Source organism: Haliotis asinina, unplaced genomic scaffold, assembly GCF_037392515.1.
Source record: "Haliotis asinina isolate JCU_RB_2024 unplaced genomic scaffold, JCU_Hal_asi_v2 scaffold_20, whole genome shotgun sequence".
NCBI classification, from domain to species: domain Eukaryota; kingdom Metazoa; phylum Mollusca; class Gastropoda; order Lepetellida; family Haliotidae; genus Haliotis; species Haliotis asinina.
Window position 1 is genome coordinate 902,903 of NW_027133892.1, and position 72,089 is coordinate 974,991.

The 72,089-nt window shown below is 40.5% G+C and overlaps 1 long non-coding RNA gene across 1 annotated transcript; it reads left to right on the plus strand.

Annotated features, from left to right (window-relative positions):
* Positions 1-3,012: 3,012 nt before the first annotated feature.
* Positions 3,013-31,376, plus strand: LOC137269957 (uncharacterized). The gene is made up of 3 exons (XR_010955080.1): positions 3,013-3,061; positions 18,251-18,305; positions 31,353-31,376. It is a non-coding gene; the product is annotated as an uncharacterized lncRNA (long non-coding RNA).
* The last annotated feature ends 40,713 nt before the right edge of the window (positions 31,377-72,089 follow it).

Consider the following 72,089-nt stretch of genomic DNA (forward strand, 5'->3'; position numbering starts at 1 on the left):
ATATGATTTTGTCAAATAAACCATCTGACGATGTATTAAGATTAAACGTTTTGAAGTTAGGGAACTTACAGGTTAGTTCCAGTGGCAGATGATCAGATTCTAACTGATCACATATATTCAGCTCCCTGATATACTGAAAGAAGTCGGAGGAAGAGATGAAATAGTCGTTACCAGTATCACCTTGTTGACCCCTGAAGGTAAATTCATCTTGCTCGTCTCCGACCACTGCAATTAATGATAGATAGCTGAAATGCATAAGAAAGGTCTATCAAGTTTTGTCTGAACTTATTGATGACAGTATCATGCGACTTTCGATTATTTACTGCGATATCCTTATCATCATCTTCAAAAACATCAATGTTGATATGTCCCCAGCTAACATCACATTACTGGGCCTGTGCTGGCATCGCTCTGGCCGGTACCGTTGGTACTTGCACAACGTAGGCCAGTATAGAGCCAGTATTGGACCAGTGCTTGTTTTCCTTTAGTGGCCCCTAACAGCCAAAACTGTACCGTTCCACATATGGATGGCTACCGTAAACACAATACCACAATGCTGTACTGGCCCAGTACTGGCCCAGTTGTGGGAGATTATCTCAGGACCGCGTTGTCTACTGTAGAGAGGTGGCCAAAAGGTAGAGGTTGACACTTGGCATATTTCTGAGTGTAAACTGATGTGATTTGACTCTAAATAGTAACAATCTTTGTTTTGAATCACTTGTAGAGACTACTTTTGCTACTCATGTTACGTGTTGAGCTAAGTTTTGAATCATAAAATGCAGTATAAATTTTGCTGAGACAAGGGCATTTTGAAAATTTTAAACATTTGGCCATTCATCATATATGCCATGTTTTTAGATCACGCAGAACCAGTTTGCATATCTAATTCAAAAACATAAGTTAAATTCAGGAGGAACTAAACATGTGGATAAATCTGTGTTTTGTTTTGTTTTTCTCCTTCAGATTATTTTTAGTTGGTATCAGTTTTTTTTAAACTGTAGAAACGGTATCAAACGTATAACTGGGCCAGTGTCAGTCAAACTGTAAAGGGTCAATCAGGCAACCGTTACGGATGCATACTGGTCAGAGTTCTCTGCCTGTACTGGTCCAGTTTAACGCCAGTGTGCAAAATAGTACAGGCCCAGTTCCGGAATGCCTTAAAAGGGTCTGATGCTCTGACTTCACTGGGCGAGTACTGGCTCAGTTACATGATGGGTCTATCTATTACTTGATGGTCTATCATCACTGACAAAACCTTTGGGTTATTACTCTCACCTTTCGAACGTTCATGTCACCACACAACAATGTATGCGAATCACGTAATTGTGCCACATTAGACAATAAAAAGTTGTCAACATGAGCAAGGTTACTGATTATGATAAGACAAGCCCGCTAGTGGGTGTGTATGTACATAATAAATTAATATTTCTATCATTTACGAATATATCCTTTGTGAAGTTAAGACACAAAAAGTTATCAATGTCTGTTTTTATCAACTTAAAAGCTCTACTCAGTGATAGACACATACACAGATGCCAACAGAAAGTCTTCCATACTCTGTATGGCTGTAAAATATATCGTAGTTAGCTAACCAACCTACATCAGAAATATTATCAACAAATATTTCTACCAGACATATAATTTGAAAATCAAGTAAATAACTGATAAGAAGTCAGGGTCATGGATTATGTTTCAAACAGAGGAAGTTAAATGTTACATCACAACTCTCACTGAAAGGCTGATCGTAGTGGATGTAGCTGCCCTCACTACCAGTGTCAAGGCTACAAGTTACATGTGAAACAAAGTCCAGGCCTTGGCTAACATCCTATAGAAATGGAGATGAGGGTTCAGTGTCGGTATGAGAAAATCTTAAGGATACACATTCCACTTTCTCATTTAGGGCATCAATGTCATTGTACATAACATCATGGTTCTGTTTTACCTGGTTAATGTCTGACTTGATCTCACTAACCCTTTTATCCAGATCAGTACATTTCAAGTTGATTCCTATAACTTAGATTTCAAGTCAGATAGTCCTGATTTAACGTTACGTAGTTTGCTCATTAAAGTATCTCTTAACTCTTCCAGTGTAACGGGCCTGGGTTAGATTCAACGTTGTTTGAACACATCATTAGCTGTGATATCACCCATGGGTAGAGCCTGTGAAGGTTGCGGGGTAGAATCACTCACTCCCCATGGGTAGAGCTTGGCAAGGCTGGTGTGCATGTGGGGCATGCGGAGATGTCATAGATCAAACTGGGTCACATTCAAAACTTGTGATGTCACACACTACACAAAAGAATGTTGTTTCTTTTGGCAAAAATGCATTAACATTTAAATTTCCACACCAGTTTATAACACGGAAAGATGGTGACAAATGGATCCCCTGCAGTAAGAGGCAGATAAATAGTCTAAATGCAACATCAGAGACGGCCACGTATTTCGAGTACTCACTGAAGTGTGACTAGTCAATTATACTCGTCGGATGGGTATAAGATCCAGTTCTGACTCTGTACACCTTGATTGCAATCATATTCTCGGGTAGAATGTATGATCATACACTAACTGACACACTACACCAGGGAGGTGTATGTAAAGGTTTGGTATACCACTCAAGCCACCAAGGGCACATGATACAGTCTTCATTAACACACCATAGACATACCATTCAGCTGCCAAATGTAGTTGATCAGTTTCCTTTGTTCTGGTGTATTATGCAACAGGGGATTTATTTGTATGTGTATCTGAACAGTAGACAAGGGGGAGGTAATTTAGAACATTTAATGGAAGAGTATGCTCCCTTTTGTCTGTTACAGCATTGTGAATTGTTTGTGCCCAGCTGAATACAAGATCAGGGAACCTGACTGACAGCATATATCATCATTGCAGGGAAACCATTATTTTAAAGAAGATACATAAAATATTTTCAGTAATAATTAAATAGTTCATTGTAATGAATATGTTTGTATGATTATGAATATGTTTGTTGAAGCCAAGTCTTCCAAGATGCCATATGGTGCAGAGATCTCAGTGTGACTCAGATCAGTGACGGTTTTTCTTTGTAAGTACTTCAAAGGAGTTTTGGTAAGATGTTCTTTTGCACAGGAATTTGCGTGATCTGTCTGTGAGGACAATGACCAGACACAGGTTGGGTGTTTCAGTGGTTGTCCATCTGTGTTCTAACTGACAGGATCGGGTGGTCAGGCTCACTGGATGCCACATGTCATCAGTTCCCAATTGCGCAGATTGATGCTCGTGCTGTTGATCACTGGGTTGACTGGTCTAGACTGAATTATTTACAGACTGTTTCCATATAGCTGGAATATTGTTGAATGTGGCATAAAGCTCAACTCACTCACTCACTGAGGATGTCACAGACACGAGAGGTTTTATCGTAGGGAAATAATTGTACTGACAGCCAGTAAGGTAAAGATGTTGTTTGAGATCTGTAGTGCCATGGTTTGAAACCAAATTTTGTGACAGAGCTAAGAGAGTCTTACATGTACATTCTGACATTAATATTCTTGCAGCCCTTTTGTCAATGTGGCTGACCACAAACACCAGCTGACCAAACAGAATTGTCCTGGATGAATTTCTGCGTTCCAGTTTCAGGGTGTAAGTCAATAAGAAAGGTTAAATGTTTTGATTCCAATCCTCTGACTCAAATACTGCAGGAACAAATCTGAAGTCTCACTGTCACTTCCTTAACGTCAAGCACTTCTGTCTATATTAGTTATGTTAGTTGATACACTTGTTGGCATGACTACTTGCGTACCCTTGTGTAGCCTCCCATTTTTATGGGCTCCAGTCATTCATCAATAGTATTGTTGATCTTGCTCAGTTTGGAACACAGGGTTAGGGTAGCATGCTATGGGTGGGATACCCCTTTAAAGGTGTAAGGGTTAGGGTAGCATGCTATGGGTGGAACACCCCTTTAAAGGTGTAAGGATCAGGGTAGTATGCTATGGGTGGGATACCCCTTTCAGGTGTTAGGGTAGCATGCTTTGGGTGGGATACCCCTTTAAGAGTGTCAGGGTTAGGGTAGTATGCTATGGGTGGAACACCCCTTTAAAGGTGTAAGGGTTAGTGTAGCATGCTTTTAGTGGAACACCCCTTTAAACATCTGGGGGTTAGTGTGGCATGCTATCGGTGGGATACCCCTTGAAGGTGTTAAGGTAGCATGCTATGGGTGTAACACCTCTTTAAACATCTGGGGGTTAGGGTTGCATGCTGTGGATGGCATACCCCTTTCAGGTGTCAGGGTTAGGGTAGTATGCTATGGATGGAACACCCTTTGAAAGGTCTGAAGGATAGGGTAGCATGCTATGGGTGTAACACCTCTTTGAACATCTGGGGTCTAGGGTTGCATGCTGTGGGTGGCATACCCCTTTCAGGTGTCAGGGTTAGGGTAGTATGCTATGGATGGAACACCCTTTGAAAGGTCTGAAGGTTAGGGTGCCATGCTATGGAAAGAACACCCCTTTCAGAGTCTTAGGGTTAGGGCGTCATGGTATGGGTGGGACACCCTTATAGAGTCTTAGGGTTAGGGTCTGATGGTATGTGTAGGGCACCCCTTACAGAGTCTTAGGGTGTCATGGTATGAGTGGAGGGCCCCTTTTAGTCTTAGGGTTAGGGTCTGATGGTATGTGTGGGACACCTTTCAGTGTCTTAGGGTTAGTGCACCATGGTACGGGTGGGGCACCCCCTTGATGCAATAGGGTTAGTGTGCCTTGCTATTGGAGTGACATGCTTTTCACATTCTGTGTGGAGTTAGTCTCCAAGGTATGGTATTAACTCAGTTAGCTGCTGGGTAGATGACCTTTACCTGACAGAATCCCACACCTGGGATAGGCGGGTCCTTACCCGAACTACGGCATACCCCTGTGCTTCGGTCCTGACGATAGGGGATGTGCAAGAGGTACAATGTCAGTAGTGGAGGGCCCTTGGGTCCCTACGTCACAGCCAACACCCTCTTCTTGTTGCCCACTGGTCAACAACCCCTAACCCTGCATACATTTTCACTCCCCCATCCTTATTCCGTACCCCCAATACCATATTTGTAAAGCTATGAGGTGGATTCCAAGAAACTCAACGTTTCTACCTCCTAACCATATATGTCTCGTGGAATACTGCGAACTGCTGCCAAGGTCCCCGGACAAGTGGCTTCATCTTGACAGTACCGTTACTTTCCCTTTACCTACTCTATCAATCATCTCGGCTTGCCCCCACTAAGTTCTGACGACCTACTTTCATGCTTATTTCCTCCGCAGCCGATTACCTACCTCTCTTACATTGTATATGTTTTCTACCTCACAGGCCTTTATTTATTATTTCCCATTCTAAATATACAATTAGAACACCTTGCTAACTTGTTATTAATAATATTATCCCTAGGTCTAAATATTATAACCACAATAATAATTCCTCGGCCATGATTCGCTATTATTATAACAAGATCATAATTCCATGCCTCTGATATTAGGAGCCATGTTGTTGGTGGGGGTTGACATCCCTTTCAATATTGAAGAAGACCTGGGTTTAACTCCCTACATGGATACAATGTGAAGTTCATGTCTAGTGTTCCTGCCATGATATTGCTGGGATACTGCTAAAAGCGAGATAACATTGAAACCTCCCACTCCTGTCCCAGCCGCTGTACATGTGCTGTCCCTTCACAAAGTCCCTCGAGTGTGTCATCTGTCAGAAGTTTCATTTCTGTATTTGCGGGAATAGCCAAAATAAATACATGTTAATAGTTTGCTCTCCAAACAACAGATTTCATTTGACATACAGAATGATCAGGCATTTGGCTTGATTAGTGACTCTGATGACCACACAGACATTAACTGAGTATTGTAGTTCATGGCATGAAATTTGGTGAAGTAGACTGAAGTTATCTTGTCAGATATATTTTTTACGATGATGTTCTAAGTAATCAGGTCCAACCTGTTCTTGTCTGGTGCCACAAGTATATTTATTACCTGAGGTTGCACCATGTGCAGGAAGGTCTTAAGACATTTAACCCAGTCCTGATACACATGTGTATATTCAAGTAGTAAAGATCATGAACATTTTGAATTTTCCATGAGGTGTATGAAAAATGAAAAAAATCAAGTTGTCTGGATGAGGTGTATGAAAAATGAAAAAAATCAAGTTGTCTGGATGAGGTGTATGAAAAATGAAAAAAATCAAGTTGTCTGGATGATATACGCTTAAACGGATGTCTATGGATATCCAGGGTCTCATGGTATATTCAAGTTGTGAGCATACTTTTTGGCGGAAATTAGTTATTTTATGTAAGGTTCAATCACTGTTGAGATTTCCTGTGATCGTGTTATCCACCACAGCAATGAAGTTGTGCCTCATGCTGTTTACAGATTTTCGTCATTTTTCTTGGTTTACATGGAAACTGATTCGTACGTAGTGTGGAAAGGGAGGGATGGGCTTCATGTTCATTCTGCAAAATATGTGAGGTAGACCTCAAAGTGGTTACAGAGTTTGGGCACTTACATATGTCCCGGTTCCTGTGGGAACTCGAAAACCATTTAATATCTTTCAACAGATCTTAGCAGATATGTGAGGCAGATCTTGAAATGGTGCCTTTTACTGTTTACAGAGATATGGCTTTTTATATTTTTCATGACTTCCATGGAAATGATTCAAACATAGTCTAAAAACACATGAAGTAACTGTCATATCATTTGCCCTTTCAGATATGTTGGTCCGAAGGGATATGTCATCTTCTGCTGATGCTTGTTTGTTTTGCAAATATTTTATTGCTTTTTATTGAAACATATAGGTTCAGAGGTGTCAGAGGATTTAAACAGGACATTTTAATGCTTGTGTGTCCCCCGTGGAGGATTTCTTCTGGAAAAGAATTTCCCAGTTTGTCATTATATGGTTTTCATTAACACATTATAGACTACCGTTTAGCAGCCAAATGTTTTTGATCAGTTTCCTTTATATTTTTTGGAAAATTCAACAGGGCATTTATTTGTATCTGAGCAGTAGACAAGGGGGACGTAATTTAACATTTGGTGGGAGAGTAGGCTCCTTTGGGATGGTTATATCTGATACAGCACTGTGAATCATCTGTGCCTAAGACTGGGCCTTAGGCCTGGATAACTGAGTGACAGCATATATAATTATTGCAGGGAAACAAATACGTAAAAAAAAGACATGAATTATTTGCTGTAATAATTAAAAATTTCGTGATTGTAAATATGTTTGTATGACTGTGAATGTTTGTCTTCTTCGATGCAGAGAGCAACTACCTTTGTGGACAAGGTAACACTACAATGCCACTCAGGTCAGTCAAGATGTTTCTTTGTAAATACTTCAAAGGACTGTTGGCAAAAGGGCCCTTTTCACAGGAAATTACTTGATCCCTAACAGTTTGAGTGTTGTGTGGTGGTTCAGCTGTGTTCTGAGCGTGTCTAAGGTGATGACCCCAAAAGGTTGAGTGCTCCAGCGGTTGTTCGGCTTTGTTGTGAGTGTGTCGCAGAGATGTACAGAGATGACAACCATTCTCATTTTGGAGGAGTTACTCTGATTTTCAAATTCAAAATGTACTCTCTGATTTGTCTGTAAAATAATCTGATTTTTTAAAATACGAATATGTTTATAAATTTAGAGCATTTGAAAAAAAATTTAGTAAATAGGTGATTGAATTATTAGTATTATCTGGTTAAATAAGCCCAGAAATTTCATATTTCAGGAGACTAAATGCTATTGTTTGAAATGAAATATAGTGACTATGCTAAGAGACAGCATGGATTCTCTGAAGATTAGTATTATTCTCAGCAATGTGGCTCAAACACCAACTGACCTGGATTGTCCTGGATTAAATATAAATACTCCACTCAAATACTACGGGAACAAATCTGAATCACTTCCTTCAGGATTGTAGGCTTAGAGTGCCATGCTATGGATGGAACACCCCTTTGAAGGTCTGAGTGTTAGGGTGCCATGCTATGGATGGAACACCCCTTTAAAGGTCTGAATGTTAGTGTGCCATGCTATGCATGGAACACCCCTTTAAAGGTCTGAGTGTTAGGGTGCCATGCTATTGATGGAACACCCCTTTAAAGGTCTAAGGTTTAGGGTGTTATGCTATGGTTGGAACACCCCTTTAAAGATCAGAATGTTAGTGTGCCAGGTTATTGGTGTAACACCCCTTTAAAGGTCTGAGGGATAGGGTGCCATACTATGGGTGGAACACCCCTTTAATGTCCTGAGATGTTTGTGCCTTGCTATTGGATGTACACCCCTTCCACATTATTTGTGGAGTTAGGAGCCAAGTATACCTGGGATGTATTCTGGAATGGGGCATAGTTTATCCCCAGCCCAGATAATACGCCTACAGAAAATAAGTAATTAAGAATGCTGCTATGATTTTCTTGTACTTTTCACACAATTGAACACTATTTACAATGTTAAATGGGCTGCTAATAATAATATGTCTGGGTTTTGAAGCTGAAGCTGGCAGGGTTTTTGGCTGGCAGCCAATGCATTAACCGATCAATGGAACTGTAAATGTAAATGTCACAGACTTTCTGTTGACATTACTTCTGCATTTGTAGCCCACACTCCATCTCTTGGAATTCCTGAATTAGTGACGTAGTCATTGACAGTTTGGTCAAGGAAATGTTTTAGTTCGTCATGAATGTTACTGTTCACATGCTGAACAACTTGGTCTCGGATGCCATCAGGTCTTCACAGATGAAGCGGAAGTAAGAGATGCCATTGCCTTTGGTTCTAGATGTTGTCAAGGTGCTGTCAAGTTCTGAAATAAATGTTCTTTGAAAGGATCAGGTCTAATGCAGCAGACAAATTCATTCGAGCATTTTTGCTTAAGGGGTATAGTCTGGGCTGGAGGAGTATACTTTGGCCTGGTCCAGAATATACCCCAGGGTATAAACTGAGCTAGCCTATAGTTTACCTCAGAGTATAATCTGGTAGGGGTTATTCTATTCTGCTACACCTGGGTTTGATTCCATAGAAGGGGACAGTGTCTAAAGTTCATGTCAGGAGTTCCTGCCTTGATATTCCTGGGATATTGCTGAAAGCTGTGTAAAAATAAAACCTCCCACTGTATCTGCTGTTGAACCCCACCACCCTGACCTCTGTCAGCAGGCTTCTGGATAAGGGAGGTTCCATGTTACACATGTGAAGTAAAATGTGCAACAGTTCATGTCAGTGGCCATGCTGGCAATGTAAATATGAAGGCAGCAGCAATAACAGGTTTCTGGATAAGGGAGGTTCCATGTTACACATGTGAAGTAAAATGTGCAAGAGTATACTGTCAGTAGCCATGCTGGCAGCGTAAGTATGAAGGTATCAGGAATAACAGGTTTCTGGATAAGGGAGGTTCCCCTTTAATCATACAACAGTATCCTGTCAGTAGCAGCAGGACTAGCGTATGCTCAATGTCTTCTTTTGATGTATAGCAGATGTTGGTGTCTCCCTTCTGTTGCTTGATGCGACAGAAGTCAGTTAGATAATGGCACTGTGACAAGAATGTTATTCACTAGTGATTTTAAAAGAGAATATAATATGTTGTCATCACATTGAAATGTGTCACTCGGTTTTATGCTGTGCAGTGACATTTGGCCAAAATACTAATTTGACATGGCCTGAAATAGGGTTGGCATGTCCAATATTCCATTTACTGAAAATGTCATCAACACCTGCTATACCTTGTCAGTATTATGACTTACGTGTACCAGTGACCACTATATGGGTCACTGTTGGAAACCAGCCACCCCTTTCTGTACTGTACACTCCCTGTCTTAAAGGGATATGGGAGACACTATTGAGAATGGGACACAGGTCACCCCTGGATTGTACACTGTGAGTCTTAGAAGGAGATAGAGTACAGTGGTCAGTTTTGTACACCAAACACCCCTATACTGTACACTGTCAGCCTTATAGGGAGGTAGAGTACAGTGGTCTGTTATGTACACCAAACACCCCTGTACTGTACACTGTCAGTCTTAGAAGAAGGTAGAGTACAGTAGTCAGTTTTGTACACCAACCACCCCTGTACTGTACACTGTCCGTCTTAAAGGGAGGTAGGGTACACTGGTCAGTGTTGGACACCAGCCACATATATACTGTAAACTGTCACTCTTAAAGGGAGGTAGGGTACACTGGTCAGTGTTGGACATCGGCCACCCCTGTACTGTAGACTGTCAGTGCTAAAGGGATGTAGGCTACAGTGGTCAGTGTTGGACACCAGTGACTTCTCTACTGTACACTGTCCATCTTAAAAGGCAGGTAGGATACACTGGTCAATGTTGGGCAACAACCACCCCTATACTGTACACTGTCAGTCTTAATGGCAGGTAGAGCTGACTAGTTAGTGATCAACACCAGCCTCCCCGGTACTGTACTCAATCTGAGAGGAAGGTACAGAACTGGGGAGGCTGGTGTCCATCACTGACCATTGTACTCTACCTCCCTTTAGCACTGACAAGGTACAGAACTGGGGAGGCTGGTGTCCAGCACTGACCACTGTACTGTACCTCTCTTTAGCACTGACAAGGTACAGAACTGGGGAAACTGGTGTCCATCACTGACCACTGTACTGTACCTCCCTTTAGCACTGACAAGGTACAGAACTGGGGAGGCTGGTGTCCAGCACTGACCACTGTACTGTACCTCCCTTTAGCACTGACAAGGTACAGAACTGGGGAAACTGGTGTCCAGCACTGACCACTGTACTGTACCTCCCTTTAGCACTGACAAGGTACAGAACTGGGGAAACTGGTGTCCATCACTGACCATTGTACTCTACCTCCCTTTAGCACTGACAAGGTACAGAACTGGGGAGGCTGGTGTCCAGCACTGACCACTGTACTGTACCTCCCTTTAGCACTGACAAGGTACAGAACTGGGGAAACTGGTGTCCATCACTGACCATTGTACTCTACCTCCCTTTAGCACTGACAAGGTACAGAACTGGGGAGGCTGGTGTCCAGCACTGACCACTGTACTGTACCTCCCTTTAGCACTGACAAGGTACAGAACCGGGCAGGCTGGTGTCCATCACTGACTACTCAGCTCTACCTGCCATTACGACTGACAGTGTACAGTACCTGCGACTGTACTGGGAAGTCTTAAAGGGAGGTAGAGTACAGTTGTCAGTGTTGGAAACCAGCCACCCCTGTAGAAATTATAGTTGTTTTAAAATTAATCAAAATTCTTTCGAACGTATGAGGTTCCAAAGCACATAAAATATATTAGTATATTAATTATGCTAGGATTTTAAAACAAAAATATAAAGACATACATTGACTACGGTTTCTTTCAATTCTATAATTATTTACCACTGGCAGATGTGTTTATCATGATATTGAAGATGAAAATTTTAATGCGTTATGAAGAGGAGGCACTGCAGAAATCGAAACCCAGCTGTGAATGCTTGAATATCATCCAGGTACCTGTAAATTAAAGATAAACAGTCCCACCCATCCAAGACAGGTAAATTTTGCATGACTGGTGAAATATTTGACCTTCCAGTCCTGTTTTCTGCATCTCTCCTACTCTGCAGTAATCGAAACCCAGCCTAGAATTCTTCGATATCATCCAGGTACTCAATCGAAAAAAAACATCAGAAATTGCTCTGTATCAGTGTCGCTTTAAATAAAAGAAATATGATGTCAGTTTGTACAATTCAGAGATTTCAAATTTCAGCTGATAGCTAAGTTTCATTCTATTTTCACTTGTCAGCCACCTGAAGCGAGGGTAACAGACAAGTATTACACTAACAACCAAGCTTGTATCCCACTAATAACCGCTATATGCTGATGCAGCTTAAACTAACCCACTCACTCATTCATTCACTCCAACATTTACATCACTTTTCAGCTTTTCATCTATGAAAAGAATCACACCACCTGTACTTTTGGTACGTACCACCTGTACTTCCGGTACGTACCACCTGTACTTTTGGTACGTACAACCGGCACTTCCAGTGCTGACAAATTTGTATTTCTGTTGCTGACAAGATTGTACGTCCAATGCAGATAAATTGTACTTCTGGTGTTAACGAAATTTCAGTTCTGGTACTGACAAATTGTACTTGTGGTGCTGACAATATTTGACTTCTGGTGCAACCAAAATAATACTTCAGGTACTGACAAATTCTACTTCTGGTCCAAGCAAATTCTACTTCTGATGTGGACAAAATAATCCTTCTGGTGCTGACAAAGCTGACAGATTTTATTTTCGGTGCTAAGAGATTGTACTGCCGTTTTCTGCATATTCTACTTCTGATAATGACGAATTGTACTTAAGAGATTTATGCTATGGTTGTTGAAAAAGGTGAGCCGAAAAACAGACTTTTTGAGCCGGAAGAACAGTCTCATGCTGATGGGGTTTTTACGTGCTCTTAAAGGAGCACTTTCAAATGGCTGTCAAGGTAACTTTATAGTTTTTATAGGTGTCTGTGTAGATGGTGCCTCAGTTTACCTTGGTTGTGGAAATATTGTAGCTTCACAGCTGAGTCAAGTTATACCACATATCATTAACTTTCATTGTATGGCACACTTGAACTTGCTCTTTTGAAATTATAAAAGAAATGCCAAATGGTGATTGATGTAAGAGACTGCTGACATTGGATTTGGAAAACATCATTTATGTCCCAAAAGTAAAAGCAAGCTGAAACAGATTGGAGATGAGTTGGCAGTTAGGCTTTATTCATCCACACCTGTCATAGGCACAATGGTGTGTCCCACACATTGACGAGTCCTTGAGACTTTTCCTACAGGGTAGAAAGGATGGAAGTTTGGTGACTGATTTCGGACACTTGGAGCTGTGTCTACACATATGGATTAACTTGTTGGAACATGTAAGATCGTGGATATTAAGCTATGTGGTGAAAAAGTCCTCAAGCAGATGCACTCTCTGAAGTTTATTGCCTTCTGCTCTTTTATGGCAGACATATTCAGAGAGATTGCCCTTACGAGTTTGAAGTTGCACAAGTACGATCTCTTCTGCCTACAGCAGTCTCAATGGGTACGTTGCAGCAATATGATAACATGAAAAAGCAGCTGTTTATTGATGAACTGAAGACAGAGGACTAAGAACCAAACTCTGACGTACGGAATTGCAATTACTGGTGATCCAGCCAAAAGCAAGGCTGAACTTGGCAGATGCATTGATCACGCAGTGGATATTTGTGTGCAGGAAAAGAAGTCAAGATTTCAAATTCTTCTCATGTCATATTCTCACTTATACCATATCCTCTTCACCAAGGATCTGTGCAAAACCGACTTTAGGAACATCCTACACCTTGTGAAAATCATGCTTGTGTTGCCTATTAGTTCAACAGAATGTGAATGGTCTTTTTCTGAACAGAAAAGAATAAAGTCTGATGTTCACAGCAGTGTGACTGTCGACAAGTTATCTGATCCAAGCCTTGTTAGTTGTGAGGGCCTAGAACTCACTCAGTTTGATCCAGCTGATTCAAAGAATGGAATAGTGGAAAGAGGAGGCCATTTTTTGTACAAACCCCATCTTGGCCAGAGGACATTAGTTGTGTGCAAGCTTCCAGAACAAAATCCAAGTGCAACTCAGATGCTTTTCAGTCTGAAATGACAGCAAGACTGAAATTGTCACAGTGTTATATGCTGGAAAAAACTCACTCTCACTCACTCACTCAGGGTTATCACCAGCTGAGTGATAAACAATGTGAAACTGAGGCTCTTAAAACAGTCTTGGAGTATTCTATTTAAAGAAAATGATTGCTCTCATAACATGATTTTAATCTTGAGTTCTTTGTTTACACTGAGAGTGTCTGAGATGTGTCCTGTCATGTGTGAATGAGATGAGTAACTTTGATAATTTCCTGAATCTGGTCATGATTTGAATTAATGAGGTTCTTTTGTTTGTTTCTTGGTGACTTTCATTAAACAAGTAGTTTGAAAATAAGCAACCGATTTCGATTTCTGATTAGATAATAGCATTTAAGGCTGAAAACCTGTAAATCTGTTACTTTCACCCTGTACATCTGGTGCTTACAGTTTGTACATCCGACACTTACAGCCTGTACATCTAGTACTGATTTTGTGTAATTCCCTTCCTTATAGCCTGTTCATCTGGTACTGAAAAGTTGTACAGCCTGCAGTGTATCCTGTACTAACAGCCAGTATATCCTGTATTGACAGCCTGCAGTATATCCTGTACTGACAGCTTGCAGTATATCCTGTACTGACAGCCTGCAGTATATCCTGTACTAACAGCCAGTATATATAATACTGACAGTCTGCATGATATCTGGTACTTACACCCTGCAGTATATCCTGTACTGACAACCTGCAGTGTATCGAGTACTAACAGCTAGTATATCCAGTACTGACAGCCTGCAATATATCCAGTACTGACAGCCTGCAGTATATCAAGTACTAACAACCAGTATATATAATACTGACAGTCTGCATGATATCTGGTACTTACACCCTGCAGTATATCCTGTACTGACAACCTGCAGTGTATCGAGTACTAACAGCTAGTATATCCAGTACTGACAGCCTGCAATATATCCAGTACTGACAGCCTGCAGTATATCAAGTACTAACAACCAGTATATATAATACTGACAGTCTGCATGATATCTGGTACTTACACCCTGCAGTATATCCTGTACTGACAACCTGCAGTGTATCGAGTACTAACAGCTAGTATATCCAGTACTGACAGCCTGCAATATATCCAGTACTGACAGCCTGCAGTATATCAAGTACTAACAGCTAGTGTATCCAGTACTGACACCTGCAGTACATTCAGTACTGACAGCCATCAGTATATCCAATACTGACAGCCTGCAGTATATCTGGTACTTACAGCCTGCAGTATATCCAGTACTTACAGCCTGCAGTATGTCCTGTACTGACAGCCTGCAGTACATCAAGTACTAACAGCTAGTGTATCCAGTACTGACACCTGCAGTATATTCAGTACTGACAGCCATCAGTATATCCAATACTGACAGCCTGCAGTATATCTGGTACCGACAGCCATCAGTATATCCAATACTGACAGCCTGCAGTATATCCAGTACTTACAGCCTGCAGTATGTCCTGTACTGACAGCCTGCTGTATATCAAGTACTAACAGCTAGTGTATCCAGTACTGACAGCCATCAGTATATCCAATACTGACAGCCTGCAGTATGTCCAGTACTGACATCCTGCAGTATATCCAGTACTGACAGACTGCACCTCTGGCAGTATCACTCTGTACAGCCTGTACTGGACAAAGTCTACTTCCGGCTCTGAGAAGTTCTACTTCCAGTCCTAACAATTGCTATTTCCTGTGCTGCCAAATTCTACTGTCAGTTCTGACAAATTCTACTTCCAGTTTTGATGAATTCAACTTCCAGTTCAGACATTCTCCTTCCGATAATGACGAATTGTACTTCTGGTTCTGACAAATTCTACTTCTGGTATCAACGAAATCTACTTCCAGTATTGACGAATTTTACATCCAATTCTGACAAAGTCTACTTCCGGTTCAGACATTCTACTTCCGGTATTTAAAAATTCAACTTCTGGTTCTGACGAATTCTACTTCTGGTTCCGACGAATTCTACTTCCAGTTCTGACGAATTCAGTAGCACAGGCCTGTAGATCTTCTAATGACAGTACATGTTGTACTTGAAGCCTGTACATCCTGTACACCGCTTGATGTATGCTGTGGATGTACAGACTCCCTATTCCAGAGAAGTTTGAAAGTATCATTTTCCAGGACACCCTGGATATGTTCAGGGTTGTACCATGGATGGACCTCGGGGTCAAAGCCACAGGCATGGCAGAGATGGTAGTAAAAGCAGTGAGCCATGACATCATGTCTTTTAAGATGTGCTGTTTGTGCCAAGGAATAAATGAAAGCACTTCACAGTATGTTGCCAAGATCCACCCAGATGGCTGATCCACCAAGTCCACCCAGATGAGATATCATTACAGATGACAGATCCAACCAGCTGTCCACCGAAAGGACCCTAATCATCCAAATCAAAATCCAGTCAGATGACAAATCCACCCAGATGACCAGATCCACTCACATGACCAGAACCAGATAGCAAGGACCATGAAGATAGTAGTACTGAGACAGATGATGTAATAGATGTGGTATTCTTCAGATTATAAGCTGATTTCCACTTTATCCTTTACTAGATTAGAACAAACATATATGTTTGTTTAGAATGCCTTCAGCAATACTCTGTGATTGCAGTCTATAAATAGTAGGGTCTGCACCAGATATTCCAGTGATCGACAGTATGAGCATTGATTCACACATCTGAGATTCAGTGACATGGTTCCTCACTTCACAATCCATTTAGTGTAACAACAATAGGTTGCTAGGAGATCTCTCTTTTAGCATAGAAGTAAGTTGCATTATGGCTTTGATATGTCCATTATTTGGTAGACCATTGCTGCTACTTCCCCATGTTTGATTGAATGGTGTGTTATTTAGATTACTACTTAATTCTGTCATGGAAGGTTGATTGAGTGTAGCTCAGGTAAATGTTCTGATGAGTGAGACATCCACCTCAAAATAGTCTGTGTCTGTGATTCTGGGTCAGAACTGGACTCCATTTAGCTATATTTTAGGAATCTGCTAGTCGGGCTTTTTGACAGAATGGTAACATGTCATTCCTGCCTGCAAGGCTCATGATATCGGTCACTGTGTTGTCTGATCAAGACTAGAGTGAGTGAGTTAAGTTTTACGTTAAGTTTTACGCCACTTTTAGCAATATTTCAGCAACATCACGGCGGAGGACACCGGAAAATGGGCTTCACACATTGTGCCCATTTGGGGAATCAAACCCGGGTCTTCGGCGATCAAGACTAGAAGGAATTCCAAACTGCTAAATATACAGAAACATTGTACATCTTCAAGTTGGTTTATCTCGTGACATTTGGTCAAAATTAACTTAGAGATGCAATTTAGGGTTAGTTTCTTCGTAGGTGTGTGAGATTTTAAGTGCACAGCCTGCACTTTACTTAAATATTCTAGATGCCTGGTGTGCTTTCAGAAAAGTTTATCTTGTAGTAATGATTATTGAACATGATGTCTGGATGATGTTTGATAGACCCATGGTTCCACAGGGCTTGTAAATTCCACTCATCTGCTGGTATCGACGAGTAAAATTTGCTGCGGGCAAGTGAAAAACAGAATTTGCTCTTCCTAGAGAACGAGTTCGCTTTCTGACCTGAATATTTTTCAAAACAAAAAGCTGAAGTTTCAACATAATCATTGCCGATAGGCAGTATTTTCAGTTTCCCTGCTGCAAAGTTTAAATCTAGATGTGCGTTTGATATCATGCAAGCTGGTTCTTTGTAACCCAAAGGCTGGAATATCAGGATTGGCTGCTATACAAAAACTGACCAATGAGAAAAGTCATCACAATATGAATGTTAATGCTGTAGAATCAGAATAAACTTTACTATAGAGAATTCCCTGTTTGTGATTACCGATCATTAATGGTCATCACTTTTCCTTTTCTGTGATATCTTTTGTTATTATACAAAGGTAATGTCCAGCTTAGATGAAATACTTGATATTTTATCACATACACTAAACTGAAAGTTACATTAAACAGTCAAGGTAGAAACTTTGATTTAACAATTCTGACATTTAGTAAATGCATTGATATTTTCAACGAAGTAAGTTCACTAATTCATACCTTCTTGGGTTTACAGTTTCCATGGTGATTTAATTTAATTTAGTAAGTTTCTTGCAGAGGGGAAATAGGAAATTATGTTCGCTTAACAAGCTGATGAAAGTCAAAAGAAATGACACTGAAAAACGAAAGACATCTGTTCAAACAGCAGACTGAGTTTGTCATTATGATTGCTGAGCAGAGCCCTTGATGTGTTTCCCTCTGTCATACAGACCCTGAAGCAAAGATATATACCCAAGAAAGTCCATGCAAGTCTAGAAAAAGTGGCCACTCTAGATTCCCCTAGCTTCATCTGAAAATGAAGGAAATCTCAGGACTCCATTTCATTGTGTTATATTTTTTTCAGTCATATTAGACACTAGTTGTTAGTCTGTGTTTCCCTTAATTTTACCATTTTTCTTTTTCTTTGAAGTGCAGTGATCTTAAACAGTGAGCGAATTCAATTTTGTCAAAGTCTGACTTTGTGCCTGTGTAGAAGAAAAAGTAAGTAATGTTTGTTGTATTTTATTCCAAGCAGACATTTTCAAATAAAACAATATAAACTTACATTAATTTTTTCAGTTCCAGCAGCTGATGGAGATTCATTCTGAGTACAGGATCAAGGTTACAAGTGCAGGTTTGTATAAGATTTTTGTGGGGTTTTTTTGCATCCAGTTCCAATTAAGGAAACAAAACATGGTTTTCATGTAGTTTACTATCAGTATTGAGTATTCTCATTGATTTCTTAATGGATCTGGCTTTGTCTACTTGTTTGGTCCTTCTGTTGATAAGTTGTGTAGATGCTTGTTATATATTCATTCATTCAGTAACCTTGTCTCCAAGTTGTGTTACTTGGTTTGGTCACATGTTAAACGTTTTGTTCTGTATGATGGTGTGGTTGTGCATTGTGTGATGGTTCTTCATAGTGAAGGTTAGATTTAAGGAATCTTGGGGTTGGTTCTTGGAGCTTCGGATTAGTAGGTATTCTCTGGAAGTGGCTCAGATTGTAAACTGTATTTTCTATGCAGGCCTTGGCTAGATGTACCTCAATCCAGGCCTGTGCTGTGTATTAGATGACATTTGGGGTCCATTCAGCAATATTCAAGCTGTAAGACGGCAATATATGTTTACTGGTATTTGCACTAGATAATCCAGTGATTGCTGTCATGAACATAGACTCCAGGTTTGGATTTAACAATATTCAAGCTGTATGACAGCAATGTGTGACCACAGGAATGTGCATTAGATGATGCAGTGATTGATGTTATGAACATAGATCTCCAGATTTGGATACAGAGACAAGCATTTGACAGTATTTCATAGTCAGACAATAGGACATTTTGTCAAATCACCTTTGGTGTAGTGGTCTGTGTCATGTCAGGGAGAGATTTAACGGTCAAAGAGGGTTGTGTATGTTCAGATTTAAGGTATGCTTGGGAAAACATGGTCAGATAGATCAGTTTAGAGGCTGGATACACACTGGCATGTGTATAGTCAGTTAACATGGTCTCTGAAGGGGTTGTGCATAGCTTCAGATCAAAGGTACTTGTTGGAAATGGACACGTGGACAACTACACTGTTAATGCAGAGTGTTGGCTACACTGTTAATGCAGAGTGTTGGGGCATGAACACACAATGACGTATCACCAGAGCTTGTGAAGTTGTACTGAGGAATGGACAGAAGGTGGAGGTTATCTGAACGTAGCGAACGTTGGGACTGGTGGTGACTGAGTAGACAGGATAGGTATGATGGAGCCAGTCTATGGTAGCACTTGTAGGTCAGGCACAAGACTTTGAATTTCGGTCTGGCTTCTATAGGAAGCCAGTGTAGTGATTGAAGACCTGGAGTAATTGGTAAAAATTAGGACACTCTTGACACCATCTGTGCTGCAGTGTTCTGTACTTTCTGGAGCCTTTGTAATAATGATTGATTAATTCCAAAGAGAAGGCTATTGGCATAGTCTAGTTGTGAAAGAACAAGGGATTGGATTAATGTTTTTGTGACTTCAGTGGTGAGAAGATTCCGAATCTGGCCAGTGCATATTAAGTGAAAGTAGCATGACCTGCAGAGACTGTCTACCTGCTTCTCCATGGTATGTGAGTCTAGATAGACACCAAAACTCTTAACTTTGTCCGAGAAATGGATTTCAGCTTGTCCAATGATAGCATAAGCCTCATCCACTGATTGAAGTTGACACTTAGACCCAATCAGTATAGCCTCGGTCTTGTCGTTAAGTTTGAGTTTCCTGCTGGTCATCCAAGCCTTTATATCCAAAGAGCAGTCCCCTCTATCTTCATATCAACCGTGGTGTTCATTAGTTGCCTATGATTAACAGTATCGAAAACCAGGGACAGGTCAAGAAGAATCAAAGTTGACATGTATCCTCTGTCTACTTGAGACTGAAACTCATTCTCGACTCGCAGCGGAGCTGTCTCTGTGCTATGACGTGCGCGGTAGGCCGACTGAAAGTCATGTAGTAGACTATTGTCAGATAGATGTGATTTTAGTCTTATGTTGGCAGCTTTTTCAATAATTTTGGAAAAGAAGGAAAGGTTTGAAACTGGCCGATAATTTTTCTGATTATCTGAATCTAGGGTAGGTTTCTTCAGGAGTGGTCGGATGACTGCCTTCTCCAAGATATCAGGAAAAGTGCCTTGTTGTAAGCATAAGTTCACAATGATTGATAAGATTGGTAACAAAAGGTCCAAGTGTTCAAACAAAAGAGTTTGGATTGGATCCTCAGAGCATGTGGTTCTAAGGGTGTATTAAGGGTGTTGTGTCACTCTGGTATAGGTGAGATGTAGTATTTTGTGGTTATGGTTTGTATAGCTTCAGGTTTAGGTGTTGCTCCTGAAATGATCCAGTACACAAGAACAGGTATGTCACAGAGGTGTGTATTGCTGGGTGTGTACAGGGTGTCTTCAGGGTGGTTTGTATAGCTTCAGGTTTAGGTGTTGCTCTTGAAAGGGTCCAGTACCACAGAGCAGATATGTCAAAGATAGAGGTGTGTACTGCTGGGTGTCAATAGGATGTCTTCGGGGTGGTTTGTATAGCTTCAGGTTTAGGTGATGCTCGTCAAATGGTCCAGTACACAAGAACAGATATCCAGACTGAGATTCACTCAGGTGACAACTCTACTTCCAGGATGACAGATCCCCTCCCCACAGGATGACAGATCCCCTCCCCCTTCCAGTAACAATACAGATTCACTCAGGTGATATACCTACCCTCAAGGTGAGAGATCCCCCTTCCAGTAACAGTACATATTCACTCAGGTGATATATCTGCCCTCAAGGTGAGAGATCCCCCTTCAGGTGACTGTACAGATTCACTCTGGTGATATACCTACCTTCAAGGTGAGAGATCCCCCTGCGGGTGACTGTACAGATTCACTCAGGTGATATATCCACCTTCAAGGTGAGAGATCCCCCTTCCAGTAACAGTACAGATTCACTCAGGTGATAAACCTACCTTCAAGGTGCGAGATCCCCCTTCAGGTGACTGTACAGATTCACTCAGGTGATATACCTACCTTCAAGGTGAGAGATCCCCCTTCGGTTGACTGTACAGATTCACTCAGGTGATATACCTACCTTCAAGGTGCGAGATCCCCCTTCCAGTAACAGTACAGATTCACTCGGGTGATATACCTACCTTCAAGGTGCAAGATCCCCCTTCGGGTGACTGTACGGATTCACTTGGGTGATTAATCTGCCTTCAAGGTGAGAGATCATCTTCAAGTGATACATCTACCCCCAAGATGACACACCCTCATCCCCAGTGACAGTGCACATTCATTCAGGTGATACATTTACCCTGAAGATGACAGACCCTCATCCCCCTTCCAGTGGCATTGCTTCTTCCTTCAGGTGATAAATCTACCTTGAAGATGACGTATCCTCATCCCCCTTCCAGTGACACTGCACATTTTTCAGGTGATACATCTACCCCACAAGATGACGGACCCTCATCCCCATTCAAGTGGCAGTGCATACGTTCAGGTGATACATCTACCCCCAAGATGGGAGATACCCCTCCACATTCCAGAGACAGTGCATACGTTCAGGTGATACATGTTCCCCCAAGATGGGAGATACCCCTCCCCATTCCAGTGACAGTGCACATTCATTCATTCAGCGGATACATGTACCCCCAAGATGGGAGATACCCCTCCCCATTCCAGTGACAGTGCACATTCATTCATTCAGGTGATACATGTACCCCCAAGATGGGAGATACTCCTCCCCATTCCAGTGGCAGTGCATACATTCAGGTGATACATGTACCCCCAAGATGGGAGATACCCCTCCCCATTCCAGAGACAGTGCACATTCATTCAGGTGATACATGTACCCCCAAGATGGGAGATACTCCTCCCCATTCCAGTGGCAGTGCACATTCCTTCAGGTGTCATCTGCCCCAGGTATACATGTAGATTAACCCAGGTATTAAGTGTGTCTTCTCCCTCTCCCCCTTCTCCCCCTACCTCCCTCCCAGCTGACAGATAAGCCCCAGGTATACATGTCGATAATACCAAAAAAAAAGATGCAAGGGGTGTTGCATGGTTTAACTCTCTTTATTTTGGTACTTTTGTACAAAATTGAAATTGATGCATTAAATAAAATCAATTCATAAGCAGGAATACATACAAGGATATTATATCTATATCTTCTTTGAATAAAATGACATGGCCACATTTTCAGTTTGTATTAATCTGGGTTGTTGTTAGTGTTGTGGGTGCTGTTGGTAGGGCTGGGGTGTGTAGGACAAATTGAAATTGAGTACCTGCATGGTTTGTAGTGTTGTGAGAACAAGAAGATAACCGTAAGCGTGTCAAATTTAGATGCGACAAATGCATCCCAGAATTCCCCATACATTTTAGAATCAAATTATAAATGGTCTCTATCACCAATACCAACCGTGTAAATACAATGAAACTAACGATTCTGTATGTAAAGATAAACGTTGTGCTTGAGAAATTGCGCTCATTTGATATGTAACCAAAGAAAACTTCTGTTATTACACTATATAGCATTTCTGAAAATTTCCAACATCCAGCTGTGTATTCATTCCTTGTAACAAGTCGGTACCTTTTAGAATAGGCATGGCAAGAGTGTCGCTATGTGATCTGAGTTAAGTTGACTTAATGTTAAACAGCAGAATTATGCCCCTTATCTTTATACATGTATAACTTGTCTGTTGTTATTTGACATCACAGAAGAACTTGACAATTACTGTGAGTCATTTTTAATCTTGAGCGCACAAACCCATTTCATGTATGCTTATGTCGTTCAGATGGCAGGCTGTATTTTCATCGCTAAGGCTAAGTGCATTTATTGTTGCACGATGAAAAACCGAGAAATTGACTGTTTTTAGTCACATAACAAAATTTTGTCTGCATCTCAAACTACCGGGGTAGTTACAGTTATTTTTGTATCAACAGGCAGGAAATTTAATATTCTACATTTCTGTGTAATTTCATAGTTGTATGCAGATCCAGGACCAATTCTCGCACAACAGTCACTTTTCAAATCTAATGAAAGTGTGCGCCTGAAAAAACCTCAGCATCCAGGGAGTCAATCCAGGTGACATATCCTCCCCGGAGATTGCAGATACTCCCTTACCCCAAAATGACATATTTCCTTGAAGTGACCATGTTGTATCTTGAGGTCACCTTTTTATTTAGGATTTTCCCAATTTGACATGATATTGTTTCATTAACACACCATAGACATACCGTTTAGCTGCCAAATGTCGTTGATCAGTTTTCTTTATTGTGGTGCATTATGCAAAGGGGTTGTATGTGATCAGTAGACAAGGGGGAGATAATTTAGAACATTTGGTGAAAGAGTAAGCTCCCTTGGTGTGCTTTTTGTCAGGTTCAATATAGTGAAACTTCAATGCCCAGTGGCCTGCAATGACAGAAATTGAGGGACAGCATACTTGATCACTGTATGGAAGCCATTTTATAAAAATTACACCAAATATTTTTGTGAAATATTTAAATTGTTCCTGATTATTAATATGTTTGTTGAAGAAAATCTTACAAGATGTCGTATGGTGTAGAGAGAGCTACCTTTGGTAGATGAGGTAGCACTACAGTGTCACTCAGTTCAGTCAAGATATTTAACACCTATGTCAGTACATTAAAGTGGATCCTTTACTCAGGAATTTTCTGTATCTGTATGTCGGCATGTCGTGAGGATAATAACCCTGCAACAAGTGGAGCGTTTCCAGTGGTTGTCCACCTGTGTTCTGAGTGTGCCTCAGATGAGAAGTGTGATCCTTGAGTAGTAATTGTACCAAACGCCAGTCAGATACAGATGCTGTTTAAGATGAGGGATGTCAAAAAACCAAATTTAGTCACTGAGCTAAGAAAGTCTTTCGTGGACTCTCTGAACATTAATATTAATTCAGCAGGTCTGTCAGTGTTGCTCAACCACAAACTGACCAAGCAAAATTGCCTTGTATTCATTTGCAACATTTAGATTTAGTTTATAAGTCAGGGTTCTTTGTTATAGCTTACATATTATTTATGTCTCCAAGCTAAGACTGTATTATTGGGTTAAATAAACACCTCTGTCAAGCTTTCTCTGACTGGAAGGGAGATAATCCAGTTCCTGCATCAATTTGGTGGCGATGAAAGGGACAGGTGAAAGGGGGAAATATGGAGATAACATGACTCTTGCTTGAGCTGTAGGGAATGGGGAAGTATGGAGTTAACATGACTCTTGCTTGAGCTGTAGGGAGTATTGAACTCATATCGCAGGAATGAGATGGAGTTCACTGACATCTGAGTTCTTGTTGCTCAAACATTGTCTGACCAAGGAGAACCGTCTTGGAATTATTTTACATCAGTCCAGGTGGAGGTTTAAGTCAGGGTCTTTGTCATAGCCTGAATATTATGGGTTAAATATTTTGGCTGAAGTACTCTCAAATACTATGGGTAACTAATCTGATGGCGTGCAGTGACTTCCTCCATTCCAAGCATTGCTTCTAGGTCAGTATTGGTTTGAAATTGAATTGAAACTGGTTGGCATGACATGACATGACATGACGTTACATGACATGACATGACATGACATGACGTAACGTAACATGACGTTACATGGCAGTCGGCTACTCCTTGCATTCTCTCCTGTGTTTCTCAATACAAGGTTGGAGCTTTGTCATCTGCATACGGTTCAGTCATATCATCAATATTGTTTATCTTCCTCAGGCTGGAACACGTTAGGGTTCTAGGCTATGGTTGGGTTACCCCTTTAAAGGTCTGAGAGTTAGTGTGCCATGTTCTGGGGGAGCACCCCTTTTAGGTCCTACAGTTAGGGCGCCATGGTGCAGGCGGGGCACCCCTTTAAAGGTCTGTCTGAGGGTAAGGATGCCATGCTGTGGGTTGGCAGTCCTTTAAAGGTTGGATAGTTAGATTGCCGTGCTAAGGGTGGTGCACCCCTTTAAGGTCTTACAGTTAGGGTGCCCTGCTCTTAGTGGGGCACCCCTTTATAGGTCGGAGGGTTATGGGGCCATTCTGTGGGTGGTGCACCCCTCTAAGGTCCGAGAGTAAGGGTGTACCTGAGGGTAAGGATGCTGTGAGTTGGCAGTCTTTTAAAGGTAAGAGATTTACGACACCCAGCTCTGGGTGGGACACCCCTTTCAGAGTCTTAGGCTTAGGTTGCCATGCTATGGGTGGGACACCCCTTTCAGAATCCTATGATTACGGTAGCATGGTATGGGTGAGACTCAGAATCTTAGGGTTAAGGTGCCATGCTATGGGTGGGACACCCCTTTCAGATCCAAGGGTTAGGGTGCGATGTTATGGGTAGGACACCCCTTTCAGAGTCTTAGGGTTAGGTTGCCATGGTATGGGTAGGACACCCCTTTCAGAGTCTTAGGGTTAGGTTGCCATGGTATGGGTGGGACACCCCTTTCAGATCCAAGGGTTAGGGTGCGATGTTATGGGTAGGACACCCCTTTCAGAGTCTTAGGGTTAGGTTGCCATGGTATGGGTAGGACACTCTTTTCAGAGTCTTAGGCTTAGGTTGCCATGCTATGGGTGGGACACCCCTTTCAGAATCTTAGGGTTAAGGTGCCATGGTATGGGTTGGACACCCCTTTCAGAGTCTTAGGTTTAGGGTGTTATGTTAAGGGTGGAACACCCCTTTCAGAATCCTATGATTACGGTAGCATGGTATGGGTGAGACTCAGAATCTTAGGGTTAAGGTGCCATGGTATGGGTGGGACACCCCTTTCAGATCCAAGGGTTAGGGTGCGATGTTATGGGTAGGACACCCCTTTCAGAGTCTTAGGTTTAGGTTGCCATGCTATGGGTGGGACACCCCTTTCAGAATCTAAGGGTTAAGGTGCCATGGTATGGGTTGGACACCCCTTTCAGAGTCTTAGGTTTAGGGTGTTATGTTAAGGGTGGAACACCCCTTTCAGAGTCTTAGGTTTAGGGTGATATGTTATGGGTGGAACACCCCTTTCAGAGTCTTAGGGTTAGGTTGCAATGGTATGGGTAGGACACCCCTTTGGGAGTCTTAGGGTTAGGGTGCCCTGGTATGGGTGGGACACCCCTTTGGGAGTCTTAGGGTTAGGGTGCCATGGTATGGGTGGGACACCCCTTTCAGAGTCTTAGGTTTAGGGTGTTATGTTTTGGGTGGAACACCCCTTTCAGAGTCTTAGGTTTAGGGTGATATGTTATGGGTGGAACACCCCTTTCAGAGTCTTAGGGTTAGGGTGCCATGGTATGGGTGGGACACCCCTTTCAGAGTCTTAGGTTTAGGGTGATATGTTATGGGTGGAACACCCCTTTCAGAGTCTTAGGGTTAGGGTGCCATGGTATGGGTGGGACACCCCTTTGGGAGTCTTAGGGTTAGGGTGCCATGGTATGGGTGGGACACCCCTTTCAGAGTCTTAGGTTTAGGGTGTTATGTTATGGGTGGAACACCCCTTTCAGAGTCTTAGGGTTAGGGTGCCATGGTATGGGTGGGACACCCCTTTCAGAGTCTTAGGGTTAGGGTGCTATGTTATGGGTGGGACACCCCTTTGGGAGTCTTAGGGTTAGGGTGCCATGGTATGGGTGGAACACCCCTTTCAGAGTCTTAGGGTTAGGGTGCCATGGTATGGGTGGGACACCCCTTTCAGAGTCTTAGGTTTAGGGTGATATGTTATGGGTGGAACACCCCTTTCAGAATCTTAGGTTTAGGGTGCCATGTTATGGGTGGAACACCCCTTTCAGAGTCTTAGGGTTAGGGTGCCATGGTATGGGTGGGACACCCCTTTCAGAGTCTTAGGGTTAGGGTGCCATGGTATGGGTGGAACACCCCTTTCAGAGTCTTAGGTTTAGGGTGATATGTTATGGGTGGGACACCCCTTTCAGAGTCATAGGGTTAGGTTGCCATGGTATGGGTGGGACACCCCTTTCAGAATCTTAGGTTTAGGGTGCCATGGTATGGGTGGGACACCCCTTTCAGAGTCTTAGGGTTAGGGTGCCATGGTATGGGTGGGACACCCCTTTCAGAATCTTAGGTTTAGGGTGATATGTTATGGGTGGAACACCCCTTTCAGAATCTTAGGGTTAGGGTGCCATGGTATGGGTGGAACACCCCTTTCAGAATCTTAGGTTTAGGGTGCCATGGTATGGGTGGGACACCCCTTTCAGAATCTTAGGGTTAGGGTGCTATGTTATGGGTGGAACACCCCTTTCAGAGTCTTAGGATTAGGGTGCCCTGGTATGGGTGGAACACCCCTTTCAGAATCTTAGGTTTAGGGTGCCATGGTATGGGTGGGACACCCCTTTCAGAGTCTTAGGGTTAGGGTGCCATGGTATGGGTGGGACACCCCTTTCAGAATCTTAGGTTTAGGGTGATATGTTATGGGTGGAACACCCCTTTCAGAGTCTTAGGTTTAGGGTGCCATGGTATGGGTGGGACACCCCTTTCAGAGTCTTAGGGTTAGGGTGCCATGGTATGGGTGGGACACCCCTTTCAGAATCTTAGGTTTAGGGTGATATGTTATGGGTGGGACACCCCTTTCAGAGTCTTAGGGTTAGGGTGCCATGTTATGGGTGGAACACCCCTTTCAGAGTCTTAGGGTTAGGGTGCCATGCTATGGGTGGGACACCCCTTTCAGAGTCTTAGGTTTAGGGTGATATGTTATGGGTGGAACACCCCTTTCAGAGTCTTAGGTTTAGGTTGCCATGGTATGGGTAGGACACCCCTTTCAGAGTCTTAGGGTTAGGGTGCCATGGTATGGGTGGGACACCCCTTTCAGAGTCTTAGGTTTAGGGTGATATGTTATGGGTGGAACACCCCTTTCAGAGTCTTAGGGTTAGGGTGCCATGCTATGGGTGGGACACCCCTTTCAGAGTCTTAGGGTTAGGGTGCTATGTTATGGGTGGAACACCCCTTTCAGAGTCTTAGGGTTAGGGTGCCATGGTATCGGTGGGACACCCCTTTCAGAGTCTTAGGGTTAGGGTGCTATGCTATGGGTGGGACACCCCTTTCAGAGTCTTAGGGTTAGGGTGATATGTTATGGGTGGAACACCCCTTTGGGAGTCTTAGGGTTAGGGTGCCATGGTATGGGTGGGACACCCCTTTCAGAGTCTTAGGTTTAGGGTGTTATGTTATGGGTGGAACACCCCTTTCAGAGTCTTAGGGTTAGGGTGCCATGTTATGGGTGGAACACCCCTTTCAGAATCTTAGGTTTAGGGTGCCATGGTATGGGTGGGACACCCCTTTCAGAGTCTTAGGGTTAGGGTGCCATGTTATGGGTGGAACACCCCTTTCAGAATCTTAGGTTTAGGGTGCCATGGTATGGGTGGGACACCCCTTTCAGAGTCTTAGGGTTAGGGTGCCATGGTATGGGTGGGACACCCCTTTCAGAATCTTAGGTTTAGGGTGATATGTTATGGGTGGAACACCCCTTTCAGAGTCTTAGGGTTATGGTGCCATGGTATGGGTGGAACACCCCTTTCAGAATCTTAGGGTTAGGGTGCTATGTTATGGGTGGAACACCCCTTTCAGAGTCTTAGGATTAGGGTGCCCTGGTATGGGTGGAACACCCCTTTCAGAGTCTTAGGGTTAGGGTGCCATGGTATGGGTGGGACACCCCTTTCAGAATCTTAGGTTTAGGGTGATATGTTATGGGTGGAACACCCCTTTCAGAGTCTTAGGGTTAGGGTGATATGTTATGGGTGGAACACCCCTTTCAGAATCTTAGGTTTAGGGTGCCATGGTATGGGTGGGACACCCCTTTCAGAGTCTTAGGGTTAGGGTGCCATGGTATGGGTGGGACACCCCTTTCAGAATCTTAGGTTTAGGGTGCCATGGTATGGGTGGAACACCCCTTTCAGAGTCTTAGGGTTAGGGTGCCATGGTATGGGTGGAACACCCCTTTCAGAATCTTAGGGTTAGGGTGCTATGTTATGGGTGGAACACCCCTTTCAGAGTCTTAGGATTAGGGTGCCCTGGTATGGGTGGAACACCCCTTTCAGAGTCTTAGGGTTAGGGTGCCATGGTATGGGTGGGACACCCCTTTCAGAATCTTAGGTTTAGGGTGATATGTTATGGGTGGAACACCCCTTTCAGAGTCTTAGGGTTAGGGTGCCATGGTATGGGTGGGACACCCCTTTGGGAGTCTTAGGGTTAGGGTGCCATGGTATGGGTGGGACACCCCTTTCAGAGTCTTAGGATTAGGGTGCCATGGTATGGGTGGGACACCCCTTTCAGAGTCTTAGGTTTAGGGTGCTATGTTATGGGTAGGACACCCCTTTCAGAGTCTTAGGTTTAGGGTGCCATGGTATGGGTGGGACACCCCTTTCAGAGTCTTAGGGTTAGGGTGCTATGTTATGGGTGGAACACCCCTTTCAGAGTCTTAGGTTTAGGGTGATATGTTATGGGTAGGACACCCCTTTCAGAGTCTTAGGTTTAGGGTGCCATGGTATGGGTGGGACACCCCTTTCAGAGTCTTAGGGTTAGGGTGCCCTGGTATGGGTGGGACACCCCTTTCAGAGTCTTAGGTTTAGGGTGTTATGTTAAGGGTGGAACATCCCTTTCAAAGTCTTAGGGTTAGGGTGCCATGGTATGGGTGGTACACCCCTTTCAGAGTCTTAGGGTTAGGGTGCCATGGTATGGGTGGGACACCCCTTTCAGAGTCTTAATGTTATAGTCCTATGGTGCGTTTGGGATACCTCATTCAGAATGTTAGGTTTATGGTACTATGTTAAGGGTGGAAATTTGATAAAAATAGAAAGAGTGTGTTGGCCCTACATCTTGGCTAATTTCCATTAAACAAAAAATGGGACAACTAACAAGTTGCTGCTGATCGAGATGAAAAGTAGAACTTCTGAATGATATTTTCTGAAAGAAAAATACATTTACTTACTGGCATTGAAAGAACTGTCAGCCATGAGGACAGGCAGAAAACAAAAAACATTTGGTCCCAGTGGTTTTCAGCAGCAGCAGAGATAAGTGTCACATTAACAGCTCTGAAACATAAGTAACCGCATAAATATACTCAGTTAGTCATATTTTCGGATTCTCTCTCATGTCTTTGTGGCTATTAAAAATATATCTTCTTAACATCTACTTTTATATGAAATTATTGAGTTATTTAATGTTGTTGCTACTAGCTAAAACAACATTTTTTTTGGTCTATTTCCCTGCCATGTTAGAATTTCTGGTAACGCGGGTTGATGCTGGAGCTAAAGCAGCACCCAATAGATCTGTGACACCACTTCTACTTCCCTACACTCACAACAAACCAATCATCAGACCTTACCATTGATGCAGATGAAGTGGTCCATCAATTGAAATTAAACCAGCTTGTGAATATATCAACTTTGGTTTTCAGTCCAGCTTTGAAGAAGTCATTATGCAACAGCTGTTTTTCTCATGTCAGATATACTCATGGTTCCTGTTGAAAGTTGAGGTGCCTCCATTCTGTATCCCTTGTGATGAAAGAATCACAGTCAAGCCTGTCCTGCTTGACTACTGATTTTTCCATCACAAGGGATAAGTTTTAGTGCAAAATTAGTGAAATGTATTGGTGATGTACCTTCAGTTGTTGATAACCTGTTGCTTGTTTTATATCTTGTATTGTCCATATTTTATAATTTCCTTGTTTTTAATGTAGTTTGTCACTTGGTCTAAATATTCTTGTTTTAAGTGTCATGAATATATAGCTTGTTTTAATCACTACATAGTGGAAATACTGCCAATATGACCAGAAAACTCACTCACCCACTCACATACTATTTTGATTATAATTGTTGAATAAAATACTGAAGAAAGTGAGTGGGATGGGATGTGGAGTACACTGGTCAGTGTTGTACACCTGCCACCCCTGTACTGTACACTGTCAGTCTTAATTAAACGGAGGTAGATGCACTGGTCAGTGTTGGACACCAGCCACCTCTGTACTGTACACTGTCAGTCTTAAAGGGAGGTAGGGTACTCAGGTCAGTGTTGAACACCAGCCACCCCTGGCGTGCAGTGCAGGGTGGAAGTTTAATAGGGATAAACAGGTGGTGAGGACAAACGGTACTTCCAGTGCTCAAAAATTCTACTTTTAGTACTGACAATTTCTACTTCCGGTCCTCTCAAAATATACTTCCAGTCGACATAAAATTCAACTTCCGGTTCTGAGAAAATTGTACTTTCGGTCATGACAAAATTCTACTTCCAGTCTATGACAAATTCTTCCTCCGGCGCTGACATTCTACTTCCGGTCATGAGAAACTTCTACTTCCGGTGCTGTCATTCTACTTCCGGTGCTGACATTCTACTTCCGTTCCTGAGAAAATTCTACTTCCGGTGCTGTCATTCTACTTCCGGTCCTGAGAAAGTTCTACTTCCGGTTCTGACATTCTACTTCCGGTGCCGACAAAATTGTACTTCCGGCGCTGACATTCTACTTCCGGTCATGAGAAACTTCTACTTCCGGTGCTGACATTCTACTTCCGGTGCTGACATTCTACTTCCGTTTCTGAGAAAATTCTACCTCCGGTGCCGTCATTCTACTTCCGGTCCTGAGAAAATTCTACTTCCGGTGCCGACAAAATTGTACTTCCGGTGCTGACATTCTACTTCCGGTCCTGAGTAAATTCTACTTCCGGTACCCGCAAAGTCTACACTAAGTACTAAGACTGTACATCCAGTTCTAACAGACTGTACACTGTACACCCACTACTGACACCAAGTATAAACAGACTGTACAGACAGTACATCCAGTACCGACAGCCTGTACGTTCAGTAGTAACAGCGCCGATATTTCCAACATGTCGTATCATATGTGTATGTCCAAACAACGATAGAATAGATTGTGGCAAAAAGTAAACATGCAGTGTCACGAATGTTCCTTTTTGACTCTGTCCGAAGCTGCTCAGATCACTACAGTAACTGGTACAACCGTAAAACAAGCTGCTTGGGAATATCCGAGTATGTAGACATATGTCAAACTGTCAGCTTTGCAAGTAATAGACGTTTCCACTAAACACTAGGTTCCTTAATTGTCAAATAAGGCTTGGAATTTCTTCGTGAGATTTTTATGGTTACATGGCTACTCTGAAATTTAAGACAGATTTCATGCTAAGCCTTTCATTTCACACATCAAGTTACATCAATAGACTTAGATTGTCAAATTGTAAATAATGTTCAGCCAATGAAAGATCTCCGGAAAAGCTGTACCTTCTTTGATCACGTGGCGTGTGTGGATGCGTACCTGTGTTCCCTTTGATTGATTAGATTGTAAAATAAACTGCACCATATAATTATGAAATTGCCAATAACAGTGGTTGCTTGTATTTTTAGAAATTTTCAATTGTTGCACCTTCATTCTTCAATTGTTATTTGCTTTTGTGTCACTCTGATTGTATGTTTCATGGTGTTCATCTTGGCACAGTCAAAGAGTTCCCAGACATGACACACTAAGCCCACTGTTATCTCTCTCGGAGGTGACAACAGTCTCTCAGCTGACCAGTCTGCCGCCAGAACTGTTGTGTTCGAGGCGTGACGTCATATCTGTCAATGATGACGTCATGACTCTGTCCCCGTCTCGGCACCCAGTTGCTGTTTGCACAAGAAAAGTCATAACTGACTACACTGACGTCACGGCTGTGCCCTGACACTGGGCTGTGTACTTGCCCCCAGTTATTGTTGACTTCCGGAGACCGACTGACTTGTTTACAAATAATTGCTGCGAATGGCTTTGGTCTGAAACAGTTGTGTGGTTCTTTTCCATACCAACATTAAGCCTCTATGTCATAATTATTATAGTATATTATGTTTAAGTGTCCATATTTCCACAGAAATACCCTAAATACATCAACAACACATACTTGATTCATTCAGGCACACATAAAATATTATTTACCAAGTCACGTGACCGTTTATGAGTCGAAGGGAAATTGGTTGACGTTTCAGAATTTATAGTTACACTCTGTCAACAACAAATGAATTTATCAATGTTTCACGGTGATGGTTTGTTTGTGCATTTGTTGTGTCGGATTCAACGACGGTAGCCCCGGTGAAATGAGTGAGTGAGTGAGTGAGTGAGTGAGTGTAAACTATGGTTGGTATTCAGTGCCAGACCCGACAATCCATGCGACCTGCTGTATGCGATGGGAGTTACCATTATATATGTGTTTAAAGTTTGTTTTGCGGGTAGTAATGCACAACACAGAAGCATACGCATGGCACAATACACGTTTTCAAGAAGAAGACAAATTGCACATATTCATAATACGTTGTCCAGCCAGAAATGGCCTACCAGACACTTAGTTACAATAAAAACTATTTGAGAGCTAAAGCGCTAAAATATAATTCAAATTTTATCACACAAGAAAGGTATAAGTATTAATTCTCACGAATCTTTCTTAAAATTATTACATTATAAGGTTTTTTTTCTGCGCCTAAACATAGCGCTCACTGTAGCTACGGAGAGTTGGGGATACTTCCTAAGACTGATTTCATCTGTGGAGGGCAGAATAAAGAATTGTGAGTAAATAGCATAACGTAGATCGGATGTCTAAATAAAATGGACATGAGGTTAGAAAATGTGTCATCTTCAGCTTCAGAGTAATTGCAGTGTTTAGATATACGTTGCTTTAATGCAGTTTTGCGACGAGACACATCTCCCTTCGCTGAGAGCGGTCAGAGACTGAACGAACATAAGGAGAAACTCCCAGAGTATTTTTGAATATTCTAGTAACTGGAACATCATCAGAAATTAATTTGTCTGAAGAAATTTAAGACCATGTTATCCTAGGGGATTTTCTTAACCTCAAGGACCAAGTTTGAATGCAACTAGTCAGTCTTATGGTTCAGCTGTACATGTATTTAATTTTCTCCAAAAACGGGTAATTTCTATTTATTGTCTTGAAATACAGGAGAGCCACCCCATTTCACCCCTAACTGCAAGATTTACTGTCTTCTTACGACACCAAGAAACAGCCAAAGACGTATACGATGTTACAATCCTTCCATCTTGCATACGTTAGGATAATTGTATTAATTATCTGTCTCATCATCTCAAATATGCCCAGATCACATGACGTCATCCGTCTGTCGGTGGCGATACACACTACTCGGCAAGTCAACAGTGCACAGTACGTCTAGCACCAACTTGTTTGTTTTAACAGTGTTCCATTAAGTAACGCAACACTGTTACATAGTTATTTTCGCACACAAGAAGCGTTACTGCCGGTGAAATCCAGTTCTGGAGCATGGCAACATTTATTTAGCAAACATAACTCATATCTTTACAAGAAATACAGAAACAATACAGATGTTCAGAATAGAATACAGGTTTGTTGTAACCTACAGTATGTAACAGGCAGATTAGAAAATTGTATAATTTTAAATTTGATTTTGTTTGATTTCAGAGAGAGATCCTGACGAAAGAGAAAATACTGACACAGCTCGGATAATGCTTGTCGATTCTGTATATCTTTACTTGACTTGAACAGTCGCATCCATGTGTGTATTTAAAGATGAAAAGAATAAAATAGATTCTTAATTCTGTACAAGCTTTTGCTCTTTGTGGAGTACTGTGTTACCAGCAATAACACGATAGTTACAAATTCTATCCGCTTGGGTACAGTTGCTTTCCTGTGGGCCATGGAAGATCAGCTGGACACGCCCTGCTATCTGGGTGATCCTAGAGGCGACCCTTTGCTGAACAGTTTATTCAGTTTCCGAATCGAACTGTTGTACCACACTGACGCTATGCAAACACCTGCAAAGTGTAATACATGTATTCAAATGCACTCGTCATCAGGGGAATCGGAACTACGGGGATTAAACACTTTTGACTCCATTACCGTACCAGGTACTGTTCCGGCTTGGATAATATCTAGCGTATGTGTCAGTGGCACTTGTGCATACAACAATGCCTGTGCTGCTCAAACAATCATTCAGTAGTTTTTCAGTGGGATTGTGAACACAACTGAATTGGTAGTGTCGAGTGCAGTAAGTGTCTGAAATTATCGTTATCTCGCCCACATTGCCGTTTTCAGTCCTTGCAGACCTTCAGTGGCACGTCAGTACCTTGCCATAACAACTGGGTACAAGTATGTACAGTGGTGGGTTTAGAGTACAGAGGCTATGTCGTCAGCACCGCCAGCTATATGACGTCACGACGCCAGCTATGACGTCAGGTCCGGCGACCAACCTCGCAGCGTGTCAGCTGTAGAAAAGAAAGAAAGACGTTTATCCATTGAGTCCTGTACGGTACGGCGCGGCGGGCGGGGCATCTTCACGCACCTTGTGCCGTTTTTTAATATATAGATATGAATCTTTCTGCTGTCAATGTTTTGATATAATGTAATTCTTACGGTATACAGGGGTTATTTTTATGTAATGAATCGTATATTCAGCTTTTAGGCCAGAGCGAAATACGTTGTGACCGTTTTATCCATTCAGAAAACATTTGATTAATGTTATTGCTAAAACATTCTTTACCTTTGCTGGTTTAAAAAATGTTGTCATTCCGATTTTTCCCCATATGTCGTTCCAGGAACAGTGAACCAAGCTAATGAAATGTAAGGACTTGTATGTCAGTGTAGACATACTTCATACTGTGTACCCAGAGCAGCACCACAATATACTCCATACAGAAGCGCCCTTATGCAGCAGTGATGTCACAGTAGTAAACATGTATCATGTTTCGTCATCGTTTCATTTTTTGCTGCTAGAGAATGTCTGAAGTGTTGTTTTTTTCAGCAACAGTAAATTTATACACATGCACAAAAGTTAAGCGCAACATTTGTTATAGTGTATTTATTTTACCACGGAAGAAGATCCGAAGTATAAAAATAAATGTTTATGACTGAATTAACCATTCTGGAACCTAAGATTGTCAAGATATAACGAGGAAAACGTTCTGCTGAATCTTGAAAATCAGTCTTGAAAATCAAGTTTCACACACTTGGTTTCACCGGTCTGTTGTGAGATTTTCCTATCACTTTAGAGTTAGGAAATCAGTCTTTGTGAGGAGAAAGTTAACTACCGCTGAGGGATGGCAGGTGATAGGTGATAGGCATAAAAAATGCTGGCATGTCATGCAGGGCCATTGCAAGGCATATGGGTCGTCATCACAGCGTCATCACCCGTTTAGTTGCCAAACATAATCAAACCAATGATGTCAATGACAGTCATAGATCTCGTTATGATAGTTACCACTGAGTATCCCAAGTAGCAGATCACAAAAATAGTGGGTGGCTCTTAACTTTTGTGCATGTGTATAAGTTGAATTGCACGTTTATATCTTTTTTTTGGGTCAATCTGTGTCGGCACTGTCGTATTTCGGACATTTTGTTATTATTATAGAATAACCATTCCAGGTAGTGTGAGGGCGTTCCCCAATAAAAACCCAATATTTTATCCAGGAATACGTTACATTGTCCATACTCCATAAATAATCAGTTTTTAAAAGAGAAACACTCACTCCAAAAAGTAAGACTGCCTCGTTTTCCATCAAGAAATGCCGTTATAATGCTGGAATCGTCCCACCGTGACCTCATCCACGTGCCAGATCCAGTAACCGCACGATCATGATGAGGGAGGTGTCCTTTCCGTGTCCACTGATGGCCGTCCTACCTCGCAGGTCATGTGTTAGAGGCGAGCGACAATGTTATTATGACAGTACAAATCGATGTTAGTCGGCACTCAAAGTGCCCCAAAAGGCCAAATGTTTGTTAGTTGTTTGTAATGGTGTTTGCATCGCCCTGATGGACCGTAAATAGTGTTTAAACTACAACAATTCCGTTCTTATCATCACTCACCATCTTCAAATAAGTAATGCCATGATAAATTCCCTCGCCCTCCAAAAATGCCCACATGTCTGTTATGTAATGTGCCAAGTAATAAGTACTGACGTCTACGTTGTACATGCTTATGCGTAAGATTCATTATTTACTCCAATTTTAACCGTGAATGGTCTTTCAGCATCCGGCAGAGGGTGCACACGCCTCTGTGCGTGAATATGATTCCCCGTGACTGGTTGTTTGCTAGTATTACTGCTTCGTCTGTGAAACAAAACAGGAATTAGACGGGATCAATTTGTTTAAGGTGTAGCAGTGCGGTAAAGCCCCATGTGCTCTACATGTTATAGCGGGATATACTCTGGAAAACAATTTATGCAACTTCACATTGACCTGTACCGGTGCTAGGCACGGCAATGCATTTTGAAATAGGTTAGATTCTGAATAAATAAAGGTTAGATCCTGTGTTCACCAGTTACAACATAACAAACATGTTTGGAATCTTTTTGCATTTCTCACTGTCGTATGCATTAAAACAATTTATGTTTACAAAAAAATATCCAGCCACAGAGTACATTAGAATCACCAAGGGCAGGGGTGAATGGTTGATAGTTTAACAGACACCGAAACGTCGTCAGAAGTGGACAGTGTATCTGTACAGGTTGACTGAAATTTGTGCACATAACACGCCTCTGTTTGCCGTCCCAGGACGAAGGTCCGCTGGTTCAAGTACAGACGTAATGACGTCATCATCGCCCGTTCTGACGTCACAGGTTTCCACCCGTCTGCTGTCCGTCCAAGCTGTCAAGATCAAGACTTCACCACAAGCTTGGTTTTCGAAATATTCAAATGACTTAAGTATTCGCTCGGTTCTCTGGTTGAGGAGGGGAGGGGAGGGGAGGGGAGGGGAGGGGAGGATAGGATTGAACTGGTGATGGGTGCGGGAGAAAAAAGGAGAGACACTAATGCATTTAGAGCACTACAGTGTCCTATTTTTCATTTTATGTGGAAAAAACAAGTTCTATGAACAGTTAATTTCTTTATTGGAATTGGGGTAGATATAGATACATATAAGTTCATATGAAATCACTCAATGATTGAATGATTCCCGAAAGCTTGAATTAAACAAACCTAATAATCAATATATATGTACTACATGTATAACATTTATGCAGCATAGGACATCATGTTGCATTGCCCATGTCAGAATACAGCTAGTTTGTGAGGGTTGGGCGATATCAGGCGATCAGAGATCCCCGGGGGCAGAGAAATAAGACTACGAATACTGTGCACTCTTTGTGAAGTTGACTGACGTGCATGTGTCCCATCCTGAACGTCCTGGGTTCGAAACCATTACTTTACAGACATATTAAACCACAGAGAAAATACTTCTATACCCTGATATAAACACGGTGATGAGTATAGTGTACCCAAAAGTACACTCGTGGAAATTATCACTTACTTATATCAGACTTGAAGGCGCGTCGTCGGCGTGAGTTTCCGTTAACGGCTGGTTTTTAGATATTTGTAGGCCGCTTCAGTTAGTTAGCACTGCCTCTGTTAACCTAGAGGAGGAAATGTAATTCAAGATACAATCAACCAGGTTCGAACCTGCCGAACAAACACGTTATTTTCATCAGAAAATATAAATACTCAACGGTCTCTTGGTAGATATGTGTATGTAGCAGTCCGTGTAAGAAACAACTTTTAACTTGTCAATGTCTATCTCGCCATCACCACCCAACATTACTATTTCGATATATTGTATGTATGGCTATAACGGCAGTGTGTAAATGCTACGTTTTAACAGTCCAATAATGTGGCTTGCGTTGATAAATCTGTGTGCCTGAATAAGTGTTATGTATTTACGCCACGCCACGCCACGCCACGCCACGCCACGCCACGCCACGCCACGCCACGCCACGCCACGCCACGCCACGCCGGGGTAGGTGGGTGGGTGGGTGGGTGGGTGGGACTGGAGTCAGTGTATTATTTCCTGGTACCAGAAAGTTCCAAAGTTCCTGAGTCTATTCTGCCTTCAACATTGTTTTCTTCAATGTTGTTTTCACACCTTCTTTATTAGACCTTTATCAGGAAAGATAGTGCGAGCTCACGTAAAATATGAAGACAATTTCAGTTCATTAATGAAGCTCAAATGGCTATAATATCATGTATAACATATCCCAACTTATCGCACATTGTACAACATTATGTAACATTACTGTGGTCAAACAGCCGCACTGCCTTTCCCGTCATGATATATGAGTGTTTATTCCGCCCCTCCATTAATACAGTGTAGGAAGGCCAGCAACAATGTTTTAACTTCACTAAGCATCTGAAAGGGCAGATGGAAAGAAAATGTTATTTCAGCTTACGAAAAAAAACGAGAAAAGAAACATCTTGTTTATCGCATACAGTTAATGCTGACACTCAAGCGCTGGAATTAGTTAAAAAGTTAACTTTTCCGACTCCATGAAATACAACTAAAGAAATAAAACATAACAGGTGAAGTATCAATGCCTATGGCACTGTGTGTAGCATGTCCAACAATGTACACCATTAGAGCCAAGAATGTGCACCATTAGAGCCAAGAATGTGCACCATTAGAGCCAACAACGTGCACCATTAGAGCCAAGAACGTGCACCATTAGAGCCAAGAATGTGCACCATTAGAGCCAAGAATGTGCACCATTAGAGCCAACAACGTGCGCCATTAGAGCCAAGAATGTGCACCATTAGAGCCAAGAATGTGCACCATTAGAGCCAAGAATGTGCGCCATGAGATCATAGGTTGAACATGGATCTATGCAAGAGGACATTAAATAATAGGAACAAGAACTGGCCATGTCTGACGTAAATATACAATATATGCACATGGGTCCTATATTCTTGGCCTCAGCGACAGTTTGCAGGCATACTTCGTCCTCAAACTAACACCTGCCCCAACATGCAAAGCAAAAGACGCCATGTATGTTTTTCAGGTCCTTCCAGCTTAACGAAGGTTTGAGATGCTTTCGCGTTCTGCCAATCAGGGGTCGAACATTTACCGTCAGGTTGAGCAGCCAAGCAGGTCTGCTCGACTACTTTCACACGGTCACATTCACATTTTATCAAAAACACCACTCATATTACAGTAGTTTGTCTAATTTTATTAAAGTATACACTTGCATTTCTTAATTACGCTGACTTAATGACCCTCGTGTGTTTAAAGTTTCATTTACTCTCATGAATGTTCCTTGATTGTGGTTGATGAAAAATACGGATTACGTCATCGTGAATGTTATTGTCGCAATCACAACAAGAACAAAAAAATATTTTCATTAGTTTTGGGATTGGTTGCATATTTAAAGAACTCTGACCCGGAAGCTGTCGGGTTTACCACCAATTCCATCGTGTGACTGCGCTTTCCTGGATCATCTTAGGGTCCGAAAATTCCACAGTCCGAAGTCGTGGTCAAAATTCTTGGCCAGCGCGCCAAATCGGCATCCCCGACTGGAACCATCAACATCGATGCCGGAAGACATCGCAATCACAATGTCTATTGTCCATACACAGGTGACCCTATCGATAGTATTTCACTGAAAGTTTTCACATGAATAAAAAGTTTTTAGAGGCCTCTTTGATGGTTACTCATTTTTAGAACCCAACTACCCTGGAACTGTTACTGGAACCGTACAGATTCATGTGAATTTAACGTTTTTAAAACATGAAATGTTTAAGGGATGTTTATCTTTTTCATATGTTTTTATCATTCTGATATACATGTGAATTATTCATTGATATATTGTGGTACATGCTATCAAATATAACAAATAGGAATCACCACGGAGAACTGAGAAACTAAACTAAAGGGCAAAAGAAACAATACAAAGTCGATATCACGGGGAATACAAAACGACAAGCCACCACTGTGTAAAACGAAAGTGAATTTTGACAACCAGTGCATGGGCATGTGTACGCACACACATGCATGTTACCCATACACCTGTTATGAAAAGTCTCTTTCGTTCTACACAATGGGGACCTTGAGCCGATGTAGAGCAGGGCTGATACAGGTCCATTGAAGTTTCTCCATGTCAGGCCGATGATGGAAAGCTACATGGAGAGGTGCTTATATACTACTCATCAAAAGTTTAGACTCACAAGTGTAAGTGTAGCTGCTTACTTCAGCTACCTGTTCTAAAACACATTTGGCAAATAAAACCTCAGAGTGATACCCCTTTACACTTTCCCCTACATGTACAGGGCAGGGACGTCGCCCCCGAGTGATGGAACGGCAATAAATACGGCAACTGTCGCCGGGTTACAGACATCCCAATCCTGGTTTCTGTGGGAGAGATATGGACCCCAGATGCAGTCACAACACCGCCCGACTCCATCCCTACCAGAACGCCCGACCCCTCCCTACACCCGACTCCATCCCTACCAGAACCCCCGACCCCTCCCCATATGAAATACCACACATTAAAATAAGTTTGACCAAAGACGTATATTCAGTATACTTCTTTGGTTTGACCTAATTGCACTGTATCACCAGCTGTTGCGATTTGACACCCCCTCCCAAAACCACAAAATCAGAAAGAATGGTGTGTGTCTCATACAACGACGGTGGCGAAGATTAAACATATATGATTCCAAACATTACCAAGGATGGTTAAATGCTATCCCATACATTTTCCGGAAAAAAGAGGAATTCTGCTGCAAAGGGCTAGGCATTCGTACTGGAAGCAACACAGTGAATGGCAGAAAGTGTTTAAAAACAAAATGCGCTACGTAACACAACCATGTGATTTTTCTAAGGTTCCAGAGAGGTTGTAAAGAATTGAACCACTCAAACATCATTTTATGAAAGTTTGTTTAACAAATATAAGCCTTCTAAAAGGACAAAACATATAAACAAAACATTTTCAGAGCGCCATGACGCATGATAACTACATTGGCATAATGCCAGGAGATCAACATATACAGATACGTGCTAAACCACATCCATCCCGCCGTGCAGGTCTCACGGTGAAACGTCACCTCCCACAGCCAGCTTGGTCGGCTTGTTGGCGTGACGTCATATCTGGCGATGCTCACGTCATAGCCTCTGTGCCCGAAAACACGTCTGCACATAGTCAGTGTTGACTTGGCCCGATTCTGGACAAAAGGCTAAAAACACGAAGTTGGGGCGTTTTTATAGTACGATTTGGTAGTCGGGCTATGCTATTCTATCTATGTAAAGGAAGCTGATCATGAGATCATAGGATACTAAGCTGAAAAAAGTGTTTTCGACCTTCAAGAGTGAAAATATTGACCGCCCAAATCGCCTGAAGTAGTGGCTTAGTGCCAGGAAGCTGGAATGAACATGTGGTTGGGTAAAGGGTTTTAGTCATGGCTTATGTGATGCCGGGGTGAGGGGAGAGGGGTGTAGTTAAAACTGTAGCCCACAGTACTTTCATATTATTGTTCAAAATGACATCTTGGAGACGGGGATAAGTGTACGTGCAAGGAGATACTGTACAGGTTTCTTTCTGCACCTGAATAGATAAGTTATCAACTACAATATCATCAACAACAACGACCATCACGGACATACAATGAGTACACCACTGATACACAGTCAGTACATCACGGACATACAATGAGTACACCACTGATACAGAGTCAGTACATCACGGACATACAATGAGTACATCACTGATATACAGTCAGTGCATCACTGACAAACGATCAGTACATCACTGACAAACAATCGGTAGTCGTGTGTTGAGATGTGTTTGTTGATTGTTTGATATGTTCACGGCGCCTGGGTAGCATGACAGACTGTTGTTTGCTTTATGTAAGTGGGTAGTTAATGTGTGAGCTCTTGCAGCTTGTCTGGCCTTCGTCTTCGTTGCCTGGGTGATGCCAGAGTGCGAGAAGAGTATTATATTCACTTGTATATTTTCATTTGCAGTTTTTTGGTTGGGTGTGGTATTCGATGTAGAAGTTGTAGCTTGTTTGTGTAATTATTAATGGTTTGTAATTCGCTGAGAAGAAACTTGCAGTGTTTAGATGTTTCTACCATTTTCAAAGTGACTGAAAAAGGAAGATATATTGCCGTATTTTTCTGCGGTATATATAGAAAGGTTGTTGGGGGGCGTGCCGATGCTGTAGAACTTTACGTCTGGTTTTGTTGTGTGTGTTGTGACGGCGACTGAGTGATTGGTATCGGGTAAGTGTTGCCCGTCAGTGCAGATGTGTGGCCAATCTGGCGAGTGGTGGTGTATGTAATCCACTACCAGTATTTCGTTTGGTGTCATATTTTTGTGATGATTGTTTCAACTCCTCCAGGAAAGCTGAAACAAGTAAAAAAAAATAAGATAGTGCCCTATGATAGTGCCCTACACATAGTAATGTACGTAGCGCCGTGAGCCGACTGTATGTGAGCGCCGTATAAAGGGGGTATTACTATTGACAGCGACGTTATCTAGGGTTCTTCTTTGGTGTGAGCTAGCTCTGGTCTGCATGTATATTGTTTGTGTTTTGGTGATGATGAAGTGGGTTTATTATTATGTTTTACAGATTAAGATTAAACTGCAGCAGAGAGGGTTCGGGTTATCCTGGCACAGTCAGGCTTGTAAAGCATCAGCTTCGGGCCCTCGCCCCCTCTACACGCAGCCCAGACAACGAATGGGACTTCTCCCAGGAAACAATGCCTAGTCGAAACCCACCAAGAACTTTCCGGAGAATATGGAGGCTCCCCAACACTGCAGCCTTCTGCATTACCCAGATTGTCAGAAGGGCTGTGCTCCTGGTGGAGAACCCGGGCACTCTCCTGATCTGCGCCAAGAGATCAGCAGGTACCAAATCAAGGACACCGAGAACAATGGGGAGCCTGACGACAGTGTACTTGTGATACAGGGGAGACATTTCAAAGGCGAGGTCCGCATATTTGTCATGCTTTTCCTGAATCTTGCCAATCACATTGCTGTCAAAAGGGACAGAAAAATCAATGATATAAATAATTTCATTAGTTTTATTAAAAAGGACAAGATCAGGCTTGTTCGCTAGAATTCGTCTCACGCTGTATATTGGCCTATTCCAGAGAAGTTTGAAAGCATCGTTTTCCAGGACACCTCGGACCTGTTCAGGGTCGTACCATGGATGGACCTCAGGTGTCAAAGCCACAGGCATGGCGGAGACGATAGTAAGAGCAGCGAGCCATGCCATCATGTCTTTTAAGATATGCTGTTTGCGCCAAGGAAGGGCATCCACTGACAACGTGTTGGACAGTCTCTGTGAATTCATTGTAAGACGACATTTCATATTGATATTTTCTTTTAGAATAAAAATCTGGCAATTGCGAGTGGGAAGTGACTGGTCCTGAGCAGCAAAAAGGAAGCCCTCAGTTTCACATTTGAGACCAGCAGACTTCATCCAGGCGAAGGAGTCGGTTGGATTGCTGTTCTGTTCCACACACTGCATGCACACACGATGCAATGGGTTCTCAGACAGCTTCTTCACAATGGACGGACTCTGAGCAGACTTGGTGAAGGACTTCACCTGGTTTTACTCCCATCACTACCGTCCAGGAGTACATCGCGTCCAACAACCTTGGCACGCTTAAAATAGCTGTGGAATTCCTTGCTTTCATTGTGAGTCTTGACATGCATCACCAGGGGATCATACGATAAATAAATATGTGCAAAAGTACACAATAAATTTCTGTCATAAAGAGCTTCCACATTAATCAAACCCCGTCCTGCCAAATTGATTGGCATATATAAACGATTAGGAGAGGAACGAGGGTAGTGTGCTCTGTTATCAGACATGATCCTTCTAGTCAGGCGGTCAAGACTCTGGATGTCTTGTTTTGTACAATCAACTACTCCAAAGGAATAGGAGAGGACTGGCACAGCAAAAGTATTGGTGGCTTTTGACCTTGTTTCGAGCATTTACCTCTGAGCTCCAGATTTTCTTTAAACGAGATTTACACTCAGCCTGAAGTTTATCTTGGATATCTGGGCATTCTGGAGCTTGTCTCGAACTTGCATTCCAAGATAGGTGTAGGCCTGATCTTCCACAAGATGCTCACACAAGATGCTCAATAACTCCTCCCCCTTGTAACCTGACCGATCCAATATTGGTTACCTTGCCACGTTTCAAATGAGGAGTATTGCATTTGTCGAGTCCAAATGTCATGCCAATATCATTAGAGAAGGGCTCGATAAGGAGAACCTGTTCTTTCAAATTGGACCGACAAAAAAGCAAAGGACTAAAGGAGTCCCCACTGGAAAATTCCCCTTCTCATTGGAATAGATTCCGAAGTCTGCACCTGCCCTTGCGAGTACATCTTGAGTTGAGTCGACCAACAACTCATGAAAGACTTCAGAATCCATTCATGAGGGACAGAATCATATACCTTTTTGAGAGTCAATCCAGCACAAGGAGGGGTTGCGGTGATACATTTTAGCCTCTTTCAAAATGATTTTCTGTACAAGAAGTTGATCCTTGCACCCCCAACATCTTTCTCGCCCCCTTCTGTTCTCTGTAAATTATCTCATTGGACGTGCAGTAAGATGACCCGAGGTTTGTCCCTGTGAATAATTTGTATTGAGTGTTTAGACATGTGTCCACAAGAGAATTAAAACAATGGAGTAATGGTGTTTGGACACATGTGAGGCCGTTTGTCATGCTCACCAACTCTACTTGTTTTAAGTTGCCTATATAATTGTTTTTCATTATTTCTAAACATTTTATTTTGTTTGATAAGTTTATTTCTCTTTTCCCATTTTTTCTTTCTTTCAGTCAAAACTTTTATTTTTGCCTTCAGGGAATCGACAATTTGGAGAAGGACCTTTTCTTTTGTTGTCTTGCACAGTAATTTTAATTTTCTCCAAATTCCTTTTGTCGTTTAGACATGTGATTCCGTGATGATCTTAATTTCAGGCACAGCTCTAACCAGGAAATATGTTTTCTAGTTTCTGTTAATTTTACTTGAAACCGGTGTTTCATTGGTTTATTGTTCTTAGTATTACAAGACTTTTCTTTGGTAACCGTGTGAAGCATAGACACAACAATTTACTTCATGTAATGAACAGTCCGAAGAAAGTTTTAGAGAGATATTTTCATTATGTAAATCAATTTCATTTTGGGGGAAAGACACGTTCAGTTGTTTAATTGGCCTCCGTTTCTTTAAAGGTAAATCACAAATTTCTTCATAAATAGAAGTAACCAAAATGTCACAGGATTTCCGGAAGGGTCTGCAACCGAAGAAGAGGAAGAGTGAGGGTCCAAAATTTCGGGGCCAATGGGCTCTTTCATGGAAGAGTTTCCTTCGGGAAGAGGAAAGAGGTTGACTCGGTTTGGGGTCAGCTACCACTTGAGCATTCTGCTCTTGCAAAGGTTCCTGACGGGCACTAGTTGTTTGTCAACACTCAAGTAGTGTGGATTTGAGATGTTTTGACCACTATTGATATTAGGGGTCAGCCCTAACTGGGTGATGTACGTTTGGTTCAGGGAATAAAATTCCCCTATCTAGGCCCACCACGAAGAGGCGTACATCATCAGGCCCTTATTATTATTATCATTAATGGTAGTAGTAGTGGTGGTAGTGTTGATTTTTTTATGATTTTGTATATATTTTATCTGAGTGATATGAGTTTGTGTGTGTTTCTTTGTTGGGATCACTTGTTTCAATGTAGCGAGTATTTTATGTTGTAGGGAACTTAGAAGAATGATTACGTCTGTTCTCATAGAGTTGGGGTAGAGCTTTTATCTGTCATAAGCAAGGTCGTCTTATAGATGATTTGATTTCTTTAACTTTATTGCTGTAGTTTGTTCCACGTGGCTTTAGAATAATTATTATTGCTTTCCGTTGTGTTTTGAGTGCTTGAGAATTTTCCCTTTGTTATTTGTAGTGTTTAGCATCTGTGAACTGTGGCGAAGTTGTTTTACTTGGGGAAGCTCTGTGGGTTTTTTTTAGCCATTTATTCTTGTACAGACCGCCGCCAGAGAGTTGGAATATTGCTGAGTGTGACGTTAAAGACAACCAAACCAAGCTCCCCCGATTTAGTGAACATGGCGCTATTGACGTTTTTGTCATTACCATATCGAGTATGAGCCGAAATGTAAAGGTTTTCGAGTACAAGAAGGTACAGTGGGTGGGGCCTGTAATGGATGTTAGATTGTTGTCGGTATGCCATTGGGTAGAATATTGCCTTCCTTGTTTCGGGATCCTTTGGGTACTGTGAGGGGCATCTGCCTCCAACGGCTGTTGCTGAAGCTAACTTATTTAGTTGAGTCAGTTGGTCATTGGGGGTAGCCATGGTAGGTGATTTTAGAGGAGATTTTCCAAACGTTCGGGGAGTGAGAGAAGCGGCCGGGGCTGCTTAGATCAAGTGGTTGAAACTGGGAGGTGTCATGGGCTTTAAGATGGATTATGAGTGAAAAAGAGTGAGATCTGGTGAACGCAGGAGAGAGAAGAATAGTCTTTTATCTTCCTACTGACCAAGACCTGATGAGACTTATCTTTCGGGTGTTGACCAACACAGAAAATTCTCAGCAATGCATCGCTATTTCTGTAGGGGACGTACAGAAACTGTAGACATTAAATGTTTATTTGACACACATGATTACATTACTATGGTTTAGTATCTCCTTTTTTTCACTGTTTATTAGTTAATGTCGCATTTACCGATTTTCGAACCGTATGGCTATGGTCTGTAAATAAGACCAGACCATGCAGTGATTAACAGCATGAGCATCTATATACGCAATTGGGATACAATGACGGGTATCAAGGTACTTATAAAGGAGGTAGGGAGATATAGTCAATACATTTATTTCGTCTCACGTAAGACATGAATATTACAAACACTGACATGGCTGTGGAACACAAACTCCTCTATTCACAATGAAACTCATCCACTGTTGTTGCACCCTTGTTGTGATGGCAGGAATGGTGCTTTGCTGCACACGCAGAATAGCTGGTGCTATTAAAATACTGAAGGATTGACGATTTACGTCTTACAACAACCCAAAAAACTTGCACATATTTATTGCATGATCACATTATTGTGACAATAGTGTATCGCATTCCATACTGACCCTGAAACAAATATGTCCAATAAAATTCTAGAATACATATGAAAGTCTAGATAATCACAATGAAAAAAGTCTCTTCGCTCCTTTTCCTGACATTTCATGAGTAATTTTTCTGAAAAATATATTTATGTAAAATATGTTCTTTAGATACTAGATATTAATCTAGTCACATAGTTACACTGCTAGAACCAGTTTAATACACACAATATTCAACAATAAACCCAGTGACATGAGATTCACGGGTGCTTTCCACAAGCCACAAATTAACCCCCAAAGTGAACAGACTGCATTATAGCTTTAAGGATTTCCGTTCAACGAACGCTTCAGCCCAATGTAGTCGCTGTGACAGACCACCAAACACAGAAAACTTCTTTTCTTGGATAGGCTATCCCGGCAATATAGAACACTGCAAGCTAGTAAGATTTTCAGCTTTGACAACGGCGCGAGTCATAGCATCGTTATTCATGAACACCATCTGACGTCGGGAATGTTCGCTGGACACGTGTCCTTTCTGTACTGGTTTGTCCGAGAAGCTAGTTTCATGTGTTAAAGTTTTGGATATATATATATAATACTTCCAGAGCATGAAGGTAACACCTCTCCTCCATGTTGACCCACACCACACCGAGGGTCGTGAGGGTGACTGATTTGGATAACCTGATTGTCGTCTGTTCTCTTTTTCTGCACCAACTTAAGTATGATGACAAGCTACTTACATATAACACTGACATTTACAAAACGTTTGACGAGACAGGAGCCAAAAACTCTTCATCTAAATACATTGCTGAGCAACAAACCGACCATAAAAAAATAATAAATAAATACATAAAATACCCAGTAAATTTGGATATCGATGATGGGGAAGATTGTAATGAAGTGTTTTCCGTCTAGGAGTTGCATACGATCGAAGCACATGGTACTATAACCAGTGCACATAACACACTCTACCAGCTTCTGAAGCATTCGAGGCCTTTTCGGAATAATCTGATCAAATATTAGACTGGTGCTACAGTGTGAGTTCAGGAACCACTGACACGAAGCGACCTGAGCTCCAAAACTTTAACAAATAAATGTCCGTAGCGCTGAAACCCTTAGGTGGTGTCACAACTCTCAGTCATAATATAGCGAGTGCGTGCAGGTGGTTATGCGAGGCGTGACACCAGGCCTTACGATTGTATCCACTTGAGGAATCTAACCCGGGTCTTCGAGTGACGTGTGAACGCAATGACACTATCAGTGAAACCATAAGCCTTTAAATATAATTTGTTTCGAGACTACCATAGATGTATTCTACCTTGTAGCAGTGGTGGTGGGGGTGTTAGGGGCGCTAACACCCCCACCCGCCCGTTTGCTGATGTTATTGAATCAAGCTCTACACACGTCAATGTAAGTATATTATATGCAATTCCTCATCAAAATCATGCGTGTGTTGGGCGTTTGGCGCAAATAAAAATGTGCGTTATACGGCTTGGTAGGGCCTTCATTAATAAAAATGATCACTGAAGCGGGGAGAATACACCCTTTGATTAATGGGAGAATGTCGGCTGGTTATTGGTTATCACACAAATCTTGTGTCCAGTCCCTCTCTCAAAACCACCGAACACCCACTGACCCTTGACCACCTGAAATAGTACTTTCACTTACCAAACCTTTCCCAACAATGATGCCTGGCCCTCCTATCCTCTCAACAGGAGTGACTCCACAAAAATTGTACCCGTCATGAGTTGTTGAAAATCAAGTTGAGAGACCATACTCAGTCTGGGCGTCCATTGACGGACGATTCCGACTCCACTGATAAATCATTTTCAGTTCCGGTCAGTTTCAAGCACTCCATCATGCCAATATTGCCATTAGCAAACCAACTTCCATCTAGCAAGTATCACCCTAAATTTTGAAGTAATTCTTATCAAGGTCTGTGAAGCTCAATTGGTAGAGAGCGAGACTCTGACTAAAAGAGTCACGAGTTCGAAAATACTTGTGAAAATAATATGTGATGTCAAATCAATGTTGAAGGTTACTTCCGTCCAAATCATTACAATGAAATTATATTCAAAACTGTATATCCATACATATGCAAATCAAAACGATTCCAGTATCCTTTTCTCTATACACCTTTTGTGTTATAACATTTCCCTCTGTTATCCTTCAATCTTGCTCTGTTTCTAATAATTTCTTGTGATGTAATATGTTATTGTAAATACCTTTAGAGGTTTTTCAAGTGGAAAGTACTTATCCCCAATCCTTTTCTCATTGTGAATAAAATATGTGTGATCATTTGACATGGTGGGTATTCATTTGTGACTATCACTGTACTTTGGGTTTAGCCCTTACTCTATTTCAGTTTTGTATGTCTACCTTCATTAGGTCTTGCCACATGGAGTGAGTATGGCTTTACGGCACTTTCACCAATATTCCAGCAAAAGATAAAAGAGGGGGACATCAGAAACTGACTTCACACTTTGTACTCGTGTCCAGAATCAAATCTGGATCCTCGTCGTGACGACCGACCGTTTTAACCGCTAAGCTACTCCATCGGCCCCAATGTCAGTTTGAGGCTCGGGAGATGGACAGGCATGGGGACTGCGGCGTGTCTTGACTGGTGCTTGGATGCACTGGGTGATAAGTAATGCTGGAGAGGCGTCCTGTTGGTCAAAACTGTTTCCCACTAAATAGGACTTTATAGTGGCCATGTAACTCACTGTACAGTTCTCATCATTAAGCAGTTTCACTGTATCACTGGTAGTTAGTTGTACCATCAATGATCTATACATCATGCAGCCTCAATATTTTGACGCCAAAACCTGGAATCTTTTAGAAGAGCCATAGTCTTCAGTTAACATGATTATCACATATTTTTGTAATACTTTTTCATAGGAAGTTATGATAGCTAAGAATTAATGATACGAGATATAAATTGGCAAGAAATCGCTTGCAACGGCCACCATTGTGGTAAGTGGAGTTTAGTCACAGTATGGTGGCTGTGTGGAACTCGGCTCATAGGGTTTGAATCTGGTACAGGCACACCATTATCTAGTGGTGTAAAGTTTCCCTGATTCTAAGATACAGTCCAGATTACTGAAATGTACTAAGGTATCAGCTGACAATATAGCATCGTGATAGCTGGCCACTCACAAATCCGTTTTAGAACAAACATTCATATTGTGCTGCAATCCATATTATGAATAACCCTTATAATTATTCTGTAACATGAAACCTCTCACATTGTATGAGGGATTAAAAAAGATAATTTTTTGCGATCACCAGTTACTGCCCTGTATCAAGCAAACAAGACGAAATACTCAGTGAGAATGAAACTTCAATATATTCCGGCTGTCAAATCTATTTATAGGCCTCTCCAACAGATACACCTGCCAGCCGGCTGGACGTCAGGTAAACACGTGCATGTCGATTTCAGGGACATCAACTATCAGAAAATCAGAGCGAGTAGCAACAATGTTTGCCAAGTCGTGATAACATGTCTGACAGCCAGACTATCGGATACATACTTCTTTTCTTTTCTTTAATATCAAATATTTTTAGTCCGTGTTTCTGAAATTGATGAGGCACCCGTGGGAGTGACTGAGAAATGAACAAACAAGTAAACTATTCTGAAACAATATCAGACAGACTATGGAAATCAGTACATTCATTAAGTTTATGTGCTGTTTCCTAAACAAAAATACTGTTACGTGTTAGGAAGGACATGACAATTTAGTATTGGTTTTCAACTCTGCACTCGTCAATATTCCAGCGAAATCACGGCCGTCTGTAATTATCTTGAGTGGACCAGACAATCCAATGATCAGTTGTCTGCAACAATATCAGGAACCACCCATTTTCTATGTAACTTGACACGTTCGCGTTTACTGTGTACGATATAATCTTCTCAATTACATATCTACAGTTAAGTGTGAAAAGTGAATGAAGCTAAGGGCTTTAGTCAATTCTACAACTACATTCTCAAAAGATGCAGCTTTTTCAGGTTTCAGCATTCGAACTTCAATATAACAGTCAAATTTTATCAGTATGTTAAAAATCTGATTTCTCCTTCTTTAGCAAAATCTAATCTATCTTGGGAATTTTTTACGACAAAGAAAATGGCCAAATATTTTATTCCTTTTTGTAACAAAGGATATGCATTTTGTCATGCATACGGGTGCAGAAACCTAACATCGGGTGTCTTTTGTGCACGAAATTTCATTTAAGAAAATATTGCTTCTTGAGTAGTTGAAAAGAATAGATCTTTTCCCATTCCTGGCAGATATTTGTGATTTTTAAGCTGAATTTTGAAGTAAAACACAATCTTTTTCTCCTGTATACCAGACAAATGTCTTTCCTGTAACAGTTCCAGAAACGTATGAAATAATCAGTGATCTCTCATCTTGTGAAGGTGGAACTCCCTATCATGCTCATTAACAACTTTTGGTTCAGAGTGATAAACATGTGGCGTTAAGGTCAAGGAAATGAAGTAGAAAAGGTAAACATTTGCAAGCATTTGTATGGATGTCTTTTAAGTAACATCAATTAACAAAAGAAACAAACAATTTCCAAAAATATGTGTTTCTCTTTGCATTTGGAACGATAATTACAACACAAGGATGTTGTCTGAAATGGGAAAGTGAATCGTCATATTTTTTTTCTGAAAATACTTTTACAATTTGTCTCTTTTCTTGAACAGCTATTTTGTTTATTGGAAAGAACATCGGTGTTACTTCAAAGAAAAAATATCTTGATTAGTCACATATGTAAATAAAGTTAATTGGTGATGATCTAAAAGAAAAAATCAGTGAAACATTCATTTCTGTATGTCTTTCATAACTGGCAAAATGGGTATGACAAATACAGAGATCAATTTTGTTCACTTATTTGTGACTTTGACATCTTGAGGCAGATGATCAAAATTTGGATTCTTGTGTTAGTTGTAAACCTTTTTGATACATTTGTTACTTGTAAACCTGTCTGACAGTTTCATAAATTCATGACAAATACTGTCAAACGTGTCATTAAATATTTTTTTTCCCGAGTTCCTAAAGGAAAGTAATTTCAAGATGGTAACTGCTACGCTCATTGTTGTTTATTTAAAAGCACGAAGTCTATAGTTTTGTAATTCTTCTTTGTCTTCCACTTGTTCTGAAATGTCTTTAGGGTAACAAATAGGCAAAGTTCTAAAATATAGACTATATATTTTGGTCTACAAGTATGGTAAAAACAATACTTGTAGAAACTGATTGATATAAACATAGCCAATGCCACTGATGTATTCTTATCCTAACAAAATATACAATTGAATTGTCTTCTTTGTAACAAACATGTCATTGTTAGTCACCTATTTTGGAGATAACATGTAACTTTTACTACACTTCTGAGGTAAACACGCAAAGAACTTTTTCTTTCATCACAGATCGATCAAAGATTTTTTTACAATTAAATAGTTCTTCAAATTTGTTTCACATATTTTCTTTCCAATAACATAGAGTGTCTTTGGCATAATGATATTGTGTTTCATATAACAGGACTTGAAAGTAAATGTTTTAATATCTAAACAGTAAGACATTGTCAGAAATCAATCAGAAGTATCAAAATATTCTCTTCAAATCGCCTCCAGTGCAATATTTTTTATGAGACAGTTGAGGGGATATCAAGAACATTGAAAAGTACCAGCAGATTTCACGTTTTCATCTGACACAGTGTAGATCAGGTTTGTCTCATAAACATGCAATGATAGAACTGAATTTTTAAGTCTGTGTTTCAAAATGGCAGAGGCATTTTGAAGTCCCTGAGAAATTGACTCTTTGAAAGTATTCCAAATAAGTATGGTTTCTAAACTGTCACATTATGCTTCCAAACCATTACTAAACATATCTGAATTAAAAATAAAATAAAAACTTTCATTTTTTTCATGAACAATTAGGTAAAGTGCATTCTGTTCACAGCCATGTGCTTTGGTCAGTTTAGTAAGTCATCATTAAATAATAACATTATATTAACTGAGATTTTCCAGACCATTACTCTCCAGACTGTTACCAGTTAGGAAGGTAACGGTGAGGAAAGAAAAGTATTGGTTTGGAGTTTTTCTCCATTTAATGAACAATAATTGATGTTGTACTTGAAAAAAATCACCTTAAGGTTTCATGTATTTCAGATATTTATATGTTATCCTTAGTTTAAAAATTTTACCCAAAGAAAACAAACTGCACCCCGAAAAATAACAAAAATGATATTTAGGGTAAATGTCCAGAAACAAAATGGTGACGGTGTGGATGAAATTTATTTAAAGCAAAAATTTTGCTTTAAATAAATATAGATACTGAAAAAATGTTATCGTTTTGTCTATTGAATTTAGCTTGAAATCAGGAATGTTTTCAAGTTTGATTCTCTTATCTTTAAACTAAGAGCAAAAATAGTGTTGTAAGTAATGGCCCAGAAACTAGCTGGTAACGGTCTGTCAGGGTTTTCATTTAATTATGCCTTAAATAAATGTGTTCACTGAAAAAGTATAATCACTATATCTATTGAATTTTCCAGAAAATTAGGAAAGTCTTGGGGAACATTTCTTAAAAAAAGTTTGATTCTCTTTACTTTAAACCAAGAGCTAAAAAAATATTTTGGTAGCGGCCTAGAAATAAAATGGTAATGGTCTGGAAGGATTTTCATTTATTTATGACTTTAACAAATGTGTTCACTGATAAAACTGTTATTACTGTATTGAATTGACATTAAACTAGAAGCATTTTCCATAATTTTTTAAAGGTTGGTTCTCTCTTCTTTAAACAAACAGATAAAAACCTTTCGGTAGTGGTCTAGAAACATATGGTAATGGTTTGGAAGAATTTTCAGTTATATTATGCTTGAAACAAATGTGTTCACTGGAATAAAAACCCTGCAAAAAAGGAAGTGAGACATTGCATTTTTATTGCACAGTGGGTAAATGAAGGGAATTTAGCATTTAATCTACATTGAACTAAATATGCCCTTTCCTGATGGATTGAAAGTATTTCAATAGTACTGTCATGACTTTGTTTTATCTGACCAACCCTCAATCTGGGAAATCGGAGGAAAAATGTGATCAATTTTCATTTTGTTTTTCAGTTTAATAAGAAGACTGTCAGCGGGTCCGTAATACATGAAATATTAAAATTGATTTACCTCAAAACAGTATGCAGGAGTTCAGCAAATCATAAATCATGACGAATGTTCATTTAAATCACAAAACAAACCAAACAATTGGTAATATTTAAATAATTTTGAGACCATGTTTCCAGACCGTTACTGACTGTCCAGACCGTTACCTTATATTAGTCTACTTTTGAAACAATAACTTACGAAACATAAACCAGTTGAAAGAATAAAGGAAATTTTTTAACACTTGTACATTATGAACAATAATACTTGTGATCAGTATAAAAATATTAATGAATGTTAATGACTCTAGTTTGAGACAACAAAATAACTTTATGTTTTATAAGAAAAAATGCATTCTTGGATTAACTGTTTACAGTGACTAAAGAATATGAGAGTGTACTATCCTAAAGCCAGGTTTTTCAGGAAACTAAGACTTAAATATCAATCTTTCATTAGTGAAGTTTTTATAATAAGTTGGTTATTTATTGGACTGATATGAAAGGGTAACGGGCTGTAACTGTCTTGGTTTCCCTAATTATAATAACGGTAATATCTGCTGCCATAAAAGCGAAATTGCTTGTCGTAAGAGGCAGGCTCGACTTGGTTGACACGTCATTGGTTCCCACTTGCGCAGATCGATGCTCATGCTGTTGATCACTGAATTGTTTGGTCCAGACTATATTATTTACAGACTGCCGCCATATAGCTGGAATACTGGTGATTGCGGTGCAGAACTAAAATCACTCACTCACTCGCTGAACACGCTTTACTCTGAAAATGTTGCTTAAACTTTAACTTCATCTTGTCAGAATGTGCTGTCTCAATTACATCTTCAACGGAAAATAAATTTCTATTTCAAAATTTGAACTAAATCCATCTCAGTAAAGTATTATACCATGGTTTTAGTGCTTTTCTTTCTTTCATGTCAGCAAGGACTCCTTTAAATTAAAAAAAGTAAAAAATACCTAAACAAGAGAATTGCGATGAAGTTGGACAAAAGATGGCAGCCTAGTGACGTTCAACTTTGCTTGATAGCTCTCCGTATCTTGGATAAACCCACAATAATGGAGGGCGGTGGGAGTAGCCTAATGGTTAAAACGCTCGCTCGTCATGTTGGAAATCCAGGTTTGAATCCCTGCTGGGGTACCATGTGGAAGATTGACATGATACATGCAGCCTAAAATCATAGTCAACCCAAATATATATTGGACAAAAATTACCATAAAGTTCAAAAGTGTTGGGAACTGATAATTTAGTTGTTTCCATCTGAAAGAACAAAGTCACGCGTCATTGAAACACCTCCCTCATGCCGTTTGGAACAGAAAATTGCCCATTTGTCAACTGTAATGTACTTCTTATAATAAATAGGTTTCAGGTTTAATTTTCAAGTAGAGGCAAGTAGGGTGTCACACCTTTATCAGTCTCTGTACATGACAGAGTGGAAAACCGTTTCTCAAAACGGGAAGATTCTGTCATTGAAGGAAGGAGGTGAAGCACAAATGTTTCCACGTTGTTGCATTTTCAGTGCTGAATAGCTTTCTCATTCAAGATAATGACATAAAAACAGAGATGGAAATTCGTAACAATAACAAAAATTTTAGGTAGACTTTGTGACATACTTCAAGTAAGGAGTTTCAGAAAAGGGATGTTTTCCATTGCAGTTACATATGTTCACTATAGAGAATGGAGACAGCCAATACACTTTCCTCTTTATTAGAAATCGTTACTATACCATGAGTATTTGTTTGAATGAGGCCATACGTATCTCTACAAATGCCTTTGGTCAGCAAGCCTGGGCGTCTGAACAGAAGACACCCCGCACCGATTAACTGATCGACGGGTCATTCGGTGCAGCGGCAGTGAGCGCGAGAGACTCTATCAGTGACTGTCCCTCGCTGTGTTGCGTCCAGTCCACGCCTCGTCTTGAGCGAGTACTAGTGTACCTCTGTTCAGAACTCTTGTGTGGCTGTGTTCTCAACTGACATTTTATCGACCAAACATCACTTGTTTTTTCACTTGACTGGATTAGATACAATTTCTTTCAGTAGGCCCATAAAATACACCCTGTTTACTGTCAGTTACGTTCGTGCATACACATGTATCGGGGTTTGTGCATGAGATGGTGTCATTGCCACCGCTTGTACAAACTTCTAATGTCTCTATGCATGTACACGGAGTCTCTATACATTGTAATTAAGACGTGAAGCAGTGACCCGAGATTTAAACGTTATACATGTACACTGAAATGTCAGCGGGACCTTCGAAGCAGAATATTCACGTGTTTTCATTTATGTTCTATTTAGTGGAAAAAAATACCTCAAAATTGCGTGGATATCCAGGAGTATTAATCTCACTCTATCCATTTGGAGTAATGTTTACGACTAAGAGAGAATTGTTTTCACTCAGGACAGTTAAATTCACATACCTTAAGACAATTTAGAAGCCCCTCAGTTACATTGCAACAGGTATTTTGAATATGTTTTTAAATAATAATAATATTTCAAATCATGTTTTAAAGTTTTCTGTTTGAATATATGGATAGCCCTAAAAAGGGCCATGGTCCTGAAAAGGACCGTTGGGGGAACTTGTCAGGAGTCTCTGATGAAGGCTTCGAGTCCGTGCCGGTAGTCACCGTAGTTCCATGTAAGCTCAGCACCAGCACTTGCGTCCGTGATGGTGCACATCATGAACCTCCAACGCCGTGTCCCAGAACCCCCCAACTTATCCCATCTAATCTTACAATTTGGAGATTTCCAGCTGTGGTTCATGGTCCCCCCCCAAATTTTGATCAGGATGAATAACATCACCCTGAGAATTTCTATGGCCGTCCAAAACTAAATCCTTCCTACCATGACCACCAACCATGTTAACGAACCGAAAAGACAAATGTTGCCTATCATACTCTCGCAACCTGTCTTCTACCTCCCGTATGGATATGACCTGGCCAATGTATTCACATACATCCTCCCCCGCCCGGTAATCTCGAGAAGCAAAAACCCCTTTCCCAATTTCGGTGCTGACAGGTGCTATGAACGGACCGGAATCAGTAACCCCCCTCCCTTCCCTCTCCTGTACTGACCTGCGAGTAGCGTGCCCCCTCAAGGAATACCCCAATGGTTCTGCCAAAATGTCCCCTCCTTCACCCCCAAAGTTTCGACCAAACCTAATCTGCATGATACGATACCCACGGTGTGGAGATTGAACGTAGGTGAATCCTGCGTTGATGGCAACCGTCTTGAACTGGCTGGTGAATTCACGGCTTGGAACCGGGAGGCGAGCTTGTGAAGATTGGTGTCCGTCGTCCAGGCCTTGACTTTTGCGATATACTCTGCATGCAGATCTTGCGAAGGAATGACGTTCTCTTCGTTGATGGTGTAGAGTCTTGCAAACCTGGACAAGAACGGACAAAGGCAGGCACTTTCCTTTGGCTGGACAGAGAGACCCCGACGAAGTTCCCTTGCTCGTGGCATTTTGACAGTTCACGTTGTTGTCACAGTCAAGTGAGAGAGCGGAATGAAGTGCGGTCTGACAGTCTCAGTCTTATATAGTCGCGCCCAAACCGGAATGACTGACATCCATGATGTGGCGTCATCAGATTGGCCGGTGACAGAAAAATACGTTTCAGCACCACGCTCGAGGTTCCAGAAACAATGTTTCGAGAAATACCGGTTAATTCATGTTTTCATTTTATTGTACAGTAAATATGATGTGATCTCAATGACCAAAATAGAGAATATGATACCGTCTACAGATACTCTAAATTTAGGAATAGAAAGAACGTAACTTTCGACAGTTAGGTGGTTTTGGGTAAAACAATATTCAGTCAGTCAGCCATGTCTTCATAATTACAGGCGATCCAGGTTAGCAGTTCTCAGTTCTCAAAGGAGACATAATAAAATGGTAACAGTTGATAACAATACTATCGCAACTGCAACAGTTCCAAGTAAAGACCTAAAAAGGAATTGCTCTCAATCACATACCAGCAAACTAACTCACTGAGGGATGTACCCCACGATATATACATATATAGGTGGATAGATGGATAGTACAATAAATATAAGCACAACACTCAGACTGACACACACACACCCAACTCTCTCTCTTCTGTCATCCATGGTGCCCGTGTCCACTCGTCCCCTCAAACGAATCTGTCAAGTACAACGCGTTGAACAGTATTTCAGGTGTGGCACGGTGTGTCAGTGGGCTGTCAGGCAGGTTTTAGTGGGTTACAGCTTGTCTGAAACCGAGGAACGCGAGTTTGGTTGCTTTAAACCTGGGTCTAGATTTTCGAAGCTCTCCTAGCGCTAAGATTTTCGTAAGTGCCATACATTAACTTGCGACTATCTAAGAGAGCTTAAAATCTAGGCCCAGGCCACAAATTAGATGATCGCTGGTAATGGTGCCCAGTGACGTTTTCGCGTGGATTGGAAATGTGCCTGTCTACTGTGTCCCTCCCTCAGACAGAAGGGACGAGGGTACCCACATCCCTTCAACCAACTAATGGAGTGACATGTCCATGTGGATCCTTACCCCTCCCTCACAGCTATATTCCATGTGTATGGCGGCGATCTGTAAATAATTATAAACGAGAGTGGATCAGACAATCCGGTGATAATTGCAAAGCTGATTATGCTGTCCCGTGTCACTCTAAAACCATGTGATCAATCTTTCCATGGTGTGTTAACGCAACAAACACAGAAATAAATAGCGCAATGTGTATTGATTTGAAAGTAAATTGCTCTATAAATACCATACAGTCCTAGCACATGTGCAGCAGGAATGGTCTTTTCAAGTTTGATGCCTTAGCATGCATGTTACTGATACACAATATTTTTTTAGCTACTCTGTTGTTAAACACCATGTGCACCGAAATTCCAGAAATATGGCGGTGTTATGCGAGTTATGGAGTCTATACATCGCCTCTTGATATGCCATCAAAGCATACGTAATTCAAGGTAAATAAAATTAAGATTTTCAGCGTTAAAAATGTAACGTTTCTGTTTGTTTGGGCTTTGTTTGCTTTTTTATTGTAATTCATTTTCTTAACATACATACAGTACCGTTGTGATAGTGTTCATTGATAAAACAATCTAAATGTAATTTAAAGATGAAGGCAAACGAAACATAGAGTTGATTTTAACTGCTGCAAAACGTGCAGACTGAACCAACGTCGCCTCTCTCTTATTAAGTCTTTGCCCACAGGAAGTACCGCATGCGCAAAGCGAGAAACGGGAGATACGTGCATTTCATGTTTTGGATCACGTCACCGGAGGTTCCGTTTGGGCAACGCTGTAATAAGGATACTGAGCAATCACGCATGCACCAGTCTAAAATATACAATTCGTGATCTTGATTTTTTCCTCACAGGTAGTGATTACTTCAGTTTTCAAGATTATACATTAATTCATTAATACATTATCTTATGATAAGTTTACTTATTCATATTACGACAGTGAGTACTTACTAAATTTATTTCAGTACCCCAAGAAGATGTCATAAGATCTGTTGACAAACATATCATTACTTTTTAGATCTAACGTAATTTCCAGCATTCAGACAAGAAATATAGCAAATATTTACGACCGAAGTACATACCACTTGTTCCACATTTAAATTACAATGATTGAAAAATTATAGACCCATTTCCATGAAACACGGTGATAGAGGCTATTGTTACAATGTTCCGGGGGGGGGAGGGGGGAGGTAACTAAAAAACACAGCACGACAAACCATGACATCCTGGGGTTATTTTATAGTTGAGTTGAGTTTTAACATCACATCGGCATTATTACAGCCCTATAATGTCGAGATTCACGTTTGCATTTATTACCGTTCTAGGTCAAAAACAGTTTGGTTCATAAACATAAATGTCCATTTCACTACCATTTAAAACAGAGAAAATGCCATAGCACTAAATACAAATGCAAGCAAGTCGTTTTTCTATAAATAGTGGCAAACGATATAAATAGGTATAATTTATAGATGTAAATAGGACGTGGTGAACATTGGGACTTGTACATCGTATTATGTGGGGGAACAAACAGTAAACTTAGTCTCAGTGTGTTTCGTTACACTTCACCACCAGTAGTGTTTTTTCACCAGTAGTGGAAAGTAACGAAAAGTACTGAGGATAAGTTTACTTGTACTGATTTTGATATATATCAGTTGACAGACTGTAATTGGCGAGTAAAATGAGTTACATGCTGATGAAAACTGGTCTCGGCCAGCGGCTGCGTGTAGGAGGCGTATTTTCTTTCGAAATGATTAATCATTCTGGCAATTCACGTCCGTCTAAGATACTAGCAGAAACTAGTGAAACTGAAGTATGTTGTTTACGTTTTCCCTCTAAATTCCCATCGTAACTTTATGACAACCGTGAACACAACCACATACTCAAGTTACAGATCGTTTCGAGATCTAGAAATAGATTGTCAACACTGCGCGAGGAGCCTTCAGTTCGATCTTTTATCCGATGTTCAAGTTTAGTTCAGGTCATTAATGTGAAATTATGGGTTTATGTCTTTGATTAACAAAGCAGGAAAATATTTACATACTAGTAGATGCATCTGGACACACCCAGCAGCTAATCTTAGCAAATCTCCGTAATACTCTTCAAATTACTACACCATCCTAAAATGACACTTAACATACGGAAATACATTTTTTTTAATCATCCTCTTGAATTTATTTTTCTGTGTGTACATTGTTGTGGAATCCTAGTTTACAAACTTCCACAATACTGGACGTCATGAACTGCCAGCGTTTGCGTTCAGGTATGCAACACCACCATAACACAAAGAAGATCCAAGATACACACTGTATCTGTACACTGACCCATCTTCCAGAAACAATAAATCTCTGAACAGAGGACCCACAGTTACCAAAACAATGAACTAGGTTTCTTCAGAGATAATTACTAATGGACATAAGGTGCAAAGAATTATATGTTAAAGTTCAATAATATTACACATGGGCATCGTTGCTTCTTCAACAATGATACTAGCAATATTTGTTTGATTATATCTATCCCTAGAGGACATAGCACGAAATCTGATCTATTTCCTCTCCTGGAATACTTTGTAATGTCAGCGAAAACATGTTAAAGTTGTTTCAATATGTGGTAAAAGTCATAACAAAACTTTAGTAAATTGCCATACAGCATTCGCACCCTGCAAACCAGGGTGTAATTTAATATGAAGCTGATTTTCCAAATAACCATGTGTCAACAAACCATTCATCTTAATAAACAAGACTTTGGCTCAGTCATTAGCAACCTCAAAAGCGGGGAATTTCTAGGAAGCATTACATCAAATCTAGGTTAAATGTATGTTTCAATATTCATTCCAGTTACATGAATAGTCAACTGAGATTTTGTAAGTCATTCTGTTCCAAGACTGACTAATGTCAGGCCAAGGTGTGGCCAAAACGTAACATTTGCTGTTGTCTTTTTTTCAAACTCTCTGGATGTTGAAATATAAAAAAAAGTTGAGTTACAATACGAGTAACTACTTCCAGACTAATCTTATTACTTTTTTAAAAAACATCTTAAATAAGGAGCCATGGAACTAAATTAGTGCCAAGTTATTGCTCTGCCATGACATGTCTGTAGTGTTGTGTAAGTATGCCTGGTTCTGCTTTCAAACCACATGAATCTGATATGTCAATCAGTTAGGTATAATTATTTCTAACTGTTTATATAATCTTACTATGTTTACTAAAGGATGCAAGATTCTTAAAAGATATCTTGCTATCAATTTTAATGACTGTAATATTCCTAAAGTATACCAATGTACCTTACCTGCATGAACAAATTTATGTTTTGCAAAAGTTAAAAACAAATACAATTTCCTCCAATATTCCACGAAGTCACTATTCTTCTCGCGTGGTTTTTACATCGATCAACATCTCTTTATGGAAATTCCAAAATATTTAAGGCGTGGTTACACACTGTCCTTTCAATACAAAATATTACTCGTAAAATATTTTGAGCTATTAACAGATAGTGTACTGCTGAGTAGCCCTTCAGATTGGGCTTTTGAAACTTGACAACATCATAAAATATGTGACAAATTTAAGAATATGTAAGATCGAAGGCAACCATATCCATCTCATTGTTCTTTAATGTAACACGTTTTGCCATGTTGGTCGTCCCTAACCGAAATCACATCGCTGTCAGATTTGTTTACATTGTGTCACGGCCTTCTCGCCTGTCTCGTCTCAGCTTTGTGATCTACAGCATCAATGCCCGGAACGTTAAGCAAAAACAAGTTTGTAGCTGTCCTTGTTTATAACACTTGCAAAGCCTTAAAATTCTAGCTGTTGTCATCTAATTGGTAATGTTTTTTTACTCATATGCAAAAGTGTGGAAATTCATGCAAATTCTCAACTTCGAGCAGGCGTAGGTTTCGAGGACGATGGTGCTGATTGACTGATCATGAGGCCTATCGCATTCCTTGATCCACCTCAAGTTTTTTTGGTCTTCACCCAAGTGAACTTTTTTTTAAATTATATAGACAAAAAAAACAATATGACAATATTCTGCGGAGTTAGGGTGTTTCTCCGATTATTTGATTTTGAGTTAGAGTGCGATCAATTCATTGGGGAGATTTTCACTCGAACGGACTGTAACGACTGTAGCTTGCCCTGCGTCACATTTTCATAGGGTTCATAAAAATGTCGCATCTTAGCGAGAATGTAATGAATTTCAATTTGCAAGATATCAAACTGTAGTCAATTGGATGTGAAACAGTTTTGCTGCATTTTATATATATGTGTACATGAATAATTACCTCACTATTACAACACATTACAAGAGTATCCCAGCAGCGCCAAATTAGGGCTACAACATTTCACAGTAACCAGTGAGTTAGGTTTCACGCCGCACTCAGCAATAGTTCAGTAATATGGGAGCGGTCTGTAAATAACCAAGTCTGGACCAGACAATCCAGTGATCTACAGCAGGAGCATTGATCTGCGCATATTGGGAACCGATGGCATGTGTCAACCAAGTCAGCGAGCCTGACCCGATCATGTTAGTCGCCTCTTACTACAAGCATATGTGTTGCTTCACAGTAACAAACTTACTGACTTTCTAAGTAATCCTATCACAAACACACTGTAATGGACGCTTCAGTTGGGGTCTTTTCTTAACAGTATAAGAAAAGGTAGCCACGGGGACTCTCCGTGAAGTCGAAGACCGTCAGTATTGCTCATGAGCCAATTATTATTGTCATTTTCATAATCATTTGTCCTTCGCCGTCAATATTAGTCTCCTCAATCAGGAATACATGATTGTCTTACTGTGTCTGAACAATTGCGGGGTGGGCCGTGGGACAGCCTAGTGGTTAAAACATTAGCGCGTCATCGACGAAAACCGACGTTCGAATCCCCATCTCTGGTGTCCCTTTGTTCTATAGGCGTTGAAAAACCAGCGACTGACTGATAAATATTGGATACTGGATAAAATACTGGACATGTATAAGCCTACACATGTAGCGTGAAACCCACCACAAAATATGCAATTAAACTACACTGAAATATAAAAAAGGTGAACGACCTCTTTTCCCTCCTTTCAGTTACATGGGCCTCCATATCACACTGTCGTTAGTTAATTAAACGAAATTAAAAAATAGCCGCTCACTCTTTCAAGAAATGTTCTTGCTCAAGAAAGTATTGAAGCAAGAGTGACATTAAAATTCCAAACATTAAAAACGCAAAATAGTCTATAATATTTCAACACTTTCAGAAGTTGTGAGACATCAACACTATATTTGTAGACATGGCACGTGTCCGGAATGTTATTTTCAAACAGGGCGAAAATTAATTAGATGTGTTCTCAACTGACATTTTTTTAACGTTGTAATAACATTTTACTCACATTTTGCGCATTTGTGACATATATGAAATTCTGCGAAAACCTTTTCCGTAATACTTAAAATTCTGCGAAAACCTTTTCCTTAATATTTAACAAAGACTATTTTACAACCTTACGAAAATATTTGGAAAATTGGATTTTTGTGACATTCACTGGGAGGAGTAGTTTAGACAGTGATGAGTTTTAAAACAGTGATTACTGGTAAATAAATATGTTGAATTTTTAACAAATAGCAATATTTGGGACGCTGCGAGAGACCAAACTTACAATATTAGACATAGACACGGCCTCATCACTGCACCAGAATAAATAAGTACGAGCCCTCAGTCGATCAGAACCCCGTGACGTCAGAACAGGCGATGCTGACGTCATGGCATTTGTACTTGAACTCTGACCTTGGTGCGGTGGCCGGTTAGAGAGTCACTTGATGTGACCACATTTCAGAGGACTTTTGCCAGAAAACTTGTAAACTTTAGACGTTATTTTCTACCCAGTGAGTCAGTCTATGTTATACAATTTGTAGTGTAACAACTGCCATACTTTTTCTCCTATTTTCCGAGTATTAATGTAGACATGGGGTGATCTTTAAAAGGAGCTAGATACTTAAAAAGAGTTATATAACGCTGAACGTTCGATCTATCAAGTCACGTGACCAGCGCCATAGTTGAGAACCGACGAGGGGTCCACAGTCAGGTGATAACAAGTTCGACCACAAGACACGTCTCATATGGATAGGATGGAAAAAGAGATCGAAAATGACATTACTCTAAACTACAGTCTGTAAATAAGTAAACTAATTAATTAAGAGTTTAATCTAAACTGGGACCGGAGGACTTCATCCTTCATGGAAATGCTTTTTCTCTAGATTTAGATGACATGGTAGATATAAATTATGAAGTTAAATAATGTATTTAGTGTTCTTCCTAACCCAGATTCGGAAGTTATAACTTCCAGGACAAATGCTACAAATTTAAATGGTACCATAAACCTGACAAAATTAAGAGAGGCCTAGCTGCCAAATTGGTGTCACCTCTTCATGTATAATCTCCCAAAGCTTAGTGCTGGCAATGTTTTTCATTATAATTGTCAATATTTGAAAGAGGACTGCCTCCCTCTGATTGACAATAGATGTTATAGAGAAGTTTTTAGTGCATGGTGGCATTTTATATCTCAAAGCCATTCTAACCATGACATAGATGATATACTTTCAGAAAGTCTATGGTACATCAAAAACAATTATGTTGGAGGTAAACCAATGGCTTGACAAAGGGGTGCGATGTAAAACGACCTATTTCATTCTAGCATCAAAATACACCCTTCTGAAAACTTTGTAAGACTTTTCAAGCTGAAAACTGACTTTGTTAATGTGTGAGTCTTATTTTATCAATAAAAATATTTGAAATCACTCAATATACCTTTTGAAAACCTGTTTAAAATACCATTTCCAACTCTACCAACAAGTAATAAACACCTCCCTAAAGATGTACAGGGGGCACAACGCTCTTACAAAATATTTTTGACTGACGCTACTTACAGAAAATGGACATTGCCAAAATGGGAACAAAATGTTTTTAACTAATGAAGGGCTATCCCATGGCTGGAAAAACCATAATAAGATTCCTTTCAGATGTACAAATGACGCTAAATTGCAGTGGTTCTAATCTGCAATAATACATCACATCTTGCCAACAAATGCACTGCTGTCTAACTGGTGGATATGAAGACAACTCAAAATGCAGCTTCTGTCAACACAAAAGTGTGTTACATGATCACATTTTTCGCTCTTGTAACATCACACATCTGGCAAAAACTTGAAATCTGGCTTAAATGTAAAGCACATATCAATATTAAAATACCACAAAGAGGTACTTCTTGGTACTCCCGATAAAAATAATGATCCTCTAAACATTATTATCAGTATCTTCAAGAACATCATTTTTGGAAGCAGATTTTCTTTTTAAAAAAAAGTGTCACAAAAAAAGTTTGACAATTCATTTCACATTTATAACACTGGTGAGTGAGTGAATTTAGCTTTGTACCACACCCAGCGACATTCCGGCCATATGGCAATTGACTGTAAATACTTAAGTGAGTGTGGGCCAGACAATCCAGTGATCAAGAGCAAGATCTTTGATCTACGTATGTGAACCAATGCCACGTGTCAACAAAGTCAGCGAGCCGTACCAACCGTTCCCGTTAATCTCCTATTACGACAAGCAGGGGTTACTCAAGATGAATATTCTAACCCGAACCTTCACGGGTCTAAAACTAGAAACTAGTAAATATATGTTATTTTTGTTTTTGTTGCAATGAGCTGTAGCTGAGAAAGGTGGTCAAAAGAGCATGCATAACGGTTCTGTTCCGCCTTGTGTTCTCTGCAGTCTTGGGTCCGAGTTCCCTGAAACGGACGAGTTCTACAGGTTAAGTGTTCTGACCACCATGACTGCAATATAAACCCAAAACATAACACATTTATCGATTGGTTCAAAAGGTGACTCTCGTTTGGGTGTTTAGCACTGAAATGTACCTTGTGATGATCGCTACCCCGCACACTTTCATACCAGTCGATAAAATCTAATAACGTCACAGTGCTTACACGAGTGGAACCAAGACGAGGAAGAGAAGTGTCTTGCCGCACAGCTCTCTTCGATGCAAAGTGTTCGATGTAATCAGGGATAACGATGAATTCCATCTTGTAAAAGAGAACGTTTATGGCTTAATGGTCTCAGTGTACTTTTTATTGTTTCTGACTTTGAACTGTGTTAATGTAACATGACTGTTTTACCCGTACTGGATACTTTTCGCAGACTTCCCAGTGTTCGACCGTCTAAAAGTAAATTCATTCCAAAGAAATTCAGTTCAGTGTAAAGAAAAAAATGGAAACATTCAAAATTAGAAATATGAATAATAAAAATTATCTTTTAAATCAACAAAACAGTTACTTCCAGTTACAGTTGTTTTGTTTCACATGGGCAGATTGTGTGTTGGGGGGGAAAGGTTATCCAGTCATGTATTGATCGTTCCAATCTACTAGCATTATTCTTTCCTGCATCTTGTTGCATTGGTACGACCCTTCACAAAGGCAATTGACAACCAGAGAGAAATTCAAAGAAAGGACACTATAAACATTTCTTGATTTCTACCTCCAGCAGTATACATTTTGTTTGTTTGCTTTTGTTTTGATATTTTTCAGACAAAACTTTTCAGAAAATAATTTGACGTTTAAAACAGAGGCAGATTTTGTTGCTTTTTTTCAAGTTGTAATCATCGAGCAATGCCTGTTGTGACTGTAGACTGTCTAGTTCCTCATCAACATCCTTGTTGCATGACATCATAATAGAAGCACCTTTTAATATCCATTAGCAATCTATGTTACAAGCAGGGTCGACTGTACAGTTTTGATTTTATTATAGGCATAAGTTTCCCCGCAGTATTACAGCTAGCTGTACGATATGATCTGAAGAATCGAGTCTGGACCAGACAATACAGTGATTGTCACCATGCGAGGTCAGAGCATGTGTTTAGGAATCTCTATTAAAAGACAGACTAATAAAGGACTATATGTGGTGCTTGGCACGCTCAGGTACTGTGAAACAAACGCGATTTTGAACGTGGTAGGGACATTAAATATCTTCACATTTTCGAAATTGGTTTTGCCACATACTTTCGTAATTTTGACTTGTTGGAATGCTGTAATAATGCCAAACATGACATTCTGAATGTCTTAAAATATCCGTTAGCGAAATAACACATTCTGCTACATAGTCAAAACCTTTTACAAGCTGGGTGATGGCTTCAATCAGCGGTACAGCCTACTAATCGTGGATACCACGAAATATAACGACTGTCTACCTTGAATCTTACCAACTATAGGTACTAAAGTTTGCGCATGTTTGGAATGTGTACATAACAGGGCATTAATTTTTTTTTTTTTTTTTCATATTTTTTTAAAGATTATTTTGTTACTCACTGATCATTCTGTGCAAGTAGTCCTGGAGCTACTAAGAATTCTGCCAAATGCTTCCAAATGTACGCCAAGAGGAATCAGGGCCATACTGTTGGTGGGTTTTTTTTATTTGAAAATCACCTATTTTTAAATAACGTTTTTAATCAGTAGTAATTTATATAGACTTGAAAGGTGTTTTGAAACATGCTTATTATTTTATGTAACTGTGTCAGAAACACTTTACATTTTTCTTGAGCCTACACCAAGCTGTGCAGAGGTGTCCAGCAAAGACAGAAAGAGTGACTGAGTTGCTGTTTCACTGATAGAGCCCAAAGTAAATTCAGTTAGAAGAATATGTTGCTTTCTACGTGGCAGTATTTTTAGATTTCTACAAACGTTTCAGGATAGGTGAAACATTTTGAGGAATTAAACTGATGTTGATCCAACATTGGGCCAAGGTTTCTTTGCCGATGCTGGGCCAACGTTGACCGGCAGCTATGAGAACCTACAGACCTTAGCAGCTGCTGGCCCTGATTAAACTCTCCCAGAACTCAATAAAATACAACAACGGAACCAACTGTTTAAAACATGATTCATTACGGAAAATACAACACTAAAAATTTACTGCAAAACAAAAGGACTCCTACAAGCTTGAAACTGCAAGTCCAACATGAAATGGATTTACCACGACCAGCCGGCAACAAATTCAAGGTGGTGAAGATGATCAAGTGACGTATGTTATCATCTGACTCAATACAAACACATGAATGGAACCAGAAAATTCAGCCATGAGTCCACTTGTGTATAAAGTATTGACTGACTTGGCCATAAATTATTTTCTTTATCATACTTGTACAGTGGTAAACATACATCTAGGACACATACATTTTATATCAATGTTATGATTAGGAAATCCAAGTACAAATGTAATTTCAGTTATTTTGTTTGTATTTACATCCATGTTCATGTGGAATTTAACTTAACTTTAACTCTGTGGGGAAAATAGTATTCAGCAGGCAGGAAACAACAGGTACCATATCTTCACATATTTTGGTCTGACGCGGTTGGAGATTGATGCTCTATCACCATTACACCATGGGGGCGGTTCACACGAAGGAAGAAAGGTAGCGACTGATACCTGGTTTGATCCATCAACTCTTAAAACACACACAGTCTTGTTGTTCATGGAGAAAAAACGCTCACTCATATTTATCAACCACTGGATTGCTTGAACAAGGTTCTGTTAAACATTTCTAAATCCTATCATGAATCTAGCCATCAATTATATATATATATATCCAATTGTCTTGTCCTGTTAAACAAAAGGATTAACGAAATTATCCTTAACCTTTTAAGCCTGCTGAATAAATTTCAGCAGAAGGCGTTGTAAAGTGGGTGGGTGATTTCAAACAGTTGGTGTGCCATTTAAAAACGTGACAAGGGAACCAATATTTTCAACATTAATTATAGATAGAAAAAGAAACCTAACTGTAAAAAAAAATCCAAATGTTTTCAAACACACAGGGGTTAAGGCCAGCGCGAACTTAAAATTGTAAATATTCGCGAAGTTCCCTGAATTACGTGGTGGTAGGTGGAATGTGTTCCGTATCAGGAACCTGTTGAAATCAGCGCTTGTTGCTTCAATCCATCAATTCTCCAATATCTCAAATATAGCGGAGTTGAAATTAATATTTTCTCATTGGATGGCACCGACGCGAAGGCAAATTATGAAATGTAACAGGGATATATCGTAAGAAAATTGTCGTCAAAATACATTGATTAATGATTAATTAAGGATATTTGTATTTAATTTAGGGTTACTAACTTACTAATACATGAATTATGTATAAAAGTAACCTCTTGCTGTATAGATTGTATAACATACTGCAGTTCTAGGTGTCACAAGATATTCAACGTCATGATCTAAATTGATCATAAATTTATTTGCGTACAACATGAAGTATATCATATATATTTCAGTGATTTCGTCAAGTTAAAGATATTAATATCAGTAGTTTTCCTCTCTTACTTTAATTATGTTCAAAACTCCAACTGGCCTTCATTAAAATATATTCGTGATTTATAACAAGCATTCATGAATTCGGATAATAATTAACGCATGGTAAATTGTGAGTAAGTGTAATTAGCACTCTCCCAGTCTCAAGCAGGTGGAGCGATGGGGGTGTCATAGTTGTAAACTGTTCGCTCGTCACGCCGAAGACTCGGGTTCGATTTCCTACATGTTACAAGTTCTGATGTTTCTCGTCGTGATATTGCTGGAATGTTGCTTAACCAAAAACCAAACTCATTCGTTCATTAAGAAACATAAACGGAAACAGTGTATGGACACTGATTGTTTATTCTGATATATTTATTAATATTTTATATGGAAAGATCACAGATATCAATTTCCAATTTTGTGTGGTTCCTGTGTACACTGCGACCGCCTTGTCTGTCCAATTAAAACGCAAATCAGTATTTTAAAGTACTGCTCTTGAAACAATAGGAAATCATATTTACATTACATGTTCGGGAGTCCGAAGGTTTATACCGTATTTTATTAACAGCTAAAAGGAATGTGTTATCACTTAATTAATTATTTAATGTTCTCAATGAACAATGTATTTTTTGTCTGGGTGGCATTTTCGAAATGTGTTCAACGAATTGAAAACACTACTAGAATACTTCCTCCCATATACGGGAGGAAAACATCACAGAAGAAAAACAACTACAACAAAACAACAGCAACAACGACGCCGTTTTAAATAAATAAATAGATCAGAAGATATATATAATTCCAACGTTGGGACAATGAATGCGACGTACCAGTTATATTCGGACAATTGACGTCAGGCCCGTTGACTTCCATGTTATGTCAGTGTTGTATGCATACTTTTCATGAATTGAGTTTGGGACGGATGTTTCTAAAATTTGACAGGAAATTTTGAAGTTATATAAGCACTGCGCACACAATTTCAGGTTATAAAAACATGTATTGTTCCACAATGGACAATCACAAAGGCAGTCATGTTAATTAGTTCACGGTACTGTGTATGTTTGTTAAATTGTTGCCTTTCGATAAATAAACAACGGAAAATTAAGTAGAATTTTGTGACTGAAGTGGAGATGATTTCTCACAAATGTGCAAAA